This window comes from Gorilla gorilla, chromosome 18 (assembly GCF_029281585.2).
Source record: "Gorilla gorilla gorilla isolate KB3781 chromosome 18, NHGRI_mGorGor1-v2.1_pri, whole genome shotgun sequence".
In the NCBI taxonomy this organism is placed as follows: Eukaryota; Metazoa; Chordata; class Mammalia; order Primates; family Hominidae; genus Gorilla; species Gorilla gorilla.
This window is the reverse complement of record NC_073242.2, coordinates 117,258,764-117,319,711: the sequence shown is the minus strand read 5'-3', so window position 1 is coordinate 117,319,711 and position 60,948 is coordinate 117,258,764. Positions and strand designations below refer to the sequence as shown.

The 60,948-nt window shown below is 49.4% G+C and overlaps 2 long non-coding RNA genes across 3 annotated transcripts; one reads left to right on the top strand and one right to left on the bottom strand.

Moving 5' to 3' along the window:
- The first annotated feature begins 3,422 nt into the window (after window positions 1-3,422).
- On the top strand, window positions 3,423-9,717 carry LOC129527400 (uncharacterized). The gene is made up of 2 exons (XR_008672353.2): window positions 3,423-5,718; window positions 8,462-9,717. It is a non-coding gene; the product is annotated as an uncharacterized lncRNA (long non-coding RNA).
- On the bottom strand, window positions 8,972-28,621 carry LOC115931080 (uncharacterized). Of its 2 annotated transcripts, none has more exons than XR_004067647.3 (4): window positions 28,567-28,621; window positions 15,790-15,873; window positions 9,750-9,835; window positions 8,972-9,072 (listed from the first exon to the last, which is right to left on the bottom strand). It is a non-coding gene; the product is annotated as an uncharacterized lncRNA (long non-coding RNA). The 2 variants fall into 2 exon arrangements; XR_008672356.2 differs by lacking the exon at window positions 28,567-28,621 and adding an exon at window positions 17,937-18,179.
- Between the last annotated feature and the right edge of the window lie 32,327 nt (window positions 28,622-60,948).

Sequence of the window (60,948 nt, the reverse complement as noted above, 5' to 3'; positions counted from 1 at the left end):
CCTTCCACAGCTTATTTATACTAACATGTAAATGACTGACATCATTTTTTTTTCTTTTTCTTTCTTTTTCCTTTGAATAAGTTTTGGTAGGGCAGAGGAGCTGAGGGTCCACAAGATCACAGATGGGTGGATGGTGGGGAGGGCCAAGGATGTAGGGGAAAGGAGTTGCTTTAAAATAAAGGAGAAGGCCGGGCATGGCACAGTGGCTCACGCCTGTAATCTCAGCACTTTGGGAGGCCGAGGTAGGCAGATCACTTGAGGTCAGCAGTTTGAGACCAGACTGGCCAACATGGTGAAACCCTGTCTCTACTAAAAATACAAAAAAAAAAAATAATAATAATAATTAGCTGGGTGTGGTGGTGCACACCTGTAGTCCCAGCTACTCAGGAGGCTGAGGCAGGAGAATTGCTTGAACTCGGGAGGTAGAGGTTGCTGTGAGCTGAGATTATGCCACTGCGTATCTTATGCCTGCATGACAAAGCAAGACTCCATCTAAAAAATAAATAAATAAATAAACAGAAAAGTTTAAACAGAGGAAGACACAGGACTAAAGACAGACTTTTGTCTTTTCAGACATTTATCAAGAAGTGACTTTGAGCTCACTTTGACTTGGTCTGATTGGAATATATCAAAGATCTTTCTCCCCTAACTGCTGTTACTTGGCTGGAAATCTTCCAGCTTAGGGCTGCACAGGTCCCACAGGCTTTGTATCTGTTCCTTTGTTTCAGGCCCCCTTGGGAAGTCCCCCAAAGCACATCCTAGTTATCCCTCCTTGGGAAGTCCCCGAAAGCACACTCTAGTTATCCCTCTTAGACATCCTTTTGCAATAGATGACCTGTGCCACCAAAACCAGACATTGTGCTTTTATGTGCGGTGTTGAAATGAAAAGCAACTTGCAGAGGGATGTTAGGGAATGAATGTGGAGCAAGGGAGAAGAAATGGACAATACAGAGAATGACAGCTGGGGTCCTCTCCCCCTCTTCTCTCCAAGTCTCAGAATGTTGGAGGGGAATCTAGGAGGTAGTGCTTGGCCAAAACCATATTCAGGGCTTCTTAAATCTCTGTGCCTTTTTCCTGGACTACTAGGCTTCACACGACTAAAAAGGTATCATTATTTTCAGGCATGGAAAAATAAATGGGGGTTGGGCTTGGCTAATGTAACTCATGTTCAGTCCCTTCCCTGCTCCCCGTGGAGCTCTGCGAGTCCACATCTCTGTATCTGATCTCTAATAAAATATGCATCTCAGGGGGCTCTGATACGCATCGCTGCTCACGCATGTGTACACGAGCACACCTGGCCACGAGTCCGTGCCAAACACATGCTTGCCAGGGATGCTGGCAGGGTTCTGTGGGGACAGCCCCAGGAGGCGATGGACCAGTGGACAGCCAAGGCCAGGTAGGGCACAGGTGATGGGAACCTCATTCACGACCTTCTGCTGGCCCAAAGCCCAGTTCTTAGCACTCCATGCCCTGAACAAAGCCCTTGGTGGCTACCTCCCACCTATAGGATGAAGTGCAGGCAAGTGTTTCCCCCTGGCTTTCAGAGTCCAGGAGCCAACATCACATGGTGGCACTTACCATGGCTAGCAAGGCCCCTCAGCAGCTGCCCTGCCCCTCCAGCCCCTCTCTTTCTACATCCTCCTGGGCATAGCCAGCCTATCCATGACTGGGATGACACAATGGTGTTAGCGAGATTTGAATAGTTTATGGTCTTTGCATAACCATAAAGCAAGAGTTGTAAGTTATACGACAGGCTAGAAGCTTATAGAGCATTGACATTAGCTGGGTGTGGGGAAGTAGGCATTAATAGCTTTTTTCTTACAGATGAGAAAGGTCTGCTCTAGCCCAGTGATATTCCTATGCAGGAATGCCTGCTTGCCTACGTTCTTCTGCTTCTAGCACCAACATTCCCCAGTTACCAAAGCCTGGAATCAATGTGCCTGACTGTGCCTTGCCCCAGGGCTGGTGGATCATCAGGTCCCAGCCACAGCTGTCCCAGAACATCTCTCGGCCACTGACTGAAGGGAGCTGGGGTAACTGGGGCAGGGGTGTACACTGTAATCCAGGGCCCCCAGCGGGATTCAGGTCCAAAAGCCCTGAGTGATGCTGGGTGGGATCAAACGACCTCAATGGGCCCTTCCTTTCCCTGCCTCCCCTCCCACCCTTCTACAGGTGTGGCCAGGGATCACCTCCCAAATATGTGAATCCTTGATCTAGAATTTGCTCCTGGCAACTCAAACCAAGGCAAGAAATTTTTTTTTCTTTCTTTTTCTCTTTCTTTCTTTCAGACAGATTCTCATTCTGTCACCCAGGCTGGAGTGCAGTGGCACAATCTCGGCTCACTGCAACCTCCGCCTCCTGGGTTCAAGCGAGTCTCGTGCCTCAGCCTCCCGAGTAGCTGGGACTACAGGCACGGGCCACCACGCCTGGCTCATTTTTGTATTTTTAGTAGAAACGGGGTTTCACCATGTTGGCCAGGCTGGTCTCGAGCTCTTGACCTCATGATCCACCTGCCTCGGCCTCCCAAAGTGCTGGGATTACGGGCGTGAGCCACTGCACCCAGCTGGCAAGAAACTATTGATGGGAAAAGAACACCATATTTGAAATGCAGCCATTTCGGGAAACAACAACAACCCAGAACATAGGATCACATTCAGAGGAGACACAAAGTAAACACAGATGAGGAAATGAAGGTCTTCGTGGCTCACAGGCGATAACCACACAGCCTCCTGTGGCACGGTCCCCAGCTCTCCAATGGCAGGGACAGTCTATGGGTCATGTGTCCAGACATCAGTTCTGGTCCCACCCTACACTGGCCTGGTTCCACCTTCTGATTCCGTCAGAAGGAGGCGATGGCCTTTGCTGCTGTCTGTTAGCTGAAAGCATGGGCAGCCCATCCACGCTGCCCCAGGGCACTGACAAGGCCTGGCATGGTGGGTGGTGAGCCTTGCCACAAGATGAGTCTGCAGTGAGTTCAAGCAAGAAAAAGAGACATCCTGATACGCTGTCCAGGACTCTTCCTGGGAAGCGTGTGAGTTGAAAATAGACACAACTTCATGATGAAGGCTGGGTATGCCCAGGAGGACGTAGAAAGAGGAAGCTGGCAAGTGTGCCTGGGGGAGAACAAAACACAGAAAAGGGGGTGCAATTTGCCTGATATGGTTGCATGAGTTCATGGGGTGACTGTCAGGCCTCTGAGCCCAAGCCAAGCCATCCCATCCCCTGTGACCTGCACGTATACGCCCAGATGGCCTGAAGTAACTAAAGAATCACGAAAGAAGTGAATATGCCCTGCCCCACCTTAACTGATGACATTCCACCACAAAAGAAGTGTAAATGACCGGTCCTTGCCTTAACTGATGACATTACCGTGTGAAAGTCCTTTTCCTGGCTCATCCTGGCGCAAAAAGCACCCCCACTGAGCACCTTGCGACCCCCACTCCTGCCCATGGAGCACCTTGCGACCCCCACTCCTGCCCGCCAGAGAACAAACCCCCTTTGACTGTAATTTTCCTTTACCTACCCAAATCCTATAAAACGGCCTCACCCTTATCTCCCTTCGCTGACTCTCTTTTCAGACTCAGCCCACCTGCACCCAGGTGAAATAAACAGCTTTATTGCTCACACAAAGCCTGTTTGGTGGTCTCTTCACACGGACGCCCATGAAATTTGGTGCGGTGACTCGGATCGGGGGACCTCCCTTGGGAGATCAATCCCCCGTCCTCCTGCTCTTTGCTCCCTGAGAAAGATCCACCTACGACCTCAGGTCCTCAGACCGACCAGCCCAAGAAACATCTCACCAATTTCAAAACCGGTAAGCGGCCTCTCTTTACTCTCTTCTCCAACTTCCCTCACTATCCCTCAACCTCTTTCTCCTTTCAATCTTGGCGCCACACTTCAATCTCTCCCTTCTCTTAATTTCAATTCCTTTCATTTTCTGGTAGAGACAAAAGGGACATGTTTTATCCGTGGACCCAAACTCCGGCGCCGGTCACCGACTGGGAAGGCAGCCTTCCCTTGGTGTTTAATCACTGCAGGGTTGCCTCTCTGATTACACACACACGTTTCAAGGGTGTCAGACCACGCAGGGACGCCTGCCTTGGTCCTTCACCCTCAGCGGCAAGTCCCGCTTTCCTGGGGCAGGGGCAAGTACCCCTCAACCCTTTCTCCTTCACCCTTAGCGGCTAGTCCCGCTTTCCTGGGGCAGGGGCAAGTACCCCTCAACCCCTTCTCCTTCACCCTTAGCGGCTAGTCCCGCTTTCCTAGGGGGCAAGAACCCCCCAGTGGCATATTTCTGCACCCCAACCTCTTATCTCTGTGCCCCAATTCCTTATTTCCATGCCCCAACCCTTTCTCTGCTTTTCTGGAAGGCAAGAACCCCCCACCCCTTCTCCGTGTCTCTACTCTTTTCTCTGGGCTTGCCTCCCTTCACTATGGGTAAGCTTCCAACTTCCATTCCTCCTCCTTCTCCCTTAGCCTGTGTTCTCCAAAACTTAAAACCTCTTCAACTCACACCTGACCTAAAACCTAAATGCCTTATTTTCTTCTGCAATACCACTTGACCCCAATACAAACTCGACAGTAGTTCCAAATAGCCGGAAAATGGCATTTTCAATTTTTCCATCCTACAAGATCTAAATAATTCTTGTTGTAAAATGGGCAAATGGTCTGAGGTGCCTGACATCCAGGCATTCTTTTACACATCAGTCCCTTCCTAGTCTCTGTGCCCAGTGCAACTCGTCCCAGATCCTCCTCCTTTCCCTCCCGCCTGTCCCCTCAGTCCCAACCCCAAGCATCGCTGAGTCTTCCCAATCTTCCTTTTCTACAGACCCATCTGACCTCTCCCCTCCTCCCCAGGCTGCTCGTCACCAGGCCGAGCTAAGTCCCAATTCTTCCTCAGCCTCCACTCCTCCACCCTATAATCCTTCTATCACCTCCCCTCCTCACACCCGGTCCGGCTTACAATTTAGTTCCGCGACCAGCTCTTCCCCACCTGCCCAGCAATTTACTCTTAAAAAGGTGGCTGGAGCCAAAGGCATAGTCGAGGTTAATGCTCCTTTTTCTTTATCCCAAATCAGATAGCATTCAGGCAGTTTTTCATCAAATATAAAAACCCAGCCCAGTTCATGGCTCGTTTGGCAGCAACCCTGAGACGCTTTACAGCCCTAGACCCTAAAAGGTCAAAAGGCCATCTTATTCTCAATATACATTTTATTACCCAATCTGCTCCCGACATTAAATAAAAGTCCAAAAATTAAATTCCGGCCCTCAAACCCCACAACAGGATTTAATTAACCTCGCCTTCAAGGTGTACAATAATAGAAAAAAGTTGCAATTCCTTGTGAGATTGTGAGTGCAATCCACTGTGAGACAAACCCCAGCCACATCTCCAGCACACAAGAACTTCCAAACGCCTGAACCGCAGCGGCCAGGCGTTCCTCCAGAACCTCCTCCCCCAGGACCTTGCTACAAGTGCCAGAAATCTGACCACCAGGCCAAGGAATGCCTGCAGCCCGGGATTCCTCCTAAGCTGTGTCCCATCTGTGCGGGACCCCACTGGAAATCGGACTGTTCAACTCACCTGGCAGCCACTCGCAGAGCCCCTGGAAGGCTGGCCCAAGGCTCTCTGACTGACTCCTTCCCGGCTTAGCAGCTGAAGACTGACGCTGCCCGATCGCCTCGGAAGCCCCGTAGACCATCACGGACGCCGAGCTTTAGGTAACTCTCACAGTGGAAGATAAGTCCGTCCCCTTCTTAATCGATATGGAGGCTACCCACTCCACATTACCTTCTTTTCAAAGGCCTGTTTCCCTTGCCTCCATAACTGTTGTGGGTATTGACAGCCAGGCTTCTAAACCTCTTAAAACTCCCCCACTCTGGTGCCAACTTAGACAATACTCTTTTAAGCACTCCTTTTTAGTTATCCCCACCTGCCCAGTTCCCTTATTAGGCTGAGACACTTTAACTAAATTATCTGCTTCCCTGACTATTCCTGGACTACAGCTATATCTCATTGCCGCCCTTCTCCCCAACCCAAAGCCTCCTTTGTGTCTTCCTCTTGTATCCCCTACCTTAACCCACAAGTATAAGATACCTCTACTCCCCTCTTCGTGAGCGATCATGCACCCCTTACCATCTCATTAAAACCTAATCACCTTTACCCCGCTCAATGCCAATATCCCATCCCACAGCATGCTTTGAAAGGATTAAAGCCTGGTATCACTCGCCTGCTACAGCATGGCCGTCTAAAACCTATAAACTCTCGATACAATTCCCCCATTTTACCTGTCCAAAAACCGGACAAGTCTTACAGATTAGTTCAGGATCTGTGCCTTATCAACCAAATTGTTTTGCCTCTCCACCCCGTGGTGCCAAACCCATATACTCTCCTATCCTCAATACCTGCCTCTACGACCCATTATTCTGTTCTAGATCTCAAACATGCTTTCTTTACTATTCCTTTGCACCCTTAATCCCAGCCTCTCTTCGCTTTCACTTGGACTGACCCTGACACCCATCAAGCTCAGCAAATTACCTAGGCTGTACTGCCGCAAAGCTTCACGGACAGCCCCCACTACTTCAATCAAGCCCAAATGTCTTCCTCAACTGTTACCTATCTCGGCATAATTCTCATAAAAACACACGTGCTCTCCCTGCCAATCACGTCCGACTGATCTCTCAAACCCAAGCACCTTCTACAAAACAACAACTCCTTTCCTTCCTAGGCATAGTTAGTGCAGTCAGAATTCTTACACAAGAGCCAGGACCACACCCTGTAGCCTTTCTGTCCAAACAACTTGACCTTACTGTTTTAGCCTAGCCCTCATGTCTGTGTGCAGCGGCTGCCGCTGCTTTAATACTTTTAGAGGCCCTCAAAATCACAAACTGTGCTCAACTCACTCTCTACAGTTCTCATAACTTCCAAAATCTATTTTCTTCCTCATATCTGACGCATATACTTTCTGCTTCCCGGCTCCTTCGGCTATACTCACTCTTTGTTGAGTCTCCCACAATTACCGTTGTTCCTCGCCCAGACTTCAATCCGGCCTCCCACATTATTCCTGATACCACACCTGACCCCCATGACTGTATGTCTCTGATCCACCTGACATTCACCCCATTTCCCCAAATTTCCTTCTTTCCTGTTCCTCACCCTGATCACGCTTGATTTATTGATGGCAGTTCCACCAGGCCTAATTGCCACATACCAGCAAAGGCAGGCTATGCTATAGTACAAGCCACTAGCCCGCCTCTCAGAACCTCTCATTTCCTTTCCATCGTGGAAATCTATCCTCAAGGAAATAACTTCTCAGTGTTCCATCTGCTATTCTACTACTCCTCAGGGATTATTCAGGCCCCCTCCCTTCCCTACACATCAAGCTCGAGGATTTGCCCCACCTAGGACTGGCAAATTAGCTTTACTCAACATGCCCTGAGTCAGATAACTAAAATATCTCTTAGTCTAGGGAGATATTTTCACTGGATAGGTAGAGGCCTTTCCTACAGGGTCTGAGAAGGCCATCGCAGTCATTTCTTCCGTTCTGTCAGACATAATTCCTCAGTTTAGCCTTCCCACCTCAATACAGTCTGATAACAGATGAGCCTTTATTAGTCAAATCAGCCAAGCAGTTTTTCAGGCTCTTAGTATTCAGTGAAACCTTTATATCCCTTACGGTCCTCCGTCTTCAAGAAAAGTAGAACAGACTAAAGGTCTTTTAAAAACACACCTCACCAAGCTCAGCCATCAACTTAAAAAGGACTGGACAATACTTTTACCACTTTCCCTTCTCAGAATTCAGGCCTGTGCTCGGAATGCTACAAGGTACAGCCCATTTGAGCTCCTGTATAGACGCTCCTTTTTATTAGGCCCCAGTCTCATTCCAGACACCAGACCAACTTAGACTGTGCCCAAAAGAACTTGTCATCCCTACTATCTTCTGTCTAGTCATACTCCTATTCACCGTTCTCAACTACTCATACATGCCCTGCTCTTGTTTACGCTGCCGGTTTACACTGTTTCTCCAAGCCATCACAGCTGATATCTCCTGGTGCTATCCCCAAACTGCCACTCTTAATCTTGAAGTAAATAATCTTTGCTGGCAGGACTATGCTGAACCTCCTCAGGCACTCTCTAATCAGATATCCTGAGTCATCCCAATTCTTAGACCTTTTATACCTGTTTTTCTCCTTCTGTTATTCCATTTAGTTTCTCAATTCATCCAAAACCGTATCCAGGCCATCACCAATCATTCTGTATGACAAATGTTTCTTCTAACATCCCCACAATATCACCCCTTACCACAAGACCTCCCTTCAGCTTAATCTCTCCCACTCTAGGTTCCCACGCCGCCCCTAATCCCAGTTGAAGCAGCCCTGAGAAACATCGTCCATTCTCTCTCCATACCACCCCCCCAAAATTTTCGTCACCCCAATACTTCAACACTATTTTATTTTTCTTAAGAAGGCAGGAATGTCAGGCCTCTGAGCCCAAGCCAAGCCATCGCATCCCCTGTGACCTGCGCTTATATGCCCAGATGGCCTGAAGTAACTAAAGAATCACGAAAGAAGTGAATATGCCCTGCCCCACCTTAACTGATGACATTCCACCACAAAAGAATTGTAAATGGCCGGTCCTTGCCTTAACTGATGACATTATCTTGTGAAAGTCCTTTTCCTGGCTCATCCTGGCTCAAAAAGCACCCCCACTGAGCACCTTGCGACCCCCACTCCGGCCCGCCAGAGAACAAACCCCCTTTGACTGTAATTTTCCTTTACCTACCCAAATCCTATAAAACGGCCCCACCCTTATCTCCCTTCGCTGACTCTCTCTTCGGACTCAGCCCACCTGCACCCAGGTGAAATAAACAGCTTTATTGCTCACTCAAAGCCTGTTTTGTGGTCTCTTCACACGGATGCGCAAGAAAGTGATCTTTGCTATTCTGGGTTTGTCTGCTGGAAGAAGAGGGAAATCACCTATTTGATTTTGTATTCATTCATCTCCTGTTCCTGGAGAATCTCTGTTGTGTGTCAGGCACAGCTGAGCCTCCCTGTATAGTCTCGTCTATCTTCCACCTACAGAGGAGGAAATGGAGCCTCAGAATCAGTGCCTTTCTAGTTTGTAAGAAACAGCTCTGAATGCCTAGCTCCCCCTCGAATTTCAGTACTGCGTCCCACCATGCCGCACGGTGCCGATGAGCCGGCTGGACCTTCATGGCAATGGTGGCCCTCTAAAAATAGGATCCCCCACCCGGAGGAATGGGGCAACCACAGGAAGCAGCTCAGACCACTTCCAGGGGACATTCTTCTGCCTCCAGTAAGCTGGGGATAGAAGTGGAGCTGCTGACGGATGAATGGACTGTTTGCCTGAGTCATAAATCAACAGGGACCAGCCCTGCATCTGAACGATTCTGGTCTCTACACTTCGCTCCTGATCACAGGCTGCAGAGGAAGCAAGTCTCCCAGGCTGGGGCCGGCATCGGATCCAACGCTGCCTTTCCCTCTAGCAGCGGCTCCCGCAGGGAGGGTCTCCCTGTCCCTAGAACCGGAGCGTGAAAGTCAGCAAAGTCCCATAAATCACAGGAAATGAACTTCTGCCTCTTTAAATTCCTGCCGCCGTCCCCATCCCTCCCACAGCCACAAATAGATTTCTTTCAATATTGGCTCTGACCTCAGTCCTCCCCGCCCCCACGTCTCCTTCTCCACGTTTTTTTTTTTTTTTTTCCCAGCAAACCCTACAAGGCAGAACTTACCCTGTTGACCTCACCAGCGTGGTTTCTTCTGTTGTGTGTCTGTTTTCGTTTTGCTGTGATGCCGATGACTTGCGGTTTGCCTCACACTTTGTAGCGTGCGTGGCAGTCGTATAAGAAAACAGCAAATTTGTCAGTGAGGCTTGTTATTTATTGCAGGAACCACGGGGATGCCAGGCAGCCAGGCTGGCCCCTCTGCCCGCCACCTACCCCACGGTTGAAGGGGCTGCACTGGCCGGGGATGCCAGACCAAGGGCCCAGATGAGAGGCACGGCTTCCGAGGGTGACGAACAGCGAGGTCCTCGCAGCTGCCGCTCTTCTAACACAATGCTGAGGAGATGCTTTTTTTGTTTTTAAAATTTCTTCTTTCCATTGGTTTTTGGGGAACAGGTGGTGTTTGATTACGTAAGTTCTTTGGTGGTGATTTGTGAGATTTCGGCGCACCCATCACCCGAGCAGTATACACTGCACCTAATTCGTAGTCATTTATCCCTCACCTTCTTCCCACCCTTCCCCACCGAGTCCCCAGAGTCCACTGTATCCTTCTCAAGCCTTTGCATGGGAGGATGCTTTTAACTGGTAAAAGGCAATAGTAGAAGTAACAGCCCGAGAGCTCTCCGTGGCCAGTGACTCCCGAGATCTCGAGGGCACCCCTTCTCCTGCCTCCCCTCCCAGCTCCACCTAGGCCACACGGGCCATGCCGGCCCCAGTGCTCCCGTGCCACGGGCAGGACACAGCTGTGTCTCAAAACCCTACGCCCAAAGTGCCTTCTCCCAGGCTTCCTTCCAGCTCACCCGCCACCTTTCTCTGCACTTGGCCCAGACGTCGTCTTTGAAGGCCTCCCCTGGGCCTCGGCTTCTAAAATTGCAAAGCACCCGCACTCCAACAGGCCTCCGTGCCTGGCTCTCCTCTACACCTTCGTCCCCACCTGCGTTACTGATCTCTGTGACTTACTGGCTTCTTCCCCCCGGGAGGCCATGAGCTGCATGACAATGGCTTTGTATCTGTGAGAAGCTCCAATTGTATTTGCTGTTTATTATGGGCTGGGTTGCATCCCCCCAAAGTCACATGTCAAAGTCGAACCCCCAGGATGTCATAATGTGACTGTGTTTGGAGATAGGGCATTTATGGAGGTAATTAAGGTAGAATGAGGTCACCAGCATGGGAGCTAATCCAGTAGGACTGGTGTCTCCATAATAAGAGGAGATGAGGACACAGACACGCACGGAGGGCGACCTTGTGAGGACACAGAGAGAAGACAGCTCTTACAAGCCAAAAAGAGAGGACTTGGAGGAAGCAGTCCTGCCGGCACCTTGATCTCAGACTTCCGGCTTCCAGAACTGTTAGAAAATAAATCTCTGTCATTTAAGCCACCCGGTCTGTGGTACTTTATGTTCAATAAATACCTATCAGATGAATAAATGAATGAATGAGCCAGGTGTGGTGGTCCACGCTTGTAATCCAAGCACTTTGGGAGGCTGAGGTGGGTGGATTACCTGAGGTCAGGAGTTCGAGACCAGCCTGGCCAACTTGGCGAAACCCCCACCTCTACTAAAAATACAAAAATCAGCTGGATGTAGTGGCGAGAGCCTGTAATCCCAGCTACTCAGGAGGCTGAGGCAGGAGAATTGCTTGAACCTGGGAGGCAGAGGTTGCAGTGAGCTGAGATTGTGCCACTGTACTCCAGCCTGAACAACAGAGTGAGACTGTCAGAGAGAGAGAGAGAGAGAGAAAGATTGAGAGAAGAAAGAAAGATAGAAAGAAAGGAAAGAAAGAAAGATAAGAGAAAGACAGAGAAAAGAAAGAGAGAAAGAGAAAGAAAGAAGAGAGAGAGGAAGGAAGAAAGGAAGGAAGGAAACTAGAACTTATCAGACACTTCACAAGTGGGGAACCGTTCCTAGCTGAGGCTTGGTGGACTTGGGAGGATATTAGTAATGCAGATGTTTTGCTCCCAAGGCTCCAAGACTGTTTTGCTCCTTCATTCTTTGGACACAATTCCGTGGCCATTCTACTCATTTTTTTGAGGATAAATGATCTCAGTGGTGAAATATTGTCACGGGTGAGCAGTGACTATCTGGGGCCAGTGGCTCAGGGTAAAGACAACTGTAGGTTAAGAAAGGCAGATTTAGGCCAGGTGCGGTGGCTCATGCCTGTAATCCCAACACTTTGGGAGGCTGAGGCAGGCGGATCAGGAGGTCAAGAGGTAAGGCCATCCTGGCCAACGTGGTGAAAACCCATCTCTACGAAAAATACAAAAATTAGATGGACGTGGTGGCACGCACCTGTAGTCCCAGCTACTTGGGAGGCTGAGGCAAAATTTCATCTCAACAACAACAAAAAAAGGCAAATTTATTAGAGAAAGTAGGAAAATACACGGCAAGGAGGCAACAGGCAGGCCAGCAAGAGAGGAGCTGACTGCAAGGAGACAAAGGCTTGCTGGGGACTTTATAGGATGGTGCTTGTGCTGTGTGCTGGAGAGAGCTACATGTGGTACTGACAACACCGAGGCTGTGGTGTGCTAACTTGCATTTTTCTATCAGCCAAGGGTCTAATGACAGCTGGACACAGGAAGATTGTGAGTTACTTGTGCAGCAGGACTATGTGTTCTGGATCATGAAGACAGGCAGACCTGGAGCTTCTCTGCCTTCTCTTTTTGCTTTCCCTGGGTCCTGCCAGCCTGACTCCCCATTCCTAATTAGGACTCCACGAATCTCAACCAGCCATCAAGTGTTAGATTCTGAGCACCTGTGCAGGGCTGCAGGTGACGGTCGATAATGAGGCTCATCTTCCTCACCGTCGTGTCTTTCTAACCGTTTGGCCTTCTGATGGTGGCTGCAACCTCATCAATGGCCAGCATGGAACTAACCCATTGGGTTATGTTTTCATTCCTGTTTTTCTTTACTTTGCTTAAGCAGGAAGTGCAACTGGATCGGGGAGCCTCTCCGGGGCTCTTTTTAATTCATCTCTGTGATTCTTCAAATGGTAGGTTGTTAAACCATGAAGCCAACAGACACCTGGCTGCTTACTGGATTCAAGGCACTGGGATGCTTCACTGAAAATGCCAGTTCAGGGCCCCTCCTCTCCAGGAGCCAAAATTCTGGAGTGGGGCTGGGAGACCAGAAAGAAACAAATTAAACCAGCACTCACTGCTAAAAACAAGCATTGCAAGCAGTAGTGCAATTAGATCAAAACACACAAATCAAAGATGGCTCAAGGGCTTTCCCGTGTTGAGAAGGGCTGGACCCCGTTGTTTGTGAGAACTCAGGTTTGAAACATCTGTCCTGAAGGAGGCTCTGGACACCAGGAGAGGTGAGGTGACCCTCAGTCCAGGCGGAGATGGGGAAAATGAAGCAAAGGTATTTACTAAAACATACAAATAAGTCTGCAGTTTCCACGGCTTTGTCTGCCTGAGAGGCTCCCATTGTATGGCCTCCTAATATGCTTGTTCTTCTCAATTCAGCCACTCAGGGGTCCTTCAATCGATCTGTCTGTCACAGGGGTGATCTCTGGGAAGCACCCTCTTCTGCAGCACATTCAGACCTGCATGTACAAAAGCCAGCAGCGAACCACTGCTCACCGACACAGGGCTTTGCCGTGAAGCTGTGACTCACAGTGCTCGGAGTGAAGTGAGGATGGAGAACAAACACGTGCATGACTGTTTTAGGAAACTTTAGGCCTGAAACAGGTCCCTGAAACAACAGAGAAACTGTGGGTTTCCTTCTCCTCTCCCCACCACCCCCTGCATGCGGCAGACACACAGGCATGCGTCTGTTTACTTGCATGAATGCATGTCTGTATCTTGACCAAAAGTTAAGTCATATCTGAAGTCTTAGCCCAAGTTTTCCACAGGGCCATGGGCACTCGGGGACAAATTTAGCCTCTAGTAAAAGAGCAAAGTCTTCTGAGGCCAAACATTAAGCCACCATTTACCCAAGGACTGTATGGAGCTGGAGGTGAATACCACATTGTCTCAAACTATGGCCTCATGTCTTTGGTGTGAAGTTTCCTGGTTTCAACTACCTCTAATGATATCCTTCCAGATGGAAGGCTAAGCCAAGTTGATTTGGACCACATGTCACAGATGCTGGTATGTGACATGGTTTGAGAAGGCTCAATCTGCCCATTGATTGAGAGTGTTTTTAGGGACTCATATCACACAGGCCCTGCTAACCATTCTCCACCCACCTCCTCTGTGCCGCCGTAGGGAGGCTGCAGCCAGTAATTACGGGCTCAGCCACGGCTGGCTCTCACCCAGATGTTTACAGTCTCAGGGAGGCTGGATCCCAAATCCAGAGTGGTCACTGCAGACAGCAGAAGTAAGGAAGGCTCCAGCCTGATTTCCTAGGCTTCTGGATCCATGCTCGTCGATGGAGCTTTTGTTCCCTTATGGGGCAGACAGTCCAACCACTGGAGAAAACACGGTGGGATTTTAGCTTCCTCCTGCCTTCCAGGCATGAAACGACCCAGGAGCATTTTAGGGCACTGTCCAGTAGGATCATGGTGTTGGGTGTCGTTTAAGGCTTCAGGGTATAGGGGGCCATCTAACGGAAGGACAGCTCTAGAGCTGTCAGGGTGGGCTGGGGCTAGGGCTGGCCAGGTGCCTCCAGGATGGCAGGGCTTTAACTAGTCTCCTTGAGAAGGCCAAGGTCGGAAATAAAGCCTAGTCCCTGAAAACAAGGGGGAGAAGGTGGCATCTGTGTTGACACCACCCTTGAATTTCCATTTGTAATATAACTTTTGTTTGTATCCATTAAGTCAACTGCCAAGGTTTGAATGTTTGTCCTCTCCCAAACTCTTGTTGAAACTTAATCCCCATGGTGACAGTAACAGGATAGGAAATCTGCCTCTGCTATTGGAGAGTTGGAAGCTTTGGGATGTGGTTAGGATTAGATGAGGTCGTGAGGGTGGGAACGAGCAGCTTTCCAAGGGGAGAAAGGGAGGGCTTGACTTGCAGGCTCAGCCCCCTCACTCTGAGATGCCTGCACCCCCATGAGACCTTGCAGAGTCCCCACCAACAGGAAGGCTCTCACCAGATGCCGCCCCTTCTGGAGACTTCCCAGCTTCCAGAACTTTAAGAAATAAGTTCCTGCACCCCCATGGGACCTTGCAGAGAGTCCCCACAAGCAGGAAGGCCCTCACCAGATGCCGCCCCTTCTGGAGACCTCCCAGTCTCCAGAACTGTAAGAAATAAATTCCTTTCCATTGTAAATTACCCTGTCTCAGGTGTTCTGTTATAGCAACAGAAAACAGACCAAGACATCAACTTAATAAACAAATTTCATTTTACCTGATCGTTTAAAAGTTTAGAGAATCCCTTTTCGTGGTGTTTCTCGCTATTCCTTTTTGTACTTTTAACCAATTTTTACTTCTTACAAAAATGGTAAAGCATGTTATTGGGGTATGTTATTTGGGGCATAAATATTTGTGATGGGTGCTTTGTCGTTTTTTTCTCCCTGGGTACGCACATTATTTTTTTTTATCCTGAATTTCTAGAAGTGCAATAGGACTGTCGTATTATCCGTTGAGTCTGGAGCCGTGTGTGATGTTACCACGTGTGGCCTTGAGCCTCTCTCAGCCTCCAGCCCATAGTAAAATGCAATCATTACTCAAGGAACGAAGAAATACATGCACATCCAAGAGAAGGAACAGCCTCAGAAGTTTGGGTTTCCGCGTTTGTCGGTTCTGAGTCAGGCCAAGGGGAGTCAGTCACTTCCACTCCCTCACTTACCAACTGCGTGACTTTGAGGACCGTGGTCTACCTCTCAGTGTCCCTCAGGTGTCCACAGGACATTCACTGAGGCTGCTGGGCTGTTGTGAGAACTGTCCTGTTCAGGGCTCTGCACAGAACCGGGCACAGGAGCCATCCGACGCCGTGTGCTACGTGCCTGTGCCCGGGTCACTCTGCCCCAAACAAGGATCTGGATCACAGCCTGTGGATTCCCTATCTGCTCACTGCACACTCCCCCACACACCCAACCTTAATACATTTTCTGAATTAATAAGCAAGGCCGTCAAGTTCTCTCCTCTTCCCCACCTCCCTTACCTGTAAGGAGGAAACACTGACCAGCTTTGGTGCTGCCCCTGTTCTCGGGCCTGGGAGCAGTGGCTGCTGTCTCACCAGCAATCTCTAATGGATACAGAGAAAAGAGTTACTGATTGACCTTTTTTTTTTTTTTTCCTGCTTTGCAATCTCACTAAAGCATTTCCTTTCCCTACCCCCATGCAGGAAGGCGAGAGCAGCATTATTCAGTTTCCAAAGTCTGAGCTCTCCTCACACCCGCAGGACTGGGGCCTGCAGCCAGTGGGGGTGGGGGAGGGCGGTTAACACTTGCAGTGCCCCGGGGGTGGGTGACCTGTGCGCTCTCTCTCTCTCCCACGGAAACGCGGAGGCCTGAAAGACGGCAGAACGGCACAGGGGCAGGACACACACGGACGCGGGGGGACGCAGGAAGAGAGTTATCAGATAAAATAGGGATGCCTTTTTAGTATAAGTATATCCCATGCAATATTTGAATTTCAGATAAATAATTTTAATATCTACATCTCATGCAATATTTGAACTTCAGGTAAAAATGAATAGTTTTTAGTATAAGTATGTCTTCTAATATTTGAATTTCAGATTTAAAAAAGAACTATTTTAGCATAGAATAGGTCCTGTAGAAGTAAAAAAAACTTTTTCATTGTTATTATGGGTTGAATAGCGTCCACCAAGAAGTTCATGCCCACCCGGAACTTTAGAAGGTGACTACATATGGAAATAGGTTCTTTGCAGAGGTAATTAGTTAAGACGAAGTCACATTGGAGCAGGGCGGGCCCTAAGTCCAGTGACTGGTGTCCTCATACCAATGAGGTGAAGACAGAGGAGGAAAGACGCCAAGGGAGGAGCCCGCGTGAGGGCGGAGGCAGAGACTGGAGCGATGCAGCCACGAGCCAAGGGACGCCAGGAGCCCCCAGGAGCAAGAAGAGGCCGGAAGGGTCCTGGATCCTCCGGGGGGAGCCCCGCCCTGACACCTTGACGTTGGCCTTCTGGCCTCTAGACTGATAATACGTTTCTGCTGTTTTAAGCGCCCCAGTTTGGGGTGATTTGTTACAGCAGCCACAGGATCATGACCAGAATTGCTTATGTAAAACGCACATTGAATCGGGCATCCTGTACTTTTATTTATGAATCTGGCAGCTCTGCTGGAGAATGGCTCCCAGGGAGGAGCTAAACGGCTGGCTGGCCTCCCACGGCTTCCCGCTGCTCTTCCTGCCCTAGAGCGTGGGTCGGGCATTCCTGCAGCTCTTAGAAGGCTCTGGCCGCCCCCGCCACGCACCTGTGTCGTCAACAGCTCCTGCCCACAGGAGCTGTGACCGTGCACCGCAGGTGTCTCCACAGTGACCCTGGTGGAAGGAGCACCAGACCCCCTCCCCCAAATATTTCTGATGGCTTGAGACCCCCTGAGACCCTTAACATACTTTGGAGGATGTTAAGGGTCTCAGCCCAACCCCCTAAAAGGGTAAAAAGACCAAAGTTAAATCTCTCAAAAACCCTGATGCATGGGGCTGGGCAGGCGAGAGTTGCAATTGGGATTGAGAAGAAACTGATAATAAAGAGAATTTCTGGTACACTCGAATGTCATGGGCTGAATTCGTTCCTGCTGCAGCTATCACCGCATGTGCCAGAGTGATTCGTGCCTCCTGGTAGAACATTTTCCATTTTCTCCTTCCAGGAGTGAAATGTGAACCTCCTCTTCCCCGTCCCGGGAACGGTGGTGGCCCTGGCTCCTGGTCGCCCAGAAATCCTCAGGCGGTTCCCAGGCACTGACTTCCTGCGCTGTCGGGATACATGAGGAGGCCGGCGCTGAGCTCACCAAGCAGCTGAATAAATGCGCACGTCTGCGGGGAAATGCTTCCTCACATCTAATTGCCTGGTGATTAGGAGACCACCCACCATCTGAATTGCCTTAGATTTGTGAAGAGCCCTGGCAGCTCTCCTGCAAGATTCAGCGTTCAAAAGGAGGAAGGTAATCATCTGGAATTAAATTCCTGCGTTCCTCATCTGTCCTAGACTCACACAAGGGCCTGGCAGGCTGCACAGTTACTCACCCAGTTCACCCCCCAACCACGCACAGTTCGCACCAAGCCAGCAGAGCTACTGCCACCCCCTCGCAGCACCGACAGCGCCTGCATCCTACCCCGAAATCTCACCGTCTTTCCTACAGCAAAGCAACCATTGGTGTCCAAACATAAAGGAGCAAAGAGGCCCCCGGCAGCCTTGCTTGTGACAGCTCCAAACTGGCAGAAGCCTGCAGAAATGAGCGCTACTCAGAAATGGTCAAACAATTGCACCTGCCAGCCACACACCGCAGTTTCCAAAGGAGGGGGCCCTCTACATGTTACAGGAAAGATGCTGATGGCATTTTCGAAAATGAGCAGCAGATTAATAGACTCCAAAACGTTTCTGTAAATGAAAAAATGGCAGAACTGAATATGTGTTTAGCACACATGCACGTGCGCGTGCACACACACACACACACACACACACACCCTGACTTGATTTGACAGCCAGGTAGAACCATGCTGGCTCTGACATCTGCCTGTCTGGGTTCAAGGTCCTCCTCCCTAACTCACTATTTCTCTTCACTTTTTGGTGTGTGGTTTTTAAAAATTATTCTGTGCATGCTTTCACGTCTGTGAAATGGGTGCAGCGGCAGTGTCTTCCCTACAGGTTGGCTCTGAGAACTGAGAGAGATGGAACGGACAGTGCTCAGCCCAGCACCTGGATCTAGTGAGCTGCCCTGGAGACCCCCGCTCCAGAAGTACCTTTGTCTATACTATTTTAAATTAGTTACAAGGTAGAAGTTTCATCTGATAATTTTTAAAACTGACTGATGTCCATCAACACTTTTTTCCAAAGCTCATCGAACAGCAGAAATCCCCACTATAACTCCTTTTTCAGTGGACATCAGAATAACTAGGTATGTCTTGAGTCAGGGGTCCCATAAACTCTGAGACTTGGGCTAATTCCTTCTTCCTTTGCTCAAGGGGCAGAGGGGATGTCCCCACCATGGTATTTCATCTTGGGACCTCAACCAGGTCTCTGAGTCCTTTCAGCATCCTTGACGGTGGTGCCCCCACTGGCAGTTCCCACAGATAATCTCCTGATGATCTGATACGTGGACAACGCCAGGTGGAGAGGTACCATTTGCAGTCATAAGTCTTTGCTTCTTAGATGTATCATCCTGTTTCTAACCTGGGATAAATGGGTCTTTAACGATCTCAGTGCCATGAACATAAACAGCTCCCTAGGAATGGAAGTCTCACAGGTGCCCCTCGCCCTGCACAGCAGCAGAGTCTGAGACAGAGGGAGGTTCATCACAGCCCCACCTGCCTGGCTCCAACAGCCCCTCCTCCATCAAAGCTCCAAGCATCCCATCACCGCCTTCTCACATGTCACCTGTGAGAACTGGTAGGGTCCCCTCTTGGTTTTAGCCTCCTAACGTCTCTGTGAAAAGGAAGGCACCTTCGCAGATGGAGAGAGTCCCACAGACTAGGGTTTTCCTGACATCACTCAGCCCCAAACAGCTGAAGAGCTGGGCTTTGAACCCAGATCCTAAAATCCACATTCCATCATCTTCTATATCAGAAATGATACATCGCCTAAAAAATATATATGGAGGGCACCTTCCAGCACTGAGCTGGCTGCTAAAAGCTGTCAAAGATGTATCCTGAACTTGAACCTGCTTTGGAAGAAAAGTTCAGATTCATTAATGTTTAATAAAAATCTACTATTTTCCCCATTTGCTAATCTAATCTCTGGAGGAAGTTGGGAAGGGCCTCTCCGAAGGTGCCTGAGTCCTCTTTGGACCTAGTTGGGAGAATGTGGCTTCCTGCAGAGCCCTGAGGTGACAGTCCCCGCCCCATAGCACAGGGCACTTCCAGCTCCATCCTCCCGCTGCAGCCAGTGCCATTTTAACAAGCTTTTAAGGCTAAGTCTCCCTAAATCGCCCTCCTTTCCCATCTTTAAAAAAAAAGTGAGGGAGGGTGCTTGCCGAAAATAAAAAGCTGCTTAGTAGTTAATTCCTAGGAAACAGAATTGGCGTTCTGGGTAGGGAAGGCAGCCCCTCTGTGGTTTTCCTTGAATAGGCACTGCCGTTGGTATTTAAAGTTGTCAGAATGCTTCATCCTTTCCCTTTGATGTAACGCAGACCCCAAGATGCCAAGATGCTGAGAGTCCTCAGGCTGGGGTGGAATATTTACTTCGTTCGTTATGAGATAGAGTTGACTCCAAGCGGATGGTCGGTCCCTCAAATGCCCGTGGGTTTTGCGGGCTCTTTTTCTTTCTCCTCTAATCATTTGTCAAGCTCACGCAACTGGATTTCTTCAACCTTCCCAAGCGGCCTTTTTTGTACAAGCTCAGCAGGTGCCTCCACTTCCTAGGACAGCTGTGCCTGCCCCAGAGATGTGGGCACACTCCTTGTCCCTGTCTGCTAGGCAGCTGGCCTTCTTCTTCACCGGAGCTGAGACCTGCAGAAGGGGTTGCCTGGAGAAACAAGAGGCTTTGGAAGCATCAGGTGACAGGACCTGGCTGTGGTTTACATTTTTCACCTTAATTTTAGTAAGTATTTCAACCCCCTGGAAAACTGCTTCTCTACAATAATAAACAGAACCTGCAGTGAGTCTGTGGCAGGCTCCCAAGCCCTGGTGGGGCTGGGGGCCATTCCCAGTAAGCTTTGGGAGACCTAACAGTAGTCAGGAACGTACACAGACAATGGGGGAGGGCTCAGAGGGGCTGCTTCAGCCCAATTGGTCCTAATTTAACAGGGGTGCAGCGGGGTTGGTGAGGTAACCTAAGGTTTTGAGTTACACATAAGCAAGTCAAATAGCATATAAATAATAGAGGTAGCGTGTTACAGGGGAAAAGGGGGCCAGTGTGTGTCTGCCTGCCTGTCTGGTCTGTTATTCATCAAGCCAGTGTGGTGCCTTCTGTGGCTTGTTCATCTCTGTTCACAGCTCCAAAGTTAGCCAAGGGCCTGTTGACAAGACTTGGAAAAAGATGCTGAGATCCTGGTCCTGAGAAACAGGGTGTTACTGTGGAGACACCATTCATTTATGAGCATTCGTCAAGCAATTACTGTGTGCTAAGCTCTCTTCTAGGCAAAGGGGTCCGCAGTGAATGGAAACTCAATGAGATATGCCCCTTCGAGCCTCGCCTTTCAAAATGTGATCCATGACTAGCACTATCTGCATCCCCAGAAGTCTCTAGAAATGCAGTATCAGGCGCCTCCCCAGGCTGCAGAGCTGGAGCTAGATTTTAACAATATCCCCTATGCCTTTTGAGTGGGCCATAAGGTTTAAGGAGCATTGCACTAGGCATGAAGAGAAGATCTAGGAAGGAAGATCTGAGCGGCCCCAGTGGAGCAGAGGTGCTCTCCGGTGGTGTGGCGGGCAGCCAGGGTGCAGGGTGGGCTCAGCAGTGGCCGGGGCGTGGGGGAACCTGGCTGGTTAGTGCCAATAACCATGATGCAGGACAGCCTAGAGATGCATGTCTTTCCCCCGTGACATAAAGTAACGGCCCCCAAACGATGTCCACATCCTAATCCCTGGAACCTGTGAATGTGACCTTACCTGGCGAAGGGACTTTGCAGACAGGATTAAGGACCTTGTGATGTGAAGCTTATCCTAGATTATACTCACAAGGGGTCCCCTGTGAGAGGGATGCAGGAAGATCAGACAGGAGAAGGTGAGGGGGTGACACAAGCAGAGATTGGAGTGGCGTAGCCACAAGCCAAGGGGCGTGGGCAGCCTCTGGAGGCTGAAGGGACAAAGGTGGGTCCTCCCCCAGAGCCTGCAGAAGGAACGAGCACTGCAGACACCTTGACTTGAGCCCCGTAAGTCTCAGTTTGGACTTCTAACTTCCATCACTATGAGAAAATATATTTGTATTGATTTAAGGGCCTGACTTTGTGACAATTTGTTACAGTGGCAACAGGAAATGGGTACACTCTTTCAACAGAGATTTTCGGGTGATGCCCATATAGAATTAGTCTCTGCTTAGGGAAGGGTCCCAGCATCCACCTCTTTTCACTTCTTAATCTGGTCCTGAGATCAGCCAAACTCAGGGACCACAGACCCAGGCTGCTCACATCCCCATTTTTGAGGGGCACAGAAAGTTCTGGAAGGAATATCTCAAGTGGTGTATGTGAGAAATAGAAGCATTAAATAACAAAGCCTCCAGGTTCTGTGTCTTAAACCTCCTCAGGGCTCACAAAGCTCCTAGTTCTGGGTTCTGCATACAGTTGGCACTTTAATAGAGTATCCGCTGACTGAGGTCACATGAGCATCCAAGCTGAGCCCTCTGTCCCGTTCAGCTGAGGGTTCTGATCGATGGCGCCTTCTGTCCAAGAAACAGCCTTCTCCCATCCCCTGTTCGCTCTTCATACACTGGTTTCGTAAGGTTCTACTCCAGGTCTTCTCATGCTCCTCCTTCCCTGGGAATCTTGTCCAAAACCACCACACTCATCACCGCCTCTCTCCCCAGCCTGCTGCTCTCTCCTGAGTCCTGACCAGCTTGATGTCCCTGCCTGGACTCCCAGCACCATCTCATCCCTCCTTCTCACCCCTCTCCTGCCTGGCAGTCCCCAGGAATCATTTCCAACTCATTCTTCTTTCCACCTTCCATCCAATCAGCACAGGGACCTGTCAATCACGCTCCCCAAATGTCTCTTGGATCCCGGCAGCACCTTATCACCACCACCCTGCTCCTGCATTCCCTACCTGGATGCTGGTAGCTGCTCCCAGCTGGTCCCCCTGCAAGCTATGATGTCCTCCAACCCACACCTGATCACAACCAGCTCCTTCTTAAATGACTCTCCATTGCCCTCAAGAGAAGGTGCAAACATCCCCAAGACTGGCACCTGCTTTCCTCTCCAGACTTCCTCTCCCACACCCCCTCCCCACGGACTCGCAGCTCTTAGGAATCCACTCAGAGATGTTTAATACAAGGATGCCTGTTTATGCTAGGAGGTTTTGTTCTTTTTCTTATCTTCCTTCAAATTGGCATTCTCATTTACAAATGCCAAGTGTCTCCACCCAGTAAGAAGTAAACTTCTGCAAAATAACCATAAGCCATCAGGCACATATTATGTAGCAGGAATCATGCCCACTAATTTACATAAAATGCCTCATTTTAGGCTGAACACTCCAAACTTCTTTCAGTTCCTAGGCCGACCATATTTTCTTTCTCCTTGGGGACTTTGATCTGCAGTAATCGCCGGCTAAAACCTCCTCCCCAGCCCCACTTCTGCCAGGCCAACATCTACCTGTCCTCTGGATCTGGAATCCATGGTCTCTTCCTTGAAGACAAGGAGGAGTCCCTGAAATTCGCTGTCTTGGTGCCCTGTATTTGCCCCTGTATTTTCCCCAAGGGGAGGACACATACCTGTTCTCTCCCCAGTGGGAAAGCGTGGTGAGAACCCGTCCTTCCTGCCCATCTCTCCTCTCTACACCTCAAACTCTCTCTCCCCGAAGTTAAAAGGGGGAGGAGTCATACAGCTATTTTGTTTTTTTATTAATTTTTTTTTTATTTTTCGACATGGAGTCTTGCTCTGTCACCCAGGCTGGAGTGCAGTGGCACGACCTCGGCTCACTGCAGCCTCTCATGCAGCTATTTTGAGCAGTGACATCTGACACAAGTGCATGATAACTTGACTCAGCATCCTAGAGCCGAGTTCTGTTCTCTGCCTCTTCTTGGAGCAGCTCCCATTTTCACTCCTGGATGTTCAGCACCTCAGCCTGCACCTGCACAGGTAAGCTATGTCTATCCTTCCTGATGAGGGTCCAGCCACCTTCAATTCTGGCAGAGACAGGGAGAAGACAAGGGAAGCATGGGCTATCCCAGAACACTGTCTTTCCCAGAGGCTTTAAGTTGGATGCGTCAATAACCCCACTCATGAATGAGGCTTCCATCCTCATCTTGAGATAGACATATGTATTTTTTAAATTTGCTTATTTATTAACTTGTCAACCATGAGAAACTAAACAGGAGGAGGGGTAACTTGGGCACCCTCAGTCGTCGTTAAAGCTTGGATGATTATCTCTCTTTTTTACTAGATTCAAACTTTCATCAATACATGATTTCTATCAGTCTTGTTCACCACTGTGTCTTCAGCAGGTAGCACAGGCCTGGAATCAAGTAGGTTAACAGGCTTCGCTGAATGCATTGATCCAGGTTCCCAATCAGTATAGACAAACAGCTTCTCAGAGGGCAGATGACCCCAGAAGTCACCAACCACCAGGCTGGATCTGAACCTGTGACCTACTGGAATATTCCACTACCTACATCTGCCCACCTCCCCTGCCAGTAAAAGCCAATTTGTAAAATTACCCAACAGTCCAGGCAGACAAGCACAGGGATTGTTGGCGGGCTCTTGTGTGCCAACACAGCATGAAATACCTGTTTCTCAAGGACCCGGGAAGGCCATCTCCGTGCTGTGGGCTGCATCTTCCTGCTCCCCTGAAGGTTTCTAAACAACCCACTGGCCCAAGGCCAGGGAAAGTAAATGCATTTCTTCCCAGCTATGTGTAAAAGAGGTTTAGGGTTTGGGATCTTTGTATGCAACAGGCACCGCCTCGTTTCTTTTCATAAGCAGCCTTGGCCGCCTCATTATTAAATGGGAGAGGATAGGATAGTGGTGCCCATGTTGTGGGGCTGCATGGAGGCTGAGTGAGCATAGTGAGAACTTGGACATGAAATGCTGAGCACGGCGTTGGGCACATGCTGCTGTCCATCACCTGTTCACACTCATCATCTTCACTATCACTTAGCACCCCCAGCACACACACCCCTACCTACAAGCCCTGTTGTAATCCCTGCTTTCAGATGAGGAAACTGAGGCTCAGGGTGGCACAGCTTTTCAGCAGATGGAACAGAGCCTTAGCCCTCCAGGCAGTCTGACGTTACACCCAGAACCTTAATCTCTGCCTTAGTCCAGCGTGATGGGGCTGAGGGTGCTGTGCTGAGACTACAGAGCCCCAGGTTCAAGTTCCAGCCTTAGACAGCCTTGAGCAACTCACCTTACCCACCACCCCATGCCTCAGTTTCCTTGTGCATAAAATTGGGAGCTCTTTTAGGCAATGTTAAGACTTCTCCCAGCTCTAACAATACCCAAGCCCAAAGAGGGCTGTGCACAATATGGCCTTTGTTTTCCAGATTCGAATGTGCCCCCCAGATCTCCATGCCGTGCAATTTCTCGGACAAACCAACTCACGTCTTCTTATTGGCCACATGCACCCGTGGGATCAGCAGATGTAACATTCTGACATCACACTTAGAAAACTTCCCCCATCTGGATTTCTGCAACCCACAGGGAGTCATTTGCCAAACATATGTTTTACAAAACATGGGCCCACTGCACTCTGACTTGTTGTGGAGTCGATACAACCCACCTTTTCCCCAAGCACATGACTCTGGCCCATGCATGCTGTCTGGCTGGGGAGAGAGATGCAAGACTACTCATGTCAGGGGCGGAGGGTGGCAGGAAACGTGCAAGGTCACACGTTGCTAAAAATGTAGGCGTGTAACATGGTGATAACAGACACACAACAGGGGTCAGTGTACAGTGGAGAAGAATTCTAGTGTCAGGCCAACTATTGCTGTCAGGAAGAGCATTGAGAAGCGTTTCCACATATCACCGCTCACTTTTCCAGATGACATTCAAGAGAGGAAGAGGCAGTGGACATCACTGGCCAGTGAAGTTAGGAGGCTTCGGAGGCTCCAGAGTCATGACAGATGTTTTGAACGTTGTAGCCAAACCCCTCCATGCAGAAGTTAAAATGTCCACTTTCTCTGGAGCACAACTTTTTAAAAAATTGTTTTTTTTTAATTGTAGTAAAATATACATAAAATTTACCACAATAACCACTTTCAAGCGTGTAGTTCTGTGGTGTTGACTATATTCATACTATTGTACAACCGTCACCACCATCCACCTCCAGAACTTTTTCATCTTCCTAAGCTGAAACGCTGTCCCCACTAAATGATAACTCCCCATCTCCACCCCATAAGTCCCTGGCAATCACCCTTCTACTATCTTTTTCTTTTTGTTTTTCTTTTTTTTTTTTGAGATGAAGTTTTACTCTTGTTGCCCAGGCTGGAGTGCAATGGCACGATCTTGGCTCACTGCAACCTCTGCCTCCTGGGTTCAAACAGTTCTCCTGTCTCAGCCTCCTGAGTAACTGGGATGACTGGCGCATGCCACCACGCCCAGCTAATTTTTGTATTTTTAGTAGAGACAAGGTTTCATCATGTTGGCCTGGCTGGTCTCAAACTTCTGACCACAGGAGATCCACCTGCCTCGGCCTCCCAAAGTGCTGGGATTACGGGCGGGAGCCACTGCGCCCGGTGCCTTCTACTTTCTGTCTCTATGATTCTGCCTACTCTAGGTGCTTCATCAAAGTGGAATCATGCAGTGTTTGTCTTTGGTGACTGGCTCTTTTGCAGAATGTCCCCAAGGTTCATCCATGTTGTAGCAGGTGTCCACCCTTCATTCCTTATTAAAGCTGAATAATCCTCCATTACTTGGATGCACCATTTTCTTTCTTCATTCATTCATTGATGGACACGTGGGTTGCTTCCACCTTTTGGCTATTGTCAATAATGCTGCAGCGATTCCCAGGCTGGCTGAGTAATTGGTAGTCTACAAAGCTGCTTGGCACAGCGTCCCCGATCTATAGGGAGTAGTTGTGGGTTCACAGAAAACCCACAAGACTTCAGAGCCAAAATACATCTGGTTTCCAGTGTTTGATTGGCCAGCTGCAACTTTAGCCAAATTTAATCCTCCTGAGCCTCACGCTACTCATCACCAAAATGGGAATTACAGTAGACAGCACTGGTCGCTGTCACAGCATCCACACTGCCTCCTACATCCTAAGCGAATTCTGATTTCTTTTTTCAACTTTCTTCCACGCCCAGGTGATCTCAAGGGGCTGAGACATTCATAGTTCCAGGGATGGGGCAAGTCCCGCCCCCTTGCCAATGATTGGTTCAGACACTCAGGCTTCAGCTAATCGGTTTCTAGCAGTGCCTTAGCAACTGTTGCTAGTGTTAGGCCCTTGATCTGAGTGGCCCAATCAGGTAGAGGATGGGCTTTTATTCCAAGTTGGAGAAAGGACGCTCCTGGGAGCTAGGAAATGAACAAGAGTTTCTGCAGCTGCTGATGCTGCCGCCATCCCGCAACAACGAGGGAAGGAGCATGAGAACGAAGCCCAAGCACAGAAGAAAGGCAGCCATAAAAGTGTCAGAAAAACGGAGCCGGAGCCTGATTATCCTCCTCATCTTGGTACACACTCACACTCACACACTCCCTATGTCTGCGGACTGAGAGTCAGAATATTCAAGCAAAACAGATCTCCTTAAATGGCAGTGACCTTACCTGAAATTTAACAGGCCCCAAAGAACTGAATTTACCAGTCTAAGGTCAACCAGGAAGGCTGTGTGCCTTCAAGGCCACACCACTCAAAGACGCCGACCAATTCACCTGTCTCCTGTATGATTCTGGGTTCACACACATGGGTGCACAGACTCCCCCGAACACACACACACACACACACACACACACGCACCTGCACTCATGCAAACACACAATTAGGTTCAGAAATTAAACCTCAAAGTAACAGTGGGCCTCAATTATCCTACATAGCTGTGAAACAGATAGCCTGTCAGCTAGTCACTGGAGTACTGCCTGAAATAGAGATTTTATTACAGAAAAAGCAGCACATACAAAAGTTTCTATGATCAGTATTACTGCTGATTGTGAAATAAGACATCATTGGAAGTGCACCAAAAATGAATAATGCAGGGACTGAACAGAGAAGCTGAGTGAAGAGAATTCAGATAAAGAAGGAACACATATTTTTTCAGCCCACAGCTTCACCCATTTTCAGCGAAGCAAGGATTTCCCTTAGGATGAAGGGAGAATCCTAAGTCTTTCTATTCCATTTCCGGGCATGACCAGACACCAAAATCATGACAGAGTAAGCTTGAAAAGAAAGACTTCGTGAAGACTGTTGGTCAAGACACAACCGGGGAACAGAAACATCTCAGCATGTACAGGAGAAGGAATTTAATCCAGGGAGGAGACTGTGGCTGGTGGAGGGTCAGAACGGCCACTGCAGTGTCAAACCACACACAGTGAATTATTCATTCAGATCTCATGACAAGGAAGCTTGGTGTCTTTGTCTACCTGGGCTGCTATAACAAAATATCATCCACTGGGCAGCCCATGCACAACAGAGATTTATCTCTGACGGTTCTGGAGGCTGGGGTGTCCAAGGTCAAGGTCCTGGCCACTTCAGTGTCTGGTGAAGGTCACTTCCTGATTCATAGATGGCACCTTCTCGAGAGTCCACATATGCTGGAAGGGGCAAGGGGCCTCTCTGGGGCGTTTTTTTATTATTTTATTTTTATTTAATTTTTTGAGATGGAGTTTCAGTCTTATTGCCCTGGTTGGAGTGCAATGGCACGGTCTCCACTCACTGCAACCTCTGCCTCCTGGGTTCAAGAGATTTTCCCGCCTCCGCCTCCCAAGTAGCTGGGATTACAGGCGCCTGCCACCATGCCCAGCTCATTTCTGGATTTTTAGTAGAGACGGGGTTTCATCATGTTGGTCAGACTGTTCTAAAACTCCTGACCTCAGGTGATCCGCCCACATTGGCTTCCCAAAGTGCTGGGATTACAGGTGTGAGCCACCGTGCCCGGGCTTGGGGCTCTTTCATAAGGGCACTATTCCCACGCATGAGGGTTCTACCTCATGAACCACTCACCTCCCGAAGACCTCACCTTTTGATGGCATCACATTGTAGGTGAGAATTTCAACATTCATATTTGAGGGAGACACACACATTTGGACCATAGCACACAGCTGGGTCATAAAGCCAGGGTTCTGAGGCAAGTGTGAGGTCATCAGCCAAGGGTGTCTGCATTGGACAACACTCAGCTCGGGATTGGCACCCAGCCAGTGCCCTACACTATACGAGATGCCACTGTAGGGACAGGGATGACCTCTGGCAAGGTGACCCTCAGTGGGCCAGAGGGGGCTTCTGAAGAGAATTTCTCTAGCTTCTTGGTGTTTCCTGCCTGCTACTTTCAAACAAGGGTCCCATTTTTAATGTTTTCCCAGTAATACCTTATGAATGTTATTGCGAAGGTAAAGGAAATTATATTTTTGCTCTTATTGTTGTTCACTCTATTCCCATTTAGCAATTAACATTGAAAGGTAAGAAAACCAAGAGAAAGAGAGAGATTGGAATGTGGATATAGATGCAGATGTATAGAAATATATACATAGTAGAAATAAAAAAGGGTTGGCTATGGAGAAGGATACACAGATAGAGATAGCAAGACAGTTGGACAGACAGACAGGTTTTTTTTTTTCTTAATAATAGGAACCAGAGGATGATCAGGAGGGTGAGGAAAAGAAAAAGATGAAAGCCCTGTCTAAGATGCCCACAAGTTCTCTAGTTTGCATTTGTTCCCTTGGTGAGCAGAAGGGTGCATGTCCTCTCTTGGAGGGCACAAGAGGGTGAAGTTGGCCATCTGTGCCCTTCTCTGCCTTGTACCCTAGGCACGCCTCTCCTGTAGATCCCAGTTTCTCTTTCTGCCAAAAAGGGGGCAGACCTGGTGAGTAGCTAAAGTTCCTTCCGGCCTGAAGGCCCCTCAAAGGTTTTCTCCTGTGCCTTCCCCACAGCCCGGGTCTGCACCCTACTGGGATTTGCTGGGCTAGATTCTCAGAGGAGCTCAACATTGATTGAGCTCCTCGCTCCACGTTAAATCTTTGGAAAATTAACTAAAGATCTCCTAGTAAGATGCTTGTAACTTACTACATAAGGTGAAATAGTGACTTTACAGCACAAAAACTATAACCCAAGCATTACCACCAGCAGCGGGCTAAATCAACACCGCAGGCCCCGTGATCAATATATGTGATGAGGACATTACATCCTGGTGTTGTTGCCCCAAGTCTTGACGTGAATCTGACCACAAGGACAATTCGGACAACCTGAAATGGTGACACATTCTACAAAATAAACATCAATGTCATGAAAGACAAAGACTCAAGATTTTCTGTTTAATGGAGACTAAAGAGATGCGACAACTGAATGCCAGGCATGATCTTGGATATTCTTTTGGCTCAAACAGTCTTAGGACAATTGAAAAAATCTGAATGAGGTCTGTAGCTAACAGAATTGTGTCAATGCCACATCCTTGGTTTTGTTAATTGTATTGTGATTACAGAAGAGAATCCCTTTGTTTTCAGGAAATGCACACAGCAGTATTTAATAGTAAAGGCACATCTTGTCTGCAACTTCCTCTGTGTGTGTGTGTGTGTGTGTATGTGTGTGTGTGTGTCTGTGAGAGAGAGAGAGAGAGAGAGAAAGAGAGAGAGAGATGCAACAAATATGGTAAATATTAATTTTGGGGACTCTGGGTGAAGGGTATCTTGAGATTTTTGCGCTCCTCTTCTGCACATCTGAAATCATGTCAAAAAATAAAAAAGGTGTGCGCTCTGCAAGGGATACCCAGATACCCATGCAGAAGAGAACTGATTCAAGAGATGAACCCAGGTGGGAGCCACGATGATGCCCACTGGGGAATGAGCCTGTAAATCCAGGAGAGGCTGCACCTGCAGCCCATTCCTCCAGGGTGGTTCTCCTAGACCTGCTTCAAGTGTCATGGTTTAAATTCTCAGGCACCCCTTGGGCCATACTGACATTGCTATTGGCTTTGGGCTAGGAGGAGCTAATATGCCTTGCACATGATGATAGCTTGGAGAATGTAAAAATGCTGAGCTGTTATCACACCTAATGACATGATACATGCGAAGACATAGTGTGTGCATGGAACAGTGTAATGGAGTCCTACAGCCTTAAGCCATGATTTCATGTGTGATACACAGCAGTCACGGCTGAAATCTTTCTCCAGTGTGGCTGCTCCCTCCTCATTGAACACAAAGCAAGTTACACAATTCAGTTTTAGCAAATGTCTTGTGAGATGTGCTAGCACAACCTTAAAGATCATGTGTGGGTAAAAAGAACAACCTCCACCCATACCAAGCATTTTCAGTGCCAGGCCCTACCTGAAACACAACCGTGATCTCCATTTGAGCCAGGAAAACCCCAACCACGGGGAGCCGCAGAGCCCGCCCCCCACCGAGTGACTCTCCGGTGTGTCAGTGCCAGGGTCTGAAGGTACTGAGGCTTTGCAGGCATCATCTCAAGCCAGCAGGGTCTGAAGCTACTGAGGCTCTGCCAGCAACATCTCAAGACAGCACGGTAGCTCCTTCCCAGCACGCCACGCTGCCCTGCACACGCTGCTAGCTTCTGTCTATACTGCACTTGGCACTGAGCGCAATCCGAGCAGATGCAGCATGAGATTGCTTTGTTCCATTTTCCCAAGGCCCACTCACAGGGCCTGTAGGTACCTGCAAGGTCCAGGTCCAGGTCCATCGTTGCTCAATCGAGCCACCATGAATTGGAACAACTGCATCTTTCAATCGCGTCCTCCAGTTTGCCCAGAGCCATCCGAGCACAGATTCAGAACTGGATCTTTGCCTCTCTCAACAAAGTACACTAGGGGACTGAAGCATCCAACTCAAGTGTAGTGTTTTAAATAAGGAAGAAGAACTTAAATTCACCCACTGACCCATTTCCACAATCGTCAAAGGCACATGGCTTTATCGGTATTGTCATTTCTGTGTGAAACTTAGCTCTTACATGCTTAAAAAATAAGAATAATTGTTCAGATATGCTTGGGAACCAAAGAAAGAACACAACTACTGTTTTCCCCACATTGTCAAACTCAAACAAACACCTGTGACAGATGAGCACCGCCTTCTGAGGTCACAGTTCACCTTTCTGCACAAGAGCTGGTGGCTTTGTTCTCTGTCTGGAAGGACTTTCTGTCTCCCTCTGCTGCATGTCCTCTGGCCTCTTGGGCCCATCCTTCGACACCAAACTCAAGGGCCATATTCAGCCTTCATCTTTGGAGGGATGCCCAGGGACAGATGTGTCCACGGGACCCCCAGCACACAGAGTGACCTTTCGGGGCTTACCCTTCAAAGGTGTCGTCTCATTTCCCTGTGCCCTGACCTCCACGCTGAGTTCCCTCTTTCCTTACTGGCCGTGGCATTGCATGGGTATAAGTGATTGTATGTAAGACAGGTATAGGATTTGTTTTCTGATAATCCATGAGTTTTATATTTCTGCCAAAAGTTATAAGCGAGCAATCTTATATATACATCTGCCAGCTCAAATGGACACAATGTCCCTCTTGTGTTGAGAGGCATAATGGGGCCATCCCTGGGGTCTGCAGGGAAGCAGGCAGCAACTGATGAGGGGCATTCGTCCTGGGACGAAGGAAGGCGAGAAGCAGCCAGTATTTCCTGTTCTTGATACAATGTTACCCTGCCGCAAGGGTGGAAAATCCCACGTTTAAACCTGAAACTGATTGTTCCTGGCCACCCGCCACTCCCACATCCCCAAACCAGCGGGGTAACTTAAAGCAGTGCAGTGACCTGCCTGAATCACTCGAGCTCTTGCTGAAACGCAGGTTCTGAACCAGGGCCTCCAGGGCGGGGCCTGAGACTCTGCATTTATAACCTGCTCCCGGGTGATGCCTGAGGACCACGCCTTGGGTAGTGAGGACCTAGAGTGAGTGAATGAAGAGAACTTACACAACAGCCCAGCACATTCTAATGAGAAAGGTGACACCACCTACCCCTCTATCATTCACCAGCTTAGGACAGCTGGGTACCTTGTGGCCATCCTCAGTCAGCCCCACCTCTCAGGCCAGGGCCTGCTGTCTTTGATGAAACCCCTCTGTCCCTCCCATGCCTTTGCGCCTGTTATTCTCCAGCCCACCCTAAGTCCCCCATGAGGTGCTGGATGTCTCAGGCTTGGATCTCCTCATCACTGCCTCTCTTCTTCCTCAGTACCCTGGGAGCTACCCACGTGGGCTCTCAGTGGCCCCTGCTCTCTGGCTTCTGGCAGGGGATCGGCCAGGCAAGGCAGGCAGGGACATCCCCCTTCTCAAATGGTGCTTGTGTCTCCCGGAGAACTGTGAAGTGCAGGAGGCAGGGGGCCTGGGGAAGGGCCACTGCCTGGTGAAGGAGGGCCGCTGCTATTATTTATTAGAACTCTTTGTTACTTTTATTAAATCTGGAGGCTCCAGCTCAGTTCCCTCCTCCATGAAGCCTTCCTGGCTTAGCTCGACCTTCCTTAGTATCTTTCTTCTTTGAATGCACCCAGTGAATAATTTAGGCCCTTATTTTGAGCCATCTCCCTTCTTTTTCCTTAGTTGCCTCCAAGGCTCAGTCTGGTCCCCTCGACATGACAAGAAGCTTCGATTCACTCACAGTAAACTTTTGCCAATGAGGAAAACCACAAAACACACCTGAAACTCAAATAACTCAAAAATGGTTTGAAAACAGTCTGTTTCTTTACGTCTCTCCCAGTGTTGGTAATATGTGTTTGAGGAAAATGTCTAAAAATAATGAAACACTTTTTAAAATCTACTTTTAAAACAAGCTTTATCGAGATATAACTCAAGTACCACACCATTCACCCCTTTAAAGTGGACAATTCAGTGGGTTTTAGTATATTCACAGAACTGGACAACCCTCAACACAGTCCATTTTGGAACATTTTTATCAATTCAGAAAGAATCTGTGTACCTGTTAACAGTCACCCTTCCTCATCCTGCTGTTTTGAGCCTGCATTTAAAACACGAGGCAGGAAAAGACCATTTTACCGATGTAAAGCCCAGGACATATTTTTTGTTTACATTGTCTTTGAGGCTTATCCCTTTTTAAGAATTTACTGGCTAAGTTTCAGGAGAATCAAATCAAATCATGAAAACCTACCTGTTTTGCAGAACATCCCAGGTCACCTGCCTCCTTGCACACCTGAGGGTTGAAGGAGGGCATGGCACCGTGGCATCCGCCACCCCATCTGGCTTTCCCACGCCTCTGGCCTCACCCCTGTCGGAGGTGAGAGCTGGTTCCTGCCCGTCTAGAAGGAGCTTTAAGCTCGGCCTCCTATGTTGTAACAGAGCCCGGGAAGGAAGCTTTCACCTGTGAGCCAACTGCAGGCTTGACGGACTCAAAAGGGTGGTGTGGAAACAAAGAAAACACTGTATGATGAAGATGGTCAAGACAATCATAATGCTGCCATTTATTAAATATTTGCAGAGTGTCTGGCATACTGCTAAGAACATTACATGCGTATCTGGTTTAATCCTCACGACGACCTTCGGAGGTGGATCTTATTAGTTTGCCCAAGTTTACTGCTAAGGAAGCTTAAAGGAAGAGCTCTAGTAACTGCCTGGAGGGTCTTCCCTGATCTTCCCATCAGTCTAATGATCTGTTTGGATAGAAGGAGGGATCAGTCTGAACTGGATGGCCTTCTGAAGTCTTCAAAGCTCTCGAATCTGAGAATTCTGAATTCTACAAAATCTGAATCATAGGACGCCCTTTGAATAAAAGCACTGGATCCTTTTAAACCCAAAAAGAAGGGAGAGGTTCATGTGGGGGGTGTGGAGAGAGCCTATTTTTAATTTAAGTCAGGAATGTCTGCTATGTGTGGATGACATGAGAGCTCTCAACCTCTGGGAGCCTGTCCCCAGGTCAGCCTTGGTGAGTCTGGCCCCAGCTATGGGTGCCTACCTGGGTTTTCACCTGTCCTGAGGTTTACTGTCCCCCACCTGCAAGCATGAGGCCCAGAAGCTGCCATCAGCCTTTGGTCTCTGGTACAGGCCCTTAGCTGTGAACTCACATTATTAATGTTAAAGACATTGATGTGATTAGCAGTGGTGTCCCATGTGACCATTCAAGATTCCCAGTGGCTGGAGACAGGACTCCAGATGTGGCAAGGGTGACAGGAATCCCTTTCTTCACTTTTAAATGGAGTGAGCCAATAGCAGAGGCATGGAGTCAACCTAGGTGCCCATCAGTGGCGGATTGGATGAGGAAAAGTGGTCCATACATGCCATGGAATACTACATAGCCATGAAAAATAATGAAATCATGTCATTTGCACATCATGGATGCAGATGGAGGCCATTATACTGAGCAAATTGACACAGGAACGGGATACCAAATACTCCATGTTCTCACTTCTAAGTGGGAGCTGAGCACTGAGCACACATGGACATAAAGATGGGAATGATAAACACTGGCACTAACAGAGATGGGAGGGGAGGAGGGAGACAGGGCTGAAAAACGATCTACCGGGTGCTGTGTTCGCTACCTGGGTAATGGGACCATCTGTACCCCAAACCTCAGCATCATGCAATATTCCTATGTAGCTAAACTGCACATGTACCCCTGAATCTAAAATAAAAGCTGAAACCATTAAAATAGTATAAAACAAATTTTAACATGGAGTGAGCCTCACTTTATAGCAGCCATTCAAGCTGAATTGTGGAAAGTCTCTACTGGATCCGGAGCCTGTGGTTGACACTAATTCCCACTGAGCCCGTGAATCCCCACATTTGCCTTCACTCTCCACCTACCCAGAGCCCCCCTCCTTTACAGTGTCCCCCCTTAGAAGTGTCCCCATCACCTCTAAGCATGAGGCTACTTCTGAAGTCCCAGAACATCCCAGGTGGTGTGACCAGCTGTGCCTTATCTCCTGTGCCACTGCTCTGTGAGGAAACCTGACCTTCAGAGAAAAAAAAAAACCTAAGTAGGAGATAAGCACTGCACAAATTTTAGAAGATACAAGTAAGGAGAAAAGAGGGAAGAATGCTCATCGGAAGATAACCACTTGGGCATATGATTTGGTGCAGCCACTTTGGAAAAGAGTATGGCAGGTCCTCCACAACCTGGAGCAACCCTGGGACCCAGCGAGTCACTCCCACCTATCTACTCAGGAGAAATAAAAATGAACTTCCATGCAAAAATAAAAATAAAACAAATAACGTTTTGCAAACTTGTAAACAAATGTCCACGGCAGCTTGCTCACAATAGCCAAAAGTGAGAACAGCCTAAATATCCATCAATGATGAACAAAATATGGTCTTTTTATACAAGGGAATGTTCCTCAGCCACGGAAGGAAGGAAGTGCGGGTACCTCCACCACACACCATGAGCCTCAGAAACATTGTGCCGAGTGAAAGAAGTCAGACACAGAAGCCCACGTGTTGGTCTTCAGGAGGAACAGCAAGTGCAGGCTGGACATATGTGGTGGGCCAGTCAAAGTGCTGTGAAAGCAGTGCCTTCAGCAGGGCCTGTGCACGTTGGCCCCATCCCCCTATGATATTTAAGACAACGTGTTCTCATGGCAACCCTGGGATTACTCCCACTTTACAGACCCAAAGAGGCTGAGTAATGTGCCCAGGGCCCCACAGTGCATCCACACTGAGTCCATGATCCTCCCTGCCCTGGGCTGGCTCTCCACGGCCCCCTTGACTCATCACTCAACCTCCAGCCCCAGTCTGAAGACCCAGGCATGGGCATTTCAATACTCTCCATCAGCACCATTCTAACCATCACCCAGTTATCCCATGGGACACGACACGCAGGCTAGACTCAGTTTCAGGACCTGTCGCTGTCCACTGGAAATTCATTCATTCCCCAAAAGCAGAGGGAAGGGAGTGGCCCAAACGCCCCAGACACAAAGCTGGGTCCTGAGCACAGCAGTGAAAGGGGAGGTGCCCACAGCCCTGCCAGCATCTTCGGGGTGTCTGGCAAGGCTGGCCAGTTGAACCAGGAGGGCTTGTCCTGCTCAAATATTGACCAAAAAAGAAAGCACAGCAAGGCATGGTGGCTCACGCCTGTAATCCCAGCACTTAGAGAGGCAAAGGCAAGAGGATCGCTTGAGCCAAGGAGTTCAAATCCAGCCTACACAACATAGCAAGACCCTATTCTCCATACATGCACACAAAAGACAGAAAAGAATGCAATAATCCAACAGATGATTTTCTAAAGCCAGGGAGACAATGACACTTTTGTGATTTAAATTCTGAGCAGCTCTACGGCTCCAAGAGACAGAAGTTAGAGGAGCAGAGCCACTGGAAGCATGACTTGTTCTCTTACAGTGAAGTGTTGGGCCCCATCAGCAGCTGGAAGGCCTGGAACTGTCAGTCATGCCTCTCTGAAGATGCCAGGACCTGAGGTGCTTTCTCAACAGACCAAGACAGGATGGGGACCCAAAGGGTGGGCTGAGGGGGTACTTTGAGCTTGTGAGCTGCTAAGCACACAGAAAAGGGTCCTGTCTAAATCCTGCATCCATTTGGGACCTGCACCATGGAAAGGGGAGCAAACAGGGCTGTCCTGGCCTCTGCCCCTCAAAGCCGGGTGTTCCCAAGCCCACTGGGTCCTTGGGCTCATTGTGGCTCGGCACCCCCCATGGCAAGTAGGGATGCCTCAGAGCCTCCTGGGCTTTTGGGCATGACCTGTCTGTAGAGTACTCTTGGGGCTGAGGCCAGCAAGATGGGGCTGGCTTGGCCGCTCAGAGGTTCCCCTGAAGGAAGCCGCGGGAATAACGGCCAGCACCAATAGAGCAGTTGCTGCGAACAGGCCCCTTAGGAGCCGTCTTGGCGAATCCTCCCAGCACCTCGCAAGCAGGTCCTGCTGTCACTCACCTCTTGTGATGCCAGCGCTGGGCTGCCTGGCCTTGTTGCCTACAGCTTATAAGGAGGGAAGCCCCAGACGCCCCTGGGCCTCTGCATGTGGCTCTCGTGGGAAGCCCTGCAGTCAGGACCTGCCTCCGAGGTGGGAGATCTCATCAGCAGCCAACCACGTCCAGCCACGCCAGCACCGCAGCCAGGCTCTCTGGGAGGCACCAGCATCCTCACCCCTCACTCTTCCCTTCAGGGTCATGACCGCGGGTCCAGCAACCAGCACCGAAAGCTCGTGGTCACAGTGGACGGACCAAGGTTCCCCAGCCTAGAGGGCATCAGAGCCAGACCCTGGGGTTTCAGCTCCCTGCTCAGGAGTGTGGAACAGGGGATACACTTGTCTTTAAGTGAGCCTTGAGGTGCATGTGGGTGTTTATGTGTATATGTGTGTGTACGTGTGTGCATTTTGTGCATGTATGTGTGTGGTATGTGGTGTGTGGTATGTGGTATATGTGTGAGTGTGTGTAGGTGTGCAGACATGTGTATATGTATATGTGTACATCTGTGCATGTGTGTATATGTGTGTTGTGTGGGCAAATATGTGACGTGCATTCTATGTGTGAACATATGTGCATGTGTGTGTACACGGTTTGCGTGTACATGTGTGCAAGTGTATATATGTATGTGCCGGTACATGTGTGTAAAGTGGGTCAATGGGTTGTCACCAAGACACAAGGCGACATGACGCACGTGATGTACGTCTACTCTTGCCGTGCAGCAGGTCTTGTCCAGGGTTTTCCTCATGGACCAGTGCCCAGAGCCATGTGGTACAGAGGCCACCGTGGGCACTCACACATGGGATGAGTGACCAATGAGATGGCTCTTACAGCAGGATACCAGCTGCCAGGTGCCCTCGTGGTTGCCCTGTGAGGAGACCTGCCCCCGCCAAGGAAACTGCCCAGGGCAACATGGACGTAGCTGCAGGTAACGCACCCAGCTGCGGGGGTCCAGGGGCAGGGCAGATGAGCTGCCACAGCACCCACGGGGGGGAGCAGGGTGCTCGGGAGGGAGGAGGGGAATGCTGGCATCAGGAAGCCCTGGCCCGAGACCTGAACCCCCAGCTGTGACTGAGAAGTCATATAGCCTCTCTCTGAGCCTCAGCTCTTCCATCTGTAAAAGGGGATTTATGATCTTTTCTTCAAAGAGCTGCTGTGAGGGTTAGTTGAGCAAATAGCTAGGTAAGTCCATGACAGACACGTGTGTGTGCCTGTACGTGTGTGTGCCTGTGTGTGTGCACATGTGCGTGTGTGCGCGGAACCTAACACAGAGCATGGCATGTGGCACGCACAGGTGCAATCAGTGTTGCTCGTTCATGTATTTTCCCAGTGCATGCTTATTAAGCTCCTACTGTGTGCTTGGTGGTGCTCCAGGTACTGGGGATACGGAAGCAAACAAATATGCACAGTCTCGGCTCGCGTGTAGTCAACAGTCTAATGTGGGAGTCAGGAAACAAGTGAGGAAACAACCAAGCAAATACTGTGTGTTCAGTAATGACAAGTGCCATGGAGAAAAATGAACACGCAAATAAATCCCAGGTGAGGGATGGAAGGTGATTCATTTTGGGGAGACTCTGTTTAGATGTGGGTGGTCAGGGGAGGCCTCTGGAAGGTGGTACCATCTGAGCCCAGATCTGGATGACAAGAAGTAGGCAGCCACACAGAGTTCTGGAGGGAGAGCATTCCCACTGCAGGACCAGCACATACAAAGGCCCTTGAGTGGAGCAACCCCGTGGCCCAAGAGCACGCCAGATGTCCAGGGCACATGGCTCAGACATCAGGCACTCAGGTTAGTGGCACACCTGGCACCTTTCTGGGCCCTGAAGTCACCATCTCCAGCCTCACTGCTTCCCCTCACCCTTAGGGAGGAAGATGGCTGTAGCTGGCAGTTGCCAGCGACAGGCTGCACCTGGATGTAATTTCTCCCCCGTGTTAATTGGCAGAGGGTGGGAGGGGGGAGAGAGGAAACAAAATAAAGCTTCAAAGTTTGGCTGTTCCTCGCGTTAACGCCCTCTCCGGAGCACCAAGGTGGGGGCCCAGTGGCCGAGAATGGATGCCCCAAGTCAGCCTCATCATCTCATTAAATCAAATTAACAGGCACAGCGGGAGTGCCGGGCCCCGAAACAGGCTGCTTCCCTGCTGTTCATGAATAGCCTGTCTTGTTTCCCTTCAAAAATAATGCCTTTAATGTCTTGACAAAACACCCCTCTCTTCTGGGATATCCAAAGTTAGCAAAAAATTGAGCTCCAAGCAGCAAAAAGCTGAGTGGGTGTGCGGTGTGCAGTTTCCACTTCCTTCACTGCCCCCTTCCTGCTCCATCTGAAGGAAGGGGCAGCAGATGACGCCATGCGGGAGGGGGCTCTGCCAACCTGTCCCCATCCCTTTGTTCCTTTGGACAGCTCTGAGCACCCCTCCAGCCTCCTCTGCCCCACCTTGGCACAGGAAAAGTGTTTGGGGACTGGTCCCTGGCCCTGTCCCTGACCGGTGCTCTTTCAGGCATTTTCGTTTCCAATTGTCAACAGTGTGTTCTGGGAGTTTTTCTGCCATGAGCCCTGCTTGCTGGTGGCTGCAGGAGTGCTGAGCGTGGCGTGGTGGTGGCACAGGGCTGCCTGGATCATCAGCTGCCTCCAAGAGCGATGGCTCTGTCAGCTCCAGCAAGGGGCCCATGAGTTCTGATGCATCTCCCTACCCGCCTTGGACGGCCTGACCTTCCTTAGCAAGGGAGAGGCCAGGAGGGGTGGCCAGGGAGGAGCTGGTCGTCCTCCTCTGGTCATCCCCAGACCATGGAGAACAGGACGCAGGAGTGCAGAGCCGCTATCAGAGGCCAGGAGGCTCTGCCCGCCTTGGGTGAGGAGCGAGGCTGCAGCGCCCTCTGCCCAACCCCAGTCCTGGTGGGGAGGCACAGGCAGAAAGGCCACCTCCGACTCCGTAGGAGCCGCTACCAGGCCGTCTCGGGGGACAGGCACTCTGCTCTGTGAGTGCATTTGTATGAAGCTGTATTAGTCCGTTTTCACGCTGCGGATAAACACATACCCGAGATTGGGTCATTTATAAAGAAAAAGAGGTTTAATGGACTCACAGTTCCACGTAGCTGGGGAGGCCTCACGATCACGGCGGAAGGTGAAAGGCGTGTCTCACGCGGCAGCAGGCAAGAGAAGAAGCGCCAGCAGAGGAAATGCCAGACAATGCTTTTAAAACCATCAGATCTCGTGAGAACTCACTCACTATCACGAGAACAGCATGGCTGAAACCACCCCCATGATTCAGTGATCCCCACCTGGCTCTGCCCTTGACACGTGGGGATTATTACAATTCAAGGCGAGATTTGGGTGGGGACTCGGAGCCAAACCCTATCATTAGCCTTTCGGGATTTTTCAAACGGAATATCATCGCATCAGATCTCTAACTTTACCCTTTTCAGAAGGATCGGTTAAATGAAAACAGACCTTAACATTCAGACAAGTTTATGTTGTTGCACCTTAAAGATTTGGGCCTGGGGCTGGGATGCACATATCCAGTGCATGGGTGGAAGAAAAGAGCAGAGTGGGGCTTGATCCTGAAGGAGTGGGGAACCACCGTCCTCCGCATCCAGTCCCTGCTTCTCTCCAGCTTCGCTGCTCACTGCTTCTCCCCAGCTTCGCTGCTCACTGCTTCTCCCTGACGCGTCTCCCTTGCGTCCACCCTGAAGGCATTGCCACTGCCCCAACATTAAGTCAGCTTGCTTGATGCCATTTCTGTTCAGGCTGTGCTCTCTGCCCGCTCTTCTCTTGCTACCATCTCCTCCTCCCCGAGCTTCTGCATGGACCTCACCACCCCCAAAACTGCCCCTGATTTCCCTCCCAGCACTTCCCCTACAGTGACTCACACAAGATTGTAATTGCTGTTCATCTCTGTCTCTTGCACTGAATTTGGAGTCTAGGAGAACAGAAAGTGCCTGTTTTTCACTGTGTGTCCCCAGCACAAGGCTCAGAACGTTTCATCCCCAGAGATCTTGCCTCATTGTTGCGACATGGCTGCTGCAGCTCCAAGCATCACATCCTCTTCTGAGACTTCTTCTCTTTGAATGTCTCTCGCTTACATAAGGAGGAAAAATATTCCCCAGAAACAGACTTTTTATGTCTCATTGGGCAGAACTGGGTCAAATGGCTACTTTAAACATTGAAAGAATTAGATGGAGGGAGATAGGTGAGAAGAATGGATAGAGGAAAGGAGGGAAGAAAGGAGGAAGGAAAGAAGGAAGGAAGAAAGGAAGAAAGGAAGGAAGGAAGGAAGAAAGGAAGGAAGGAAGGAAGAGAGGAAGCAATTCCCTGAATTGCTTTTCACAATGCTCCACTATGATTATATTGTAGGTTTTATGGGAATTGCAGCCAACCAAATTGGGGACAATATGGGAATTGCTGACAAGAAGTCAGCAAATGGGAGACCCGGATTCCAGGTCTGGTCCTGACTTGTTAGAACACTGTGAGAAATACAGATAGCCTATCTCAGCCCAGTTCTATTGTCCCTGTCCTCAGATGGCCCTGGCGTCTAGCCACAGCTTCCCAATCAGAATCCCCACCAGGGGCTTCCCACAGCAGATGGCATGAGTCGTCTCCCCACAGCCAGCCCTCCCGTTCTTGCACACAGACAGTCGGCCTCCCGTGACACAGGCTGCAAATGCAACATGCTCCTCATCCAGGAGCTACCACAGCACCCGTGGCATGAGGCCAGGTAACGCATCCAGCCACAGGGGTCCAGAGGCACGGCAGGGGAGCTGCCACGGCACCTACGGTGGGGTCCAGGGGTCCACTGAGGAAGGGTCTTTTGGCCCAAGTCGACATAAGGGGAAGTCTCCTTCCGGAAAATGCAAAGACAGGCCCCCTGCCCCACGCTGGCTTTGGTTGCTGTCTTGAGAGGTTGAGATGCTCGAGTCTGCGGCCCCTTCCTATAGCCTGAGGACGAAGTGCCATCACACCGAGTCTGGACACACCTGGGCCTTGGTGACATCATTAGGGCCCTGAACTCACCTGGGCTCACTGTGTCTGTGCCTCTCACGAGAGAGCGTTAGAAGTCGTGTTTACACTGTACCTAGATTTCTCACCACTTGTCGCTGGGACATCGTTAAGTGAAACATTTCTCCTTGGTAGTGGCTGCAGCTTTGCAATCATGGCCTTCAAAATGTCCAGAAAGCAGGGATGGCTGGGAGGAGAAGGGTGAGCTTCAGTGAAAATGGAACCCTAAGAAACATCAGTGTTTATGTTGCTCACATAAAGCCTGTCTGCTTTGTACTTGGCCTTCCGAAATCAGAGTCCATACACTTCAGGGTAGAAGTGTCTCATTCAGCCGTCGAATAAGAATCTAATGACAGAAAGTAGAGTGTGAGATGTGATAAAAGACATGGGAAATTCAAATGGCGTTGGTGGAAGTCATTTGCCAGAATCCTCCGACCCAGGAGAATGAGTCTTAGAGCCCACAACTCCCTGAATATCGGGTCCCTGAACGCTGGCTGTCTTCTCCGGTAATGTCTGACTCAGCAGCCTGGGTTTCCGTCACGGGGCCGTGCAGAGCGCATTTGGTGTAGACGACCTGCAATCCACAAGCCTCTCCTTGGGATTGCACTGTTTCATATCTGGATTTCCAGTAAGTTTCTGTGCGTGAAAAGAGGGAGCGCTGTGAACACACATGGCTCTCAGGCCACGTCGCCGGTCCACAGATATGCCAGAGCACAGTGGCCCTTGTTTATGCCCATGAAAGGCTGCGTTGGCGTTTTCCTGTAAAACCCTTGTTTTCTTCAAATGAGATGTGTCCTGACTTGACAGGCTTTGGCAGAAGGCGGAAAATTCCAGTAACTGAGTAACCCAAAAGGCAGCGTCTTTATCGAGCCAGGATGTCAGCAGCTGTCTCTCGAAGCCCTACGCTCACATCTGACACTTCCAGGTATCACTGCAGTCACGCACTCCACGAGCGGCATGAATGAACGGAACGGCGCTCACTTGGTTCTGCTGCAAGCCAGGGCGGCATTCAGGAGCACGCCGCAGTGGAGTAGGGAGTTTATTTAAAGAAAGGTTGAACCCTTAGTGTTTCGCAGAGTTAAATCAGAGGTGCTTTTGGCACCCACTCAAAATTGACGAGGCCACGCTGGGCTGCACACTTCCTCCTATACTCTAATATCTCTTGATTCCAGAATATTCGGCACAGTGCTGATCAATAAGGGGAACTACGGGGTTGATAGCTGCCGAGGCTCACTCCGCGTGCAGCTCACGTGCTTCTCACAACTCCAGGAAGTGGATGTTGCTCTTATTCCTCACTTACAGTTGGGGAAACTGAGGCCACCAGGGTGAAATCACCCGCCCCCAGCTCCTACAGTGGTTCCTGTATGGGGCGGAGTTGGGATGTGAATCCAGGCTGCCCAACTCCAGGCCCAGGCTCTCTCTCCATCTGGGGAGCCATCAGCTGACACCGGTGAGCCAGAGTCCTCCCGAGCTGCCGCGTGGCTCTGGAGCGCAGCCCCTACTTCTCCCACTGCCTCCCATGGGTCTGATCAGCCCGCAGTGCTGCCTCAGACTCAATGGGTTACAAACTGACCTTGGCCTTCACAATGGGAAGGTCAAACTTCACTCACCTTGTCTTCCTAAGGACACAGGATGAGAAGGGTGAGGAGCTTCCCCGGTCACAGGGCCAGGCTCCTGCTGCAGCCACGGCTCTCTGAACCACCCCATTCATACCTACATGGCTGTATCCCCAAAATGCCCCCTGGAGCCTGCTACACACAGATGCCAAATCAGAATCGCTGAGGTAAGGCACAACTATTTGGGGACTCTACCACTCCGTCTGTTCTCCCATGCAGGGATGTCCACTTTCCTCTCCTGAGCACACATGCTAGGATTGCAGCACTGGCCTCCAGCCACCCTCAGGCTTCACAGGCTTCTTCCCATGGGGAAGGAGGGGTGGATTATCTGGCAGGTCAGCCTGGTGCTCCCTGGGCCAGGAGTTCCACCTTAACACACAGCCAGGGGCATCCACGGTCGGAGGATGCAGGGGCGTGTGTGCCTGCCACTGGCTGGTGAGGTCAGGGCCATACAGATCAAGATCCAGGTTCCCCAGCAACAAAGAGGGTTCTGGACGTTGATCCTTGTGGTTCCTCAAATATGTGCTCTGTGGTTTTCTATCCTAGAGGAGAGGTGATGTGATTAATTCGACATTCCTAAGCACCATCCTTACATAAGCTCTGGCAGAAGAGATGGGACTCGAACCTAGGTCTTAGCGTGTTCTTTTTGCCCACACTGTCTCCCTTTCCTTCCAGAATTCATGACTCATTTTTTAAGACATGATATTTTAGAAAATTGGCCCATTTTGTTAGAAAGAATGCAGACATTGGCCAAAAAAAATTTAAAATTCCGATAAGGCATATATTAGTCCATTTTCATACTGCTATGAAGAAATACCCAAGACTGAGTAATTTATAAAGAAAAAGAGGTTTAACGGACTCACAGTTCCACATGGCCGGGGAGGCCTCACAATCATGGCAAAAGGCAAAGGAGGAGCAAAAGCATGTCTTACATGGCGGCAGGCAAGAGAGCACGTGCAGAGGAGCTGTGCTTTATAAAACCATCAGATCTCATGAGACTTATTCACTGTCATGAGAACAGCAAGGGAAAACCCCACCCCCATGATTCAATTACCTCCCACTGGGTCCCTCCCACGACACATGAGGATTATGGGAGCTACAATTTAAGATGAGATTTGGGTGGGGACACAGCCAAACCCTATCAGGCACTTTAGGGAAGACTCATGAAGCCCCTCCCCCAAGCCTCTCTTGGTCTGGTCCACCTCCGTATCTCACTGCCAGGACCCTGGGCCATGCTGCATCGCCTTGTCCAGGACCATCCCACAGTTTGGACGGGGGTCCCTGCCTCCCACCCCCACCCAGTCCATGTCCTGCAGCTCAGCAAAGGTTGATTTATTTGTTTATTTTGAGATGGAGTCTCGCTCTATCACCCAGGCTGGAGCGCAGTGGCACAATCTCAGCTCACTGCAACCTCAGCCTCCCAGGTTCAAGTGATTCTCATGCCTCAGCCTCCCAAGTAGCTGGGATTACAGGTGCATACCACCATGCCTGGCTAATTTTTGTATTTGTAGTAGAGACTGGGTTTCGCCACGTTGGTCAGGCTGGAATCAAACTTGTAACCTCAGGTGATCCACTCGCATCGGCCTCCCACAGTGCTGGGATTACAGGTGTGAGCCACCGCGCCTGGCCACAGCAGGGTTTAAAGAAAGGTTAAACCACTTAGTGTTTCACAGAGTTAAGCGTGGCTCTGAATGATCCAACACCAATTCTCTTCTTTGTTTAAACCATTCAAGTCTTCCCTGGGTCCTCAAGACCCATGCAGTTTGAAGCCATCAGTGGGCCCTACGACACCCCAACCCCATCTCACCTCTACCTCTGCTGGTCTCCCTCTCTCAACACCCACCCCCGAAACAGAGAGTGGGCTCCTCATCTGGTCATTACCACCCTTCCGCTCTAGGCTTCAGTGTCGCCTCCACCAGGAAGCCCTCTGCTCTCTGAACTCGGGACCCCCATTACTGGGAGCTCCCTCTGGATTGTGTCAACCTCATCCACTGTGTGAACAGCTCCATGAGGGTAGTGATTGTCTGTCCCTCACATCCCAGCACCTTGGGCTCCCCCACCTGGACTTCCTGAAGGTGCCCACCAGTTCCTGTCCCCGGTGGTCAGGGGTCAGGGCAGCAGGAGCAATAGGGCCCTGAAGTCTTGCGAGCATCCCTGCTAAAATCAGGATTGCTTCCTGGGAGGAGTGGGCCTCCTGAGATGCTTTTAGAGTTTGTTTCCAAAGGTGCATTTTTAAAAAACAAAGATCCAATCCGAGAGAAGAAATCCTACTTTCCTTTGCCATTTAGTGAGAAGGCATTGAGTTTGGCGGTGAGGGGCACCTTCAGGAAATTTGGGGGTTTACTTCTTTGCAGGAAGAGTTACCGTTGGGGGATTTTGATTCTCATTCTCATTCTTTTTTCCTGGAATGTGCATGGAATTCCCAGGGCACTGCATGCCCTTTCCAGGAGGCAGGCTGCACACTCTCCACTTGGGGCCCTTGCATTGCCGCCCTGCTGCTTCTGCTGTTGGATTTTGGGGTTTGGGGGGCCCTTCTCACTCACCTCCCCTGAGCTCTGAGGGCTCACCTCACCCTCTTGGGGCTTCCAGGGAGACAGTTACCATCCCCACGAACCCATTAGCTTCTCCCTGCAATGCCCTTTTCACTCTGGTGGAACACGATCATCCCCTTCACGCCTCTTCCTGCTCCGGGGCCTCCTCCCAGAGTCTTGCCTTTGAAGTGCGTCTGAGCCCTGGCAGCTTTCAGGTGAAGTTACACCTCTTCTTATCTTCCCAGTGTCTCTGGGGGTGAGGCCTTGGCAGCTGCAAGCCTCTGTGTGGAGGAGCCTGTCCCTGGGGTGACCTTGGGCTTTCTGAAGATGGCACCTGGGCTGCAGACAGATGGAGCAGAGGCAGGGCCCGGCCCAGCCCAGCCCTGCACCCAGCACCTGCCCCGTCTACCTGTCTCCTTTCATAACTCCTCCTCTGCAAGGCAGGCTCCACACGCGTGGAAGGTGGCAAGGGTGACACCCTACACAGGTGCTAGTGGCTGCCAGACTTTTATATAATTGCAGCAAAATATACATGTTATCACCGTTTAAACCATTTTTATTCATATTGTTTTGTATCCGTCACTACCATCCATCTCCAGAATTTTTCTGTCTTCCCAAACTGAAATTCTGTCCCATTAAACGCTAAGTCAACACTTCCCATGCATCCTGTCCCAGCCCTGGCACCCACCATTTTACTTTCTGTCTCCATGAATCTGACTACTCTAGGAACCTCATATATGTGCAGTTGTACAGTATTTTGTGTGTGTGTGTGTGTGTGTGTGGGTGTGTGTGGGGGTGTGTGGGTGTGGGTGTGTGTGGGTGTATGTGGGTGTGTGGGTATGTGTGTGTGGGGGTGTGTGGGTGTGGGTGTGTGTGGGTGTGTGTGGGTGTATGTGGGTGTGTGGGTATGTGTGTGTGTGGGTGTGTGAGTGTGTGTGTGTGTGTGTGTGTGTGTGTGCCTGGCTTATTTCACTGAGCATAATGCCCTCAGGGCTCATCTATGTTGGAGCATGGGTCAGGATTTCCTTCTTTTTTAAGGCCGCATAATATTCCACTCTATGGATGGACCACATTTTGTTGACTCATTTATCTGTCAATGGATACTTGGATTGCTTCCACCTTTTAGCTATTGTGAATTGTGCTGCTCTGAATCTGGGTATGCAAAAATCTCTCCAAGTCCAGGCGCGGTGGTTCACACTTGTAATCCCAGCACTTTGGGAGGCTGAGGCGGGTGGATCATTTGAGGTCAGGTGTTCGAGACCATCCTGGCCAACATGGTGAAACCCCATCTCTACTAAAAATACAAAAAATTAGCCAGGCCTGGTGGTACACACCTGCAGTCCCAGCTACTCAGGAGGCTGAGGCAGGAGGATCAGTTGAACTCAGGTGGCAGAGGTTGCAGAGAGCTGAGATCATGCTGCTGTACTCCAGCCTAGGCAACAGAGTGAGACTCCACTGCAAAAAACAAAAAAAAGAAAAAAGAAAAAGAAAAAAAAATCCCAAGACTCTGCTTTTAGCTCCTGTAGGTACATACCTAGGAGTGGAATTGCTGGGTCATATGGCAACTGTCTAATTTTTTGAGGAACCTCAGAGTGTTTTTCACTGTGGCTGCACTATTTTCCTTTCCCGCCAACTGTGCACAAGGATTCTGTCCTCTCTGCGTCCTTGCCAACATGTGTTATTCCCTGCCTCTTTCAGAACAGCCGTCCTAATCGGTGTGACATGAAATCTTTGCTTGTTTTTTTTTTTTTTTTTTTGAGACAAGGTCTCACTCTGTTGCCCAGGCTGGAATGCAGTGGTGCAATCTCAGCTCACTACAACCTCAACCTTCTGGGTTCAAGTGATCCTGCCACCTCAGCCTCCTGAGAAGCTGAGATGACAGGCACGTGCCACCATGCTGGGGTAATATTTTTACAATTTTTAGTAAAGCTGAGGTCTTGTTATTGCCCCGGGTGATCTTGAACACCTGGGCTCAAGTGATCCTCCCACCTCAGCTCCCCGAAGTGCTGAGATTGTAAGTGTAAGCCACCGTGCCTGGCTCAGATAGTTTCTGAAACCTCCGTTCTCAAAAACTGTTGGTCATCTTGTCCTGGAACACCATTTTAAAGTATTTACCCCTCTCTCCTCTCTATTATCGAAGAGGTAGTTTTATAAAGCTGTGGTCCTGCTTTGGGTGCCAGAAACTAGCTGTTGTCATTGTGATGAAAATGGGAACCCAGGTCTCCCCAGGAAACTGCCTGGATACTCACTCTGGAGGAGGCAGAATGCGGGCGGCAGTCCTGGGAACAACCCCGGCCTGCTGGCTGTGGCCGGCCTGCAGATCCCTGAATCTGTAGGTATCCAAGAGTTGAGGATCACCTGAGCCTCACCCCAGAAGGCGGTCACGATTCCCTATCGTACCAAAGAGGAAGTCAGGGCTTGAAGGGAAACTCTGCGCTCAAAGCACTTACGCGAAAAGCACATCTGTCTTCAACCGCATCCAAAGTGCTGGCCACCGATCTTCCATATGGTCTCCTGGAGTGGGGCGTCCTGGCCTGAGGAACAGGGCCTGAGGCTGCAGTGGGGTCTCTGCCTCCTTTTGTGTCTGCCGCCCAACTGTCTTCCGACAGGAGCAGGTGTGGAGGTCCCTTAGCTCTTTCTGTGATGCGCGCTGGTTCATTCCATCAGCGTTTCCGAGCACCTGCTGCATGCCCGCAGGGTGCGTGCACAGAGGGTACATCAGGGAACAGAATGGGGAGGGTCCGTGCCCTCCCAGCTTGTGAGGGTGGGGGTGGGTAATGAGGAAATTAGTGCGGTGGCCTCGGAGGGCGCTGAGAACCACAGGAAATCAACTCAGGGAGACTATGGGGTGGGGCTTCGATTGGCTGCTCAGGAAAGACCCCTCTGAGGACAGAAGAAGCTACTAGGGAAGAGCTTGCCAGACAGGGGGGACACCATGGGTGCAGGAACCCTGCGGAAAGTCAGGAGGACAGAGAAGGCCAGGGTGGCCATGGGGGGCAGGAAGGGGAAGGGGAAAAGGGGAGCAAGGGAGCAGGTCCTGGATCGTGCAGGTCTGTGGGAGCCCAGAGAAGCCCTCTGGATTTGATTCCAAGGGTGATGGAAAGCCATGACCCAGGCCACGGTGGGATGGGGACTGCAGGTGGCAGGGGATGAGGGAAGCAGCTGGCTCTGTCCTCCGGAAGGAGAGGATGGAGCTTGGCTCAGGTGTGGAGGCTGTGGAGATTCTTGGGTGCCCATGGAAGGCTGCACGGTCCACACTCGAGGGCTGGAGAGGGGAGTTCAACAAAGACAACTCTGGGAGGTGGAGGGTGGGGTGCCCTTTTCAGAGCCATGGAGGAGGAGAGGAAGAGCAGGCCTGGGCAGAGCCCAGAGGGCCCGTTTGGCCATTTTACATCTGAGATGCCTCCAAGATGAAAACCCAGGCATCTCCAAGGCATCTGGACATGGGCCTTCCTGAACGGGGACTCGACAGGCCCTCCCGCAGCTGGGCGTGGGCTGCGACCTCTGTGAGCCGTCGCATTTCACCCTCCCGGCAGCCTCACTCCCCTGCTTTCACAGGTGGGGCGGGCAGCACGGCTGGTGAAGACCGATGAACGAGGCTGCAGGTTTGATGGCAGCTCCCCTGACACCGCCCTGGGCTCTTCTCCAGGACCAAGGGCTGGAACCACATGCAATTGCCCAGGCGGGTGGAATGGAAGAAAAAGGATGGGATAGGAAGCTGTCACCCAACCAGCCCCCTTCTCACCAGTGAGCCCAGATTTTGAGTTGACATTCCGTTGGAATCCATCCAGTAGAAGAGCTCTTGGTAGAGAAACCTCTCTCAGCATGATTCATTCTCATTTTTAAAAAGAGAAGACAAAAATGTAGAAGAAAAGAAAAGCTCATCCTCTCTGTTTGAGGTCCTGCAGCTGAATTCATCAAGAAATGCAGGAAGCTCATTTTCTGTCTCCTTCTGCCACTTTGAGGATATGCAGTCTTGTTTTCTTTTGCCATTTCAAGCCCAGCCTTTTAAAGAAAGACATTTCACTCTATCAATGTTCAGTTTATTTTGTTACATAAAATCCCCTAAACCTGACCTCGTAAAAACCCCGTTGAGCTCAGTATTCAGAAAGGCAACCAACTCACAATGAGCTCACTGTACAAAGAGGGTGTGTGTTGGGGTGTGCTGCATGTGAGCATGGTGTGTGTATGTGTGCGTGTGATACCACGCGCGTGCAAACTCTAGAACATCACAGCCAGAAACAGCGGAGGCCCTCGAAGAGCACCCCTGAGAAGTCTCGCTGAGCAGGAGAAGTAACCTGGCCCTCTTCACCTGTCCACAGGTCTGCCTACAATGCGCAAACCCACAGAGGCCACCTGTCAGGGTGTTGGCGGGCCCTGTGGGTTAGGATCATCCCCTGAATATCACCTGGTAACCTTTGCACCCTGCTTTGAGTCCTGGACTTTCTGTCATCTCCTACAGTTAGATCTTTTTGTTGTGGAGATTACAAGCTGGCCAAGGAGTAAGACATTTTCGGCTGGGCACGGTGGCTTACGCCTGTAATCCCAGCACTTTGGGAGGCCAAGGCAGATGGATCACAAGGTCAGGAGATAGAGACCATCCAGGCTAACACGGTAAAACCCCGTCTCTACTAAAAATACAAAAGTTAGCCGGGCATGGTGGCAGGTGCCTGTAGTCCCAGCTACTGGGGAGGCTGAGGCAGGAGAATGGCGTGAACCCGGGAGGCAGAGCTTGCAGTGAGCCGAGATTGCGCCACTGCACTCCAGCCTGGGCAACAGAGCAAGACTCCGTCTCAAAAGAGAAAACAAAACAAAACAAAACAAAACAAAACAAAAAACACATTTTCAGGGGCCTCCAAATAAAAAGATATTTGTTCATCAGCACTAAGCTATGGGACCATGACATCACACAAAACAAAGGCATCGGGGACACAGTCGAGATTAGGAACGTGAATGGGAGAGGAGGGAGGTGGAGGGAGTGTAGGACCTCATCATCGAGTTATCAAACCAGTACTTGGACAATCAGGGCACAGCTGGAAGAAGCAGCGTGTCAGCTACACCTAAACCTGGTCCAAACCCTCCTGATCTGCTTCCCATCAGGTAAAAAATGTTGACTCCACACAATCCATGCTCATTTATTATAAATTCTATACAGGCCCTCCATGTGCATCATCGACTTTGTAAAACAAAAATAGAAAAAATTAAAAGAATATGCTAAATACAAAAAAGCAATAATTAAGTATCATTTTATTTTATGTTATAAACAGTAAAAAAACTTTTGCTCTCATTTTTTTTTCAGAGGCACTGTGATTACAGATACAATGTTGTTTTGAAAATCTTTCACACTTTTTAACACAGAGATGTAAGAATCTGGTTCTGAGTTTAGTTTATTTCAATATCCCTCTTGAGTGCTCCTCAGAAAGGGAAAAAATCTCTTACATTTTTAATAGAGCACCTCCAAATGGAGGAAAACCTCACAGAATACATGCCATGGTGTCAATGCCTTCATAAGACTTGGTCTCTTTTACTTTGAGATGAAAAAAAGATGTAAGTAGAAGTTCTGTTATTTACCTCCCTCTCCTGGAGGTCACTTCTGAGGTGGTCTGACCCACAAGCACCCACTTTGGAGACCACGCATTTTGAGAGAGAAGGTGGCCAGGCTAACCGGGAGGTGGGGTGGTGGGAAGACAGTGTCCAATGTGTCCAGGAAAGCCCAGAAGAGAAGGAGGCTGTGGGGCCCACCGCCTCCCGTGGCCCACCTGGATGCCCCCACAGCTGGAGGGGGCAGGTCCCCAACACCACCCTGCTTAACAGGAAGCAGGCTGGACATCCCGACAGTAATGACCCAGGAGCATCCCCAAATCACAAAGAACAGGAGCTGGCAGACTCAGAGGAGGTTCTGCACACTCCTTGGGGGTCTCCAGCAGAAACGAGACCCCCTTGCTGACATTGCCCATGCCCTTTCACAGTTTCCTTCCACCCCACCCCTTCTCCCCTGCTTCCTGGATCACCAATCCCACCCCAAATCAATTACTTGCATCCAAATTTTTGTCTCAAACTAAGACCAGGGGTAAGGAACTTCTGGAGCCAGATGAGGGCTTTGAAAGCTCAGAAGAAGGGTTTAGAATCCTGCCCAAGGACCACAGCCACAGCAGCGCAGGCGATTTCAGCCAGAAAGTGATGAGATGGGATTCAAGTTTCAAAAGCTTCTTTCCTTCAGGCAGTGGAGATTGGAGTGTAGAGATGGGAAAGGGGAGAGAAGGCAGCCCTGTAGTCAGGTGGCCTCAAACTACACTCACTAATTGAGTGGAGGCAAAAATGTAGCAACATGCTTTCTTCTTAGCTATCCCCAAAAGTTATCAGCTCTTCTCTCCTATCCTTCATAATAGAAACTTAAACAAGGGTTTTAAAAAGTGTCACTCCCAAAAACCTGATTAGTTTAATCATGAAAAACACCAGGCTGGGAGTGGTGGCTCATGCCTGTAATCCCAGCACTTTGGGAGGCTGAGACGGGCAGATCACTTGAGGTCAGGAGTTTGAGATCAGCCTGGCCAACATGGTGAAACCATGTCTCTGCTAAAAATACAAAAATTAGCCAGGCGTGGTGACACGTGCCTGTAGTCCCAGCTACATGGGAGGTTGAGGCAGCAGAATTGCTTGAACCTGGGAGGCGAGGTTGCAGGGAGCCGAGATCGAGCCACAGCACTCCAGCCTTGATGACAGAGCAAGACTCCATCTCAAAAAAAAAAAAAAAAGAAAAGAAAAAAAAACCAGGCGATCAAATTGAGGGACGTTCTACAAAACACCTGACCAGTCCTCGTTAAAACTCTCAGGATCATCAAAGACAAGGAGAGTCAGAAAGTGTCACAGCCAAGAGGAGCCTGGGGACACACAATGACTAAATGCAATGTGGGATTCTGGGACAGAAAAAGAACATCAAGTATGGACTTCAGTTAATAAAAATGTCTCATTCTGCATTAATTGTAACAAATGTTCCACCATACTAATGTAAGATGTTAATAATAAGGGGAACTGGGTGTGGGGTGTATTTCTCTGTACTATTGTCACAATTTCTCTGCAAATATAAAACTATTCTAAACTTGAAAGGTTTTTTTTTTTAAGCATAATTATGTAGGGAAAATCTCCAGCTTTCCTAGCAAGAAAGGGTCCACAGAGATGGATGTTGAAGTGCTCGCTGTGTTTGATGCAGTTAGGATTAGGGGGATTCTGTTTCTTCTTCTCATTCGTGTTTTCAAATTGTCTGGAACAGAAAGAAAAAATCATGCGGCTGGGTGCAGTGGTGCACACCTGTAATCTCAGCACTTTGGGAGGCCAAGGTGGGTGGATCACCTGAGGTCAGCAGTTCGAGACCAGCCTGACTAACATGGTGAAACTCTGTCTCTGCTAAATACAAAAAATTAGCCAGGTGTGGTGGTGGGCGTCTGTAATCCCAGCTATGTAGGAGGCTGAGGCAGGAGAACTGCTTGAACCAGGGAGGCAGAGGTTGCAGTGAGCCATTGCAGTCCAGCCTGGTCAACAGAGTGAAATTCTGTCTCAAAAATAAAATAAATAAATAAATATAAATCAATCACGCTTTGATGTTGGAGAAAATAAAGATCAGTTTGTGCATTCTCTCAACTTTTATTTTACTATGCCATTTTTGTCTGGACTGCAGGTAACAACAGAGAAGGGACATGCGGGAACAGTCGGAGACTCCAGCTCTGCAGACAGGGGTTGAAGCTGGGAGAGAGACACATCAATGCATGCCGACTGTCTATATGGAAGGGCTCAGCAGGAAAACTGGCTGTTCCATCATCTCCTATGTCAACCTCCGTGGCTCCGTCTCCTCAGCTGTCCTGAGTGGGCACTTCCCCAGCAAAGGCAGCAAGCTGAAGAAGGCTGGAATAAGATTGATGACACTGGTTGGTAGCTTCAATGCATGGCGGACTTACTGCATACAGGGCCGGTGAGTAGACTTCAGTTCCCTTTGGAACAAGATTGAGTTTGGATAGATGGATGGGTAGATGCATGGATGGATGCACGGAGAGATGGTCCAATGAATTGCTAATGATTATAACAATGCTGCAAGGTGGATACTATTGCCATCATTTTACAAGAGTCCCAGAAACATCAAGAGCCTTGTCTGAGGTCATACGCAGGTATACGAATGGCTCCTCACCCTGTCTTGGGTCAAGGCGATTTTTTTTTACAATGCAGTAAGTGTTCCAACTGCTGACACACAAGATGTTTTAGGTCATACACCGACTTTTTAAGATAGTTGCATATTTAAAGTTAAGTTAAGATTTAAGATACATATTAAGGGCACCAAACTCTTAATTTTGCAGTAGTATTTCTTGGCTTTAAGATAACTGCATTCTTATAAAAAGTGAGTGGATCTGAAGACAAATACTAAGTAAATAACAATATGTAATTGCAAATTTCAACAAAACTCTAGTAACTTGTGCTTACCCCTTACGCTTCAGCATTTATAATCCTTGGTGGGTTTGGGCACATATGATAGCAGGACAGATTTCCCACAGCAGAAGCACCAGAGACATGCCATGCAGAGCCCATATAAGACAGCGCTGTATCTTTTTTTTTTTTTTTTTGAGACAGAGTCTTGCTCTGTCACTCAGGCTGGAGTGCAATGGCTCGATCTTGGCTCACTGCAAGCTCCGCCTCCCAGGTTCATGCCATTCTCCTGCCTCAGCCTCCCGAGTAGCTGGGACTACAGGTGCCCACCACCACGCCCGGCTAATTTTTTTGTATTTTTAGTAGAGACAGGGTTTCACCGTGTTAGCCAGGATGGTCTCGATCTCCTGACCTCGTGATCCATCTGCCTTGGCCTCCCAAAGTGCTGGGATTACAGGCGTGAGCCACTGTGCTTGGCCAGTACAGCGCTATTTCGTCATGCAAACGCCAACTGTGAACAGAGTCCATTCGATGACCACCATGCTTCCTGCCTGGCCAGTTGTGTGGCTGGTCATGTCTTCAACAATGATGAGCAATAAAGAATACAGAGAGGGGCAGATCTGGGATCCAAGGAGCAGAAGTTATTGACGGGCCTTGTTTGGGTGTATGAGGTCCTCCCTCACAGTGAGTTCCACTCTCTTCTTTTCCTCTCAAGCATGGTGATGTTTGTTATCTTTCTTGTTTGTCTGTTTGTCGTCTTGCTGTGTTGAACTGCACATTTGTTCATCTTGTAAAATGATTAAGGATCATGGTGATCATCCCTTTGTGCCAGGCAGGGTTGCAGGAAGAAACAGGTGATGCTCTCAAATAGGGCCATCGAGAGAGTTTAACAAACAAGCTACTTACACAGGCTTGGCCGGGACTAAAGGAAACCGTAACAAGGGAGAAGCAGCCCAGGCTAGCAGCAGTGGGAGTGACTGTCACGGGGCACAGAGAGTGAGCTGCACCTGTGGGAGAGGGTCAGCCAACGTGTCCCTTCAGTCAGCGGATGCTGCCAGCCCAAGGCAGCACCATGGGGAGGTAAATACAAGGGTAAATACTCCTCCTGCCTACTGCTCCCCTGCTAAGGTCCAACTCTTTTCCCCACCTGAAACCCTCAGCCTGGACCGCTCCTCTTCAGCCTTTGAGTCTCACGTCAAGCAACACATCCCCAGCAGATGGGGCGTTGCAACCCTATATGGATGAAGGCTGTTTTTCCTGAGGAACCACAGTGCTGGTGAAGGCAGAGGGCATGGCGGGCATTCTCTAAAGCTGATGGCAGAATTCAAAATCGCGGCCGGGAGCGGCGGCTCACGCCTGTAATCCCAGCACTTTGAGAGGCCAAGGAGGGTGGATCACGAGTTCAGGAGATCACGACCATCCTGGCTAACACGGTGAAACCTCGTCTCTACTGAAAATACAAAAAAAAATTAGCCAGGCTTGGTGGTGGGTGCCTGTAGTCCCAGCAACTTGGGAGGCTGAGGCAGGAGAATGGCATGAACCCAGGAGACGGAGCTGACAGTGAGCCGAGATTGTGCCACTGCACTCCAGCCTGGGCGAGGGTGCGAGACTCCATCTCAAAAAAAAAAAAAAAAAAAAAAAAAATCACCCCCGCCTTTTTCAAGAACAGCTTGGAAATACAGGTCCAAATGTAAGGAGAACAGACCCTTTCTAGAACAGCACCTGTAGGAATACGTCGCGAGTAAATATATTCAGACTAGACCGAAAAGTCCTGTATGCAAAGATGTTTATCAGACGCTGTCAATAATAGCAAAATTAAGTAAATTAAACAAATAGATGACAACCCAGATGTCCATTTGTCCCATCAGTAGACACTTGGTTTTGAAGTCAACCATCCATCTGTACCATGAAATATCATGCCATTAGCTCTAACCAAGGAAAAAGGAGCATGACATAGCCCCAAAAGCATTCTGTAGGACAACGTGATTTCATTTTTGTGGAATCTTCTGCCTCAAGCTACAATCACTGTGCCGGCCGAGGAACACCCTCCCATCTCCTTCCATGCAGCCCTGGTCTAAACTGGAAAAATTCTGCCAACCAAGAGGAATCCTTATTTAGTGGTGTTGTCAGCGTGGCTTTTCAATAGCACATTCATTCTCCACTCTCCACTTCAGCCAGGAAAGGGTGGGGGGAAGCGGGGAGAAGAAAAAGAAAAAGCCGAGTGTTTGTGTGAGCATTTTGGAGACCGAGCTCAACAAGGCAGGTGTGTTGTGTGGGTTCCTTCAAGACCACAGGAGCAAAAGAAGCAGTGAGAGCGGGGATTAAAAGGTGCCAAATATTTGAAGCTCCGTAAACCCCAGCTGCAGAAACCCAGAGGTCAAAGTGCTTAAGGATGCATAAAATGCGGATTTTTCCATAATTATTTAAATATGTGTTAATGAGTGCTCAGAACACAGTCAGAGTATGTCCATTAAAGGATTGAAAATAAAGGGAAGTGGAAAAGGAATAGCTCAAACAGGAGAAAAAGCACTCTTTTGGGGGTCAAAACTTCTCCCAAATTTCTCTTTGGCTCTAGTTCTACCACTCAGAGCAAGTCACCCAGTCTCAGCCGGGCTTCCCTTTCCCGTCTGAAAATGAACGGTGGGTGGGTGGGATAGATTGATCAATGCCCTCAGCACAAAACCCCTTGTTCATGAAAACCAGCTCATCTTCTGTATTGAATTGAAAGAGGAAATAAGAATTTTCCAAGGCAAGGGAGCTTTCAAGAGGACTGTGAAGTGTCCTAAGCTTTCTCAGGTCTCTAGGCAGAGGAAGGGCGCTGTTTTGTAACCAGCTGACTCCAAAATACAAATGAGCCACTGAGAAAACCCTGAAGAATCTGATGTGGGGGGAGATTTCAAATCCGACCCACTCCATAACCCTGTGGTCCTGTCATGCACCCCGCCTGGAAGCCCATCAAAGTGTCAGCTCAGCCTGGAGTCCCTGGTTAAGGAGCGAGGCATTTACACCATTTGCTAGGAGTGCAGGAAATACAGGAGTGACATTTCCATCAGTTTTCTTCCCCAAGCAAGAAAAGGGCGGCAGGGGCGAGAAAGAAAGAAAGCAACCGCGTCCAAGGCTTGGCTGCATCCCAATGCCTTTGACACCTAGGCTTTTATTGGAACTGCTACTTCCAAAATAAAGAAAGTAGTGACTTCAGGGTATATTTCGCCTCCGTTTTTGAGGATGTCTTGGGCCTTTCATCTCCTCTGAAGGCGTGTCACCTAATTATGCCCCTTTCATCCTTGTGTTGCTCAAGCAGAACATGCCAGTCTGCTCTACGGCCATTGATTATGACTGAGGGCTTTCCACGTTCCAGCTGCTGCCGAGAGCCTGGGTATTTGTGAATACCTGAATAAACTCCTTTAATCCAAAAACAAACTCCTCCTGAAAGAAACTGCCTGAAAAGGCCTTTCATAGAGTGTTTTCCAACTCACTGGTTCATGGTTTCTTTGGATTTCACTGTGCTTCCTGAACTAATGGTCTCTGAATGCATTCCCAACTGTGGCTTCCTGGTCTACCGAGGTCCCCAGCACGAGGTCCCTGGCATTAAAGGAGAAGAAGGAAAAAAGTAACACAGCAGATGCTTATAGGAGTTGCCAGGACTGGATGGGTTGAAACTGAAAGGAAATACATGTGGGTGACAGTGTTATGTTGTTTCTACAATTTTTATAAGAAATGCTTCCCCAGGTAATGCTTTAAAAACAAAGTTACAATCACACAGGACACACACGTGGGGTGTAGCTTCTGCTAGATTGAAAGCAGAATGCTTGAATTAGCACTGGAAGACCTTAACTACAGAACCTGATGACTCTCTTCTAATTGACAGATTTGCTTTAAGATTCGCAACTTGAATTGGAAAAAAAAATTCTGTGTTATTGAGATTACAGTGGGAGCACTAAGAAAGCCCAGAATTGACTTGGGAGCTTCCCAATGGCCAGCCGATATGTTCAGATTGGAGCCCTGGACTTGGAGTTGCCAGATTCTAGGGTGAGAAATGGCATGTTCACGTCCTAGCCTTGTAAACCGTCCTCAGCTCATTACTTCCCTGCTTTGCCTCTGTATCCTGATCTCCAAAATGAAGGGGCTAGGTGAGACCAGGGGAACTTCTCTCCAACAAATTGAATTCCTCTCACCTGAGCAAGTAGGGAGGGAGGGAGGGAGGCTACCAGAACCCCCACCATGAAGATTCTCACCCTGCCCTCTCCCTGCCTTCCAGGGATCCCTGGCATGGTCTAGTTTGGTTACTATTGCTACGTAACCAATTACCCCAGAAATCAGTGCTATCAAACGATTGCCCTTTTACTTTGTTTATGATTTGGTGGGCTGGGATTTAGAGAGGGATTGACTGGGCAGTCATCACTTGGAGTCTCTCAGGAGAGTGCAGCCAGGTGTTGGCTTGGGCTGCAGGCAGCTGGAGGCTTGACAGGCCGCATGTGTGTCCAAGGTGTCTTGCTCACGTGGCTGGTGTTGATGCAGGGGCTGTCAGCCAATGCATCCACATGTGGCCTCTCCAGCATGGTGGTCTCAGGGTTGTCAGATTTCTTACTTGGTGGCTGGCTTCCTCCAGAGCAAGAGTTTCCAGAGAACCAGGTGGAAGACATGTGGCCCATGTGACCTAGTAGCAGGAGTCACACAGCCTTACTTTCACCACATTCTATCGATGGTCAAAGGGCCACCAAACTCAACCACAGGGAACACAGATCTCCCTCTCAGTAACAGGTGAGGCAAGACCATGTTATGGGAGAGCCTACAGGCATCAGGTATGATTGCGGACATCTTTGCAAATCATAGTCCACCTCAGGTTCCAAGAAACACAGTTGGAAAACAACGAGGTTAGACGGTCTCTAACGTCTCTTTCTGTTAGAAAAGCAAAAAACTCTAAAAGGGCAACATTTACTTGTCCAGACTCTTTCTTTTTTAAAGAGCTTTACTCCTTTGGGAGGCCGAGGTGGGCGGATCAGGAGGTCAGGAGATTGAGACCATCCTGGCTAACACAGTGAAACCCCGTCTCTACTAAAAATACAAAAAATTAGCCTGGCGCAGTGGCAGGTGCCTGTAGTCCCACCTACTCGGGAGGCTGAGGCAGGAGAATGGCATGAATCCAGGAGGTGGAGCTTGCAGTGAGTCAAGATCGCGTCACTGCACTCCAGCCTGGGCAACAGAACGAGACTCCATCTTAAAATAAATAAATAAATAAATAAATAAATAAATAAATAAATAAAAATAAAGAGCTTTACTGGAGTGTGCAGGCCTCCCTTGTTTTATTATGCATTTAAGTGCTTTACTGTCTGTGTTTCTTACAAACTGAGGGTTTGTGGAGACCTTGCATGGAGCAAGTCTATCAGCGCTATTTTCCCAACAATATGTGCTTATGTCATGGCTCTGTCACATTTGAGTAATTCTCACAGTATTTCAAACCGTTTCATTATGATTACTTCTGTTATGGTGATCTGCGATCGGTGAGCTTCGTTACTATTGTAGTTGTTTTGGGGCACCATGAACCATGCCCCTATAAGACAATGAACTTAATCAATAAACGGCGTGTGTGTTCTAACTGTTTCACTGGCTCTTTCCCCATCTCTCTCCCTATCTTCGGGCCTCTCTATTCACTGCAACATAATAATATTGAAATTAGGTCAAGGAATCATCCTACAGTGGCCTGTAAATGTTTGAGTGAAAGGAAGAGTCACAGGTCTCACTTTACACCAAGAGCTGAAACGATTAAGCTTAGTGAGGAAGCCATGTCAGAAGCCAAGGTAGGCTGAAACTAGGCCTCTTGCACCAAACAGTTGGCCAAGTTGTGCATGCAAAGTAAAAGCTTTTGAGGGAAATTAAAAGTGCTACTCCAGTGAACACATGAATGATAAAAAAGTGAAATAGCCTTACTGCTGATATGGTGAAAGGTTTAGGGTCTGAATAAAGGATCAAACTAACTACAACATTGCCTTGAGCCAAA